Source organism: Dioscorea cayenensis, chromosome 2 (genome assembly GCF_009730915.1).
Source record: "Dioscorea cayenensis subsp. rotundata cultivar TDr96_F1 chromosome 2, TDr96_F1_v2_PseudoChromosome.rev07_lg8_w22 25.fasta, whole genome shotgun sequence".
NCBI classification, from domain to species: domain Eukaryota; kingdom Viridiplantae; phylum Streptophyta; class Magnoliopsida; order Dioscoreales; family Dioscoreaceae; genus Dioscorea; species Dioscorea cayenensis.
The window spans coordinates 19,453,335-19,525,423 of NC_052472.1; the positions used below are offsets into that span (position 1 = coordinate 19,453,335).

At 35.2% G+C, this 72,089-nt stretch overlaps 3 protein-coding genes, 1 non-coding gene and 2 pseudogenes across 9 annotated transcripts; 3 read left to right on the forward strand and 3 right to left on the reverse strand.

Moving 5' to 3' along the window:
• Positions 1 to 1,739: 1,739 nt before the first annotated feature.
• LOC120271556 lies at positions 1,740 to 9,386 on the reverse strand (annotated as a pseudogene).
• Positions 9,387 to 9,562: 176 nt separating this feature from the next.
• Positions 9,563 to 14,004, reverse strand: LOC120271549 (annotated as a pseudogene).
• Positions 14,005 to 21,745: 7,741 nt separating this feature from the next.
• On the forward strand, positions 21,746 to 31,600 carry LOC120271499 (protein FAR1-RELATED SEQUENCE 12-like). Of its 4 annotated transcripts, XM_039278200.1 has the most exons (6): positions 21,746 to 22,058; positions 22,930 to 24,704; positions 24,796 to 24,991; positions 25,083 to 25,978; positions 26,148 to 26,212; positions 31,250 to 31,597. In XM_039278200.1, exons 1-3 carry the CDS (start codon positions 22,016 to 22,018, stop codon positions 24,877 to 24,879), a joined length of 1,902 nt encoding a protein of 633 aa, XP_039134134.1. In that variant the 5' UTR covers positions 21,746 to 22,015; the 3' UTR covers positions 24,880 to 24,991; positions 25,083 to 25,978; positions 26,148 to 26,212; positions 31,250 to 31,597. The 4 variants fall into 4 exon arrangements, with proteins under 4 accessions (XP_039134134.1, XP_039134140.1, XP_039134128.1 ...); XM_039278206.1 differs by having other exon boundaries at positions 22,930 to 24,727; positions 25,083 to 26,212; positions 31,250 to 31,600; XM_039278194.1 differs by having other exon boundaries at positions 25,083 to 26,212.
• A 1,951-nt stretch (positions 31,601 to 33,551) lies between these two features.
• On the forward strand, positions 33,552 to 37,366 carry LOC120278793. 3 transcript variants are annotated; one of them, XM_039285537.1, is made up of 2 exons: positions 33,552 to 33,721; positions 34,010 to 37,366. In XM_039285537.1, the coding sequence occupies exon 2, from the start codon at positions 34,444 to 34,446 to the stop codon at positions 37,318 to 37,320; it is 2,877 nt and encodes a 958-aa protein (XP_039141471.1). In that variant the 5' UTR covers positions 33,552 to 33,721; positions 34,010 to 34,443; the 3' UTR covers positions 37,321 to 37,366. The 3 variants fall into 3 exon arrangements, with proteins under 3 accessions (XP_039141471.1, XP_039141463.1, XP_039141476.1); XM_039285529.1 differs by having other exon boundaries at positions 34,371 to 37,366; XM_039285542.1 differs by having other exon boundaries at positions 35,006 to 37,366.
• A 1,346-nt stretch (positions 37,367 to 38,712) lies between these two features.
• Positions 38,713 to 38,796, forward strand: TRNAL-CAA. The gene has a single exon. It is a non-coding gene; the product is annotated as a tRNA-Leu (tRNA).
• A 10,523-nt stretch (positions 38,797 to 49,319) lies between these two features.
• Positions 49,320 to 63,289, reverse strand: LOC120277742 (ubiquitin-conjugating enzyme E2 4-like). The gene is made up of 6 exons (XM_039284591.1): positions 63,135 to 63,289; positions 62,965 to 63,044; positions 62,483 to 62,597; positions 62,317 to 62,369; positions 62,074 to 62,202; positions 49,320 to 49,684 (listed from the first exon to the last, which is right to left on the reverse strand). The coding sequence occupies exons 1-6, from the start codon at positions 63,176 to 63,178 to the stop codon at positions 49,554 to 49,556; spliced, it is 552 nt and encodes a 183-aa protein (XP_039140525.1). The 5' UTR covers positions 63,179 to 63,289; the 3' UTR covers positions 49,320 to 49,553.
• Between the last annotated feature and the right edge of the window lie 8,800 nt (positions 63,290 to 72,089).

Here is a 72,089-nt window from a genome sequence, read left to right on the forward strand (position 1 = left end):
CATACTTATTTGTATTTTGTGCCTACAATAAAGAATAAACATACATTTAATACAAGTAAATACATATTGGACTTAACAAATTCTTAATTATTTTTATTAAAATATAAATTTATATAAATAATTAAAAGTGCGTTTTAGTATTATTTTTTTAAAAAAAAAAAGGCGACAAGTATCTTTTTTTATGGCTCGTGAATGTGGCCTGCAATATCACTCGTGAATTATTTCCTTCAACTAGGATTAGAACCCTCACCACTCCGCACATCACACAAAAAACTTATTTTTTTTCTTCATCAACAAACATAATGAGCATAAAAAAAATAATACTTTAGAATTCAAGACTAAAAGTAAAGCTTAGATACATCTAAATAGATATAAATAAATAAGTGGGTGATAACTTTAATAAAAAAATTAAAAAATTAATATTTATCACATAAAAAAAATTTATATATCGTTTAATCAAATAGATAAATGAATTTAGTGCAATGCTTTCTTTTTTCTAAAATTATTTTCAAATTTTTTAAGTTGTTTCAATTTTATCTAATTCATTAGAATTAATTTTTTTTATTTTTAAAAATTATTAAAAAGAAACTTAATATGAAATATAGTTTTATATTTTTTTAACATTGAGCATAAAAATTGTGGAGAAGATGGCTACCTTTTGGAAATGACCCCGGTTCGATTCTCACCAAATTTGTTTTTGCGTTTTTAATATGATAATAGTTTAATATAACATATAAAAAAATAAAAAACTGCCTGGCCTAGCGGGTTGGGCCCGAACCCGACAAGTTTGAGTAACTGTCTGGCCTAGTCCGGGTCTCTTTCGGTAGACCCATGACCCGCCGGGTCAACCCGGCTCGGCGGGTTAATCCTGTTGTACGGGTTTGTTATGAGCCAGTCAAAAATTGACCCGGACCCACCGGGCCTGATTAACCGGCCCGTGCCCACCTCTAATGTAATCCACCTTTGTAGTCTATTGATTGAAATTAGCACACTCACCATAATCAAAATAATTTTTTTGATTCCAAAACAAAAAATTAAGGTATAATTCATTGGATATTCACCTTAAAAATAACTCAATTTTAATTTATCCTTTTTTTTAGTTTCCTAATTCTTAATCATCAGATACTTTTATGTCATCAAGAAACAAGCCTAACCCTTGTTTTCCTCTGACAACTATTTAATAATTCTTAAACACATATTTTATTGGATTCATAGACATGACTAATAATTTTACAACAACCACAAAGGACTTGTTAGAAAAATTCTGACCCTTTACGTGACTCCTTGTACTTTATCTAAAGAAACCAATGGTTATACGAGTAGTTGTTTTGTAGCCGAGTCTCCATTAAAACTCTTCATAAGTGGTGAGCGTTCAAATTATCGGTGAAAACATATTTTTGAGAGAGTGAACAATGACTGTGTCCAGATGGTCCTCAACGCCCACATCTACACGGGCCATACTCAAAATTTGTGCAACCCCTACCTTTCTTAGCGACATAGCCACTCATCTTGGGGAAAAAAATCAATGGCTCAATGTCCAATATATATATATATAATCTTAGAACAGTTAATTAATAATTAACTTATTAATATATAAGCCAGATTTCTCTTCATAATAGATTAAGCTTTTAAATTAGATTAAGCCCATGTGTTCTTCTTAGCATCTTAACAAGCAGAACTCCAGTAACATCTCCCCACCAACATTAGATGTTACATAATACATATGTCAGCACTCATGCTTGGCCAAATAAGGCAAGTTCCATTCATCATAGAAGTCTTACAGTAAGATTTATGCTTCAATCCAAATCTGGTTATTCATTCAACATGGTTGACAATTACAGAAAAGTGATTTAAGGATTGAATAAAAACTGGAGTAACAAAGTATTCAATGTTTGAATTGTGAATCTTAATCATGAGATTGTGTTTACTGCAAATAAACCAGTGAATACTGTGCAAAAAAAGGGAGGAAAAAGAAGATCAGGGCGACATTTATGTGCCGAATTGAGACCAGAGAACTATGCCAGTTTACTGCTGAAGTCAGGCAGATCCAGCATTCGAATCCTCGAAATGCTCTCAGCCTCCTCTCTTTCTTTCTGTGTGTTGTACCCCCATCTTCCTGTTAAATCAAATTTACTTCAGAAACAAATTCTTGAAAAGAATAAGCAATCATGGAAATATTTTTAGAAGAGAGAAGACAACGATACCGAGGTACAAATTCCATGCATCCAGAGCAGGCTCTTTGATAACATTCTTCAATGTAGCTAGTCGATCTTCTACAAAGCTAAGAAACAGCAGGCACAAGAAATTGGAATTTGATGGAAGTTTATCAAGTACATAATTTCGTAGAAAATATATTATTGAAGGCCACATGGATTGTGGTAGATAATGAAAATGCTCAGTTGTTTTAGTTCTTTATCATGATTTGCATGCATGAAATGTTAGTTCTCATGGATGGCTGATGGTTTCTTAGAACTCGTAAACATTAGATGGCCGCTGAAAAGTAGAGAATTTTACTGTTCTGTTGTATTGCCTTAAGATGACTTTTATCTTTAGGAAGTTCCATGGAAATTCAATGCTCACATTGTCACTATGTCAAACAGATAACAGAACATATAGATCTGAAAGGAGAAACACTGATGCAAGTAACAAATAGGTGATACCTAAACATGGATTAACTGCAGAACCTAAGTAGAATATTGTAAAAACTTCTATTAACTGGCTTGAGTCTCAATCAATCTGCTGAGGTTTTGGGTAAGAATCAATATGATATCTTTAGAAATTGCTCAATTAATCTGTTATACTTTCAGCAAGAATTGATCTGCTATCTTTACTCTTTGTCTAAAAAATAGATTGTTGTTAGCCTCTATAGGCCATTGAACTTGATCAATTAACAAAAGAGAAAACAAAGAGGAATCAGATGTTGACAACTATATTGTACGTTTAGTTGCTTCAAAAACCATACTCAATGACTGAAAATGAAAAAAAAAAACATACTATAAAAGAAAGAGAAGAACTAAATAAAATATTTCCTGTGAAGACTGAAGTTAACCCCATATTTACGACAAGAGCTTACTGAAGTGTTAAACCCTCGTTTTCAGGTTTTGTTTGGAGCTGCTTCAGCACTTCCACCTTTGGTCTGATAAAAACAAATAAAGATTATGGTCAAAAGAATAATTTATGTAAAGATTACGGTCAAAAGAAAAATACATATTAATATTTCAGAAAGAAAAAGCATGCAGTTACAATGCACTAACCCAGTCCCTAAACCATATATCCTGTCAGTTGGGATGACTATCCCAGCCAATTCTCTCAGCAATGCATCTGCAAAACGGCTCTAGCAGACGAAACAAGAGCTAATATGTAAAACAGTTGGTGAAATGGATCGAAGCTTAACATAGCCATGGCAGATTATCTAAGTTGACATATTCAAAAAAAAAAGGCAAGAGAAATCGCATTATCGGCAATTAAAATGTATATTTCCAGATAAATCCAGGCAAAACACCAAAAAGAAAGACCATCATACTTTTACCCGATATGTATTACATGATCAGCTGTATTTTTCATGCAGAGTAGTTACTTCTAATTATTTTTATATTTGATGTATCATTGTCTTCGTGTCCCTAGAAAGGAATGCATGATTTAGAAGCTTGGTCAATCATTCTTTCAGCAGAAATTTTGCACAAGGGTCTGCACCTGTTTTGTTGTAACAATGTACACTTGTGAACTTGAAAATCTCAAGGCATCTGCTACTCCTGGGTAAAATCTGCAGGTCAAATGGAGCATTTAGATACAAACAAAACCTGACACTGCTCTATTTATAATTCACAGATAAACTTTCACACCCCATAAGAGTTTATAATGCATGAATAAAAATGTTCAATTAGTAAAAGGCTATGGTAAATTTGTGTCTTATGAGTAAGAACATATGCAGTGTACCCAATAAGCAGGGAGTTTAACAATGCAATCACGCATGCATTTGCACCACCACCCTGAAAAATCATTACCCCTGAAATGGTAGAAGCTGATGATATAGGAACTTCCATAAAGCTTAGTCACTTGCCAACACAACAGCTTCGTTTAGTGTTTCAAGCACATGATCAAAATGCATATGCTAATCTCATCTTCTGTCAGAGCATACTACTCATAAGAGCAAAACAACAAAGAAAAAGAATTGACATATGACAGATGGTGCCAAAGAAATCTAATATCTATAAATGGATAGGTAGATAAATTAACTGAAAGGCACTCAATTTCACAGTACCTGTTAGCACTAATCCAACCTGATAAATCATTTTGAATCCCATTCATCTCTGACTTTCCCAAAAAGATCAATCAGAGGTTCTCTATGTTCATTCCATTCCTTCATAATTATGGATTTAAGCTCCGCCCAATTCTCCAATATTCCTTCAATAGAAAGGCCATCTGCAACCTTGCAGTCATGAAATGGAAATATCGAGTGACAATGTTCAAATTCCTTGATAAATGATCATATGTCACTGCTACCAATATCGCACTAACAATTATGCAAATGAAAAGTTGCAGGAAAAAGAACAATTTGGTTATTTACCGAGGATTTTTTTGAATAGATGGTACTCGAAGTTCCACTAGCAGCCTAACCAGCAATAAATTCTCATATCCTGTTTCGACCACTGGACGAAGCTGCAGCAATGAAAACACCATCACTTTTTAGTGTTATAACTAGCTAAAATCATTCGTTGTGAAACCTCCCAAGTTTCTTTCTTTTTTTTACTTCGGCGTGCAACTAGATAGTTTTGTGCTTATGAGGTAAAATGAATTAACTTCAAAAATAAAAAAATGTCCTGCTCAAGAATAAACATGATCTACATGATGAAGAATGGTAGAGCGCTGGATCATGGAAAGAGAGTAGAAAATCTCTTCATTCCAAATAGAAATTTGGGGAAATTTGGATAAAACTATAGATACATTAAGATTTTAGGGATTTCTAAATTTATATGGTTTATTAGAGATGGAGCCTGATCAACAAATAGAAATGAGAAGAACAATATACAAGGATATATAGCCTAGGAAAAGAGCATTACTCTAACACAGTAGTAAAGTAATAACATACAAAACAGTATTCTAGCCCAAATTAGAAGCATAAACCAAAAAAATTTTAATCACCCATTTCCAAATAAAGGAAGTCTATATGCTGGTAGGTTCTTCGGAATCACAGCTCGAAAACTAGTATTTGTACCAACTTTCTCATAAAAGAGTTGGCCAGACAATACAGAAAATGAAAGTTAGAGGTTCAGGATTAAAGGTGCATCAATGCCAAAAAAGAGTGGTTCGTCTACATTACTCAAATAACATAAAAAAAATAATAAAAAAAATTCTATTGATCTTGCTAAAGAGATTCTTCTCATGTTCAAATAGAAGAAAGTTTGGCATGATGTTATCATGAGGGCTGATTGCTATGACAGAAAAAAAGATAAAAAACATTGGAGACGAATGGAATTAATATTCAACAGAGGGTTAAACTTCGGTTTCCAAGAGAGTTCATATTTCTATTTGTTTACATTATAGCTGAGAATCAAAACACTAACAGAAAAGAAAAATTTTGAAATTTATATTACAAAATTATGCAATTTACTTAAAAACAAAAGAGTTAAAAGAAACCTCACAAACCCTACTTCAAAAAGCTGCTTATTAGCATAAGCACCACATCAATCTCAAGTTATGAACTTTAATGAAGAGTCATACATCCAAACTCATGCACAAACCTACAAATCTATTTTATCACACATTGGTGCACGACCTCCATAATTAACTAAAAGCAAAGGAAAAAATGCCAAGATTGACAAACAAATCATCAAAATTAAAATTTCTCAATGCAAAACATAATCAAAAGAGTGAAAGCAGAGATTTTGGGTACTAACAACGTGCATCTGGTCAATGATCCAGTCCTCCATGCCTGAATCAACTTGGTCAAAGAGCCACGGCCATCTAATTTTAGCAGCCTGCAAAGACAGAAACAAATTACAAACCTAGCAACCAAATTCCATCTAATCAAATGAATCAAAACATCAAACAATCAAAAAGAACAAGAAACAAATGAATCACCGATGAAGTTGAGCATATACATACTTTGAGAGCTGAGAGGGAGCTCTCTCCGCAGCTATCGCATAGCACTCCGTCGAAATCCAGCGCGTATAAATGGCCTCCCATCTCTCTCCCTCCCTCCCTCCCTCCCTCTGTCTCTCTCTCTCTGCGCTCGCTTTGTGAGGAGGAAGTGTGCGGAGGGGTTCGTTTTATCGAGGGAAAGTATGTGGAAGGTAAATTATGATTTAGGATTCTGTCATGATCACAAATGTTTGGATTTTATAATGTTATGGCCAAAAAAAAAATTTTAATATAAAAATCACTTAATTTTTCTCTGATTGTGCATAAAACCAATAATTTCCGGTGCCATACCAACACCATATCAACACCACTTTGTCAGCACCACTTCTAAACCACATCAACACACTCACCATAAACAACTTTAAAAAAAACCATTATAGCCTCACGTGTAACCGAAGAAAAGTTAAATAGTTTTTGGGTTACAAAAAAAAAGTTTTATGGTCACAGCGTTATAAAGTACAAACATTTATAGTAGTGAGTGAAATGACCCCTAAATTAGGGCCAACACCCACAAAACTTTTGGAATTATAATACTATGACATATATAATAATAATTTAAAAAAAAACTTGTTTCCTTAACTCAAAACCTATAAAACTTTATTTTGAATACAAGTAAAGCCAAAATGAACTATTTATGATGAACAAGCACATATAGCACTCCCAACGGTAAATGAGCTCATGTGTTTGAGATAAATAAAATGGTATAAATTACACCCATAGCCACAAAAAGTTCTAGATTTATAACAATATGACCAAAAATATATTTTTTTTCTAACACAAGACCTATAGGTCACTGGTGCAATATTTGTAAAAATAATAATTTGATTCAGCATACACGATAGCGCCACAAGTACTCACTCATTGGAAATAAACCCATTTGTGCTTACATGCTCTCAGAGTGAAGTTTTATCGGTTTTGTATTTGAAAAAAATAATTTTTTTGGCCATAGTGTTATCAACCCAGGACTGTCCCTGAGCATAGGTGACCAAGGCCTATACCCCCATAATTTTCTAGGTCCCCATAATTCATATATTTTTTTTAAAAAAAAAGTTATATTTAACCAAGGCCTATACCACCATAATTTTCTAGGTCCCCATAATTCATATATTTTTTTAAAAAAATATATATATTTAACATTTTTATTCAGTATTATCCTATCCATATAATTATCATCTTGAAGATTCTAACTCTTTTTTCAACTATAAAATGTGTAGCAAATTTGGCCTTATAATAGGACCCCCGCAATTTTCCAAGGCCTTGCAATTCATTTTTTTAAAAAAAATTATATTTTAAATTTTTATTTACTAAAGGTGTCGACATCATCAAGAGTATAGCGAACCCAAACAAAGGATTCCAGAAGAAGACGAAAGTTATGAGGCTAATGCAGCAAAGTAAGAGATGACTAGCGTTTTTAAGAGGAGATATCTTTATCTTTCTCGGAATATCCCTCTTTTTACCCGAAAGTAGCGGGATTTCTAATAGGAACAAGCAATTAAAGGATTAGTTAGCACCACCTCAGATCCAAAAGGAAAGGAAGGAGAATAAGGGAAGGTGCCAAGCCTGATTGCAGCACGAGTAAGGGATTAAGCTGATTGCCCATTGGTTAAAGCCATTGGTCTCACTTCAACCCACTTGATGAAGTAGTCTGTAGCAGTGATAATAAAATAGTGACCATGACTAGAGGAAGAATTGGACAGTCAAAACCGGGTGTGAAAGAAAGACGTTGAAGGAGCATGGATGAAATCTCCATGTAAAATCCCTTCCTGCCACCTGAGCCCTCCTAAAAATACATGGGTGAAGAAAGGGAGGAAGAAAGAGGCTGGTGATAGAAAGCAAAAAGAGAAGCCACCGGCTAAAGACAACCACTTTTTTATACTCGAAAAAATACTGCTCAGTCTGTCCACCCCTACCCTTGTTCATGCAACCTCTGTGGTACCCAATCCCATGGAAGTCAGAGAAATCCTCGGAGCATCGAGAAGTTTTTTAGGAAAATCAGATGCTTTATGAGTTACGAACGTCTTCTTCACTATTTTCATCAGCGTCTTGTTTATAGCCTCTGTTTGACCATTGTAACATCACTGAGCCACACCCAGAAATACCAACTAATAAAGCCCTGAAACAGTTACCAGTTCCAAAGAGGCTAGGTGATAGGATTGGAGGCCTATACCAAATAGAGCTGAATTTCTTCAGCATTACATCATAATCATCCTCCTTCATTCTACAGTGTCTTTCACTCTGAAGTGCTAGCAGGTTGGATTAGTGCTAGCAGGTACTGTGAATTGAGTGCCTTTCAGTTAATTTATCAACCTATCCATTTATAGATATTTTGATTCAATTTACTTAACTACGTTTACTGCGACTCTGACTTGATTCTGAGGTTTCCATGGCACAACAAAACCTTGAATGGTAATTTAATAGGTTTCCGAGCTTTTACTCATTATACCAATTAGAGAAATCAAAGAATGTGAATTCCTCACTCCCCTGAAACAAGGAGAAGTGATGAGCTAAGTAACTACATGTCAGATGCAAATTACCCTTCCCTCCAAGTAGCAAAAATCAAGACACAAGACCAAACAAAGAGAAATCCTATAATTCCGAAATTCCAAGTAAATATTATCAACACACAAAAGCCAAACCACAAAAAAGCAAATAATTCATACTCACAAACAGAAAAACTCATAGAATGACGCATTCTAAGCTATTGTTCTAAGCAAACCCTAATAAAAAAACAAAAGCAACAAAATTTACAAGCAGAAATAGAAAAAACGCACCAAAACTCAATGAAAATTAGATATTCTCCAGAAGACGCACTAAAACAAACACAAAAACTTTACACGCCCAAGTTCAATCTAACCATGAATAAATCCCAAACTCTTCAATCACTGTCCAAAACCCTAGATTCCGCAAGCATGGGGCACCTAGTTCACCATTCAAATCAAGATCACTGAGACACAACTACGAAATTCCGAAACTATAGTCCACATCTCAAAGTTCAAAATCACAAAAGATAGAAAGAAAAAGAAAGAGGGAGAGATGGGATCACCAGAAGACAAGTTCAGCTAGGGTTCCGCATCAAGCCAACACCATGGAGGGGAGACCCATCGGATGAATCAATGGATCGCTGAAGAAATCCGCGTGAGGAGATTGAGGAGAGAATGGAAACCCTAGAGAGGGAGCCCCGGAGGAATCCCAAGACCAAGAGAGACGGGCTCCGAAGGGGCGGGGGAGGCTGGGGCTGGAGCCGGAGCGCGTTTCCAGACGTTTCCTTAGCATTTTACGATATTTGTTTCGGAAGCGGTGACTCATAACGGGTCGGGTCCACTTCGACCCGATCCGAAATCCTTAATTTGGATTTGGATCCGAATCTGGTATTTTTTTTATTATTATTAAATAAATATAATACTGTAGTGGAATAAAAAAATATATAATTATAATATAATATAATAATAAAATTAGAAACAACCACGGGTGTGGTGGAATGTAATGAAAAAAGTAAATGGACAGACTTAGAATTGAATCTCTGGGGTTAATACTACTACTGTATTAATCTCAGTTTACTATCTCAGTTTTGAGTGCCGAATTGAGACCAGAGAACTATCTCAGTTTACTGCTGAAGTCAGGCAGGTCCAGCATTCGAATCCTCGAAATGCTCTCTGCCTCCTCTCTTTCTTTCTGTGTGTTGTATCCCCATCTTCCTGTTAAATCAAATTTACTTCAGAAACAAATTCTTGGAAGGAATAAATAATCATGTAAATAATTTTAGAAGAGAGAAGAAAACAATACCGAGGTACAAATTCCATGCATCCAGAGCAGGCTCTTTGATAACATTCTTCAATGTAGCTAGTCGATCTTCCACAAAGCTAAGAAATAGCAGGCACAAGAAATTGGAATTTGATGGAAGTTTATCAAGTACATAATTTTGTAGAAAATATATTATTGAAGGTCACATGGATTGTGGTAGATAATGAAAATGCTCGGTTGTTTTAGTTCATTATCATGATTTACATGCATGAAATGTTAGTTCTCATGGATGGTTGATGGTTGATGGTTTCTTAGAACTCGTAAACATTAAATGGCCGCTAAGTAGAGAATTTTACGGTTGACTTTTAGTTATCTTCGGAAGTTCCATGGAAATTCAATGCTCACATTGTCACTATGTCAAACAGATAACAGAACATATAGATCTGAAAGGAGAAACACTGATGCAAGTAACAAATAGGTGATACCTAAACATGGATTAACTGCAGAAGCTAAGTAGAATATTGTAAAACTTCTATTAACTGGCTTGAGTCTCAATCAATCTGCTGAGGTTTTGGGTAAGAATCAATATGATATCTTTAGAAATTGCTCAATTAATCTGTTATACTTTCAGCAAGAATTGATCTGCTATCTTTACTCTTTGTCTAAAAAATAGATTGTTGTTAGCCTCTATAAGCCATTGAACTTGATCAATTAACAAAAGAGAAAGCAAAGAGGAATCAGATGTTGACAACTATATTGTACGTTTAGTTGCTTCAGAAACCATGCTCAATGACTGAAAATGAAAAAAAAAACATACTATAAAAGAAAGAGAAGAACTAAATAAAATATTTCATGTGAAGACTGAAGTTAACCCCATATTTACGACAAGAGCTTACTGAAGTGTTAAACCCTCGTTTTCAGGTTTTGTTTGGAGCTGCTTCAGCACTTCCACCTTTGGTCTGATAAAAACAAATAAAGATTATGGTCAAAAGAATAATATATGTAAAGATTACGGTTAAAAGAATAATACATATTAATATTTCAGAAAGAAAAAGCATGCAGTTACATTCCACTAACCCAGTCCCTAAACCATATATCCCTGTCAGTTGGGATGACTATCCCTGCCAATTCTCTCAGCAATGCATCTGCAAAACGGCTCTAGCAGACGAAACAAGAGCCAATATGTAAAACAGTTGGTGAAATGGATCGAAGCTTAACATAGCCATGGCAGATTATCTAAGTTGACATATTCATAAAAAATAAAGGCAAGAGTAATCGCATTATCGGCAATTAAAATGTATATTTCCAGATAAATCCAGGCAAAACACCAAAAAGAAAAACCATCATTCTTTTACCCGATATGTATTGATCAGCTGTATTTTTCATGCAGAGTAGTTACTTCTAATTATTTTTATATTTGATGTATCATTGTCTTCATGTCACTAGATAGGAATGCATGATTTAGAAGCTTGGTCAATCATTCTTTCAGCAGAAATTTTGCACAAGGGTCTGCACCTGTTTTGTTGTAACAATGTACACTTGTGAACTTGAAAATCTCAAGGCATCTGCTACTCCTGGGTAAAATCTGCAGGTCAAATGGAGCATTTAGATACAAACAAAACCTAACACTGCTATATTTATAATTCACAGATAAACTTTCACACCACATAGGAGTTTATAATGCATGAATAAAAATGTTCAATTAGTAAAAGGCTATGGTAAATTTGTGTCTTATGAGTTATGAGGCAAGAACATATGCAGTGTACCCAAAAAGCAGGAAGTTTAACAATGCAATCACGCATGCATTTGCACCACCACCCTGAAAAATCATTACCCCTGAAATGGTAGAAGCTGATGATATAGTAACTTCCATAAAGCTTAGTCACTTGCCAACACAACAGCTTCGTTTAGTGTTTCAAGCACATGATCATAATGCATTTGCTAATCTCATCTTCTGTCAGAGCATACTACTCATAAGAGCAAAACAACAAAGAAAAAGAATTGACATATGACAGATGGTGCCAAAGAAATCTAATATCTATAAATGGATAGGTAGATAAATTAACCAAAAGGCACTCAATTCACAGTACCTGTTAGCACTAATCCAACCTGATAAATCATTTTGAATCCATTCATCTCTGACTTTCCCAAAAAGATCAATCAGAGGTTCTCTATGTTCATTCCATTCCTTCATAATTATGGATTTAAGCTCCGCCCAATTCTCCAATATTCTTTCAATAGAAAGGCCATCTGCAACCTTGCAGTCATGAAATGGAAATATCGAGTGACAATGTTCAAATTCCTTGATAAATGATCATATGTCACTGCTACCAATATCGCACTAACAATTATGCAAATGAAAAGTTGCAGGAAAAAGAACAATTTGGTTATTTACCGAGGATTTTTGAATAGATGGTACTCGAAGTTCCACTAGCAGCCTAACCAGCAATAAATTCTCATATCCTGTTTCGACCACTGGACGAAGCTGCAGCAATGAAAACACCATCACTTTTAGTGTTATAACTAGCTAAAATCATTCGTTGTGAAACCTCCCAAGTTTCTTTCTTTTTTTTACTTCGGCGTTCAACTAGATAGTTTTGTGCTTATGAGGTAAAATGAATTAACTTCAAAAATAAAAAATGTCCTGCTCAAGAATAAACATGATCTACATGATGAAGAATGGTAGAGCGCTGGATCATGGAAAGAGAGTAGAAAATCTCCTCATTCCAAATAGAAATTTGGGGAAATTTGGATAAAACTATAGATACATTAAGATTTTAGGGATTTCTAAATATATATGGTTTATTAGAGATGGAGCCTGATCAACAAATAGAAATGAGAAGAACAATATACAAGGATATATGGCCTAGAAAAGAGCATTACTCTAACACAGTAGTAAGTAATAACATACAAAACAGTATTCTAGCCCAAATTAGAAGCATAAACCAAAAATTTTTTAATCACCCATTTCCAAATAAAGGAAGTGTATATGCTGGTAGATTCTTCGGAATCACAGCTCGAAAACTAGTATTTATACCAATTTTCTCATAAAAGAGTTGGCCAGACAATACAAAAAGTGAAAGTGAGAGGTTCAGGATTCAAGATGCATCAATGCCACAAAAGAGTGGTTCGTCTACATTACTCAAATAACATAAAAAAAATAATAATAAAAACTTCTATTGATCTTGCTAAAGAGATCCTTCTCATGTTCAAATAAAAGAAAGTTTGGCATGATGTTATCATGAGGGCTGATTGCTATGACAAAAAAAAAGATAAAAAACATTGGAGACGAATGGAATTAATATTCAACAGAGGGTTAAACTTCGGTTTCCAAGAGAGTTCATATTTCTATTTGTTTACATTATAGCTAAGAATCAAAACACTAACAGAAAAGAAAAAATTTGAAATTTATATTACAAAAATTATGCAATTTACTCAAAAACAAAAGAGTTAAATGAAACCTCAAGAACCCCACTTCGAAAAGCTGCTCATTAGCATAAGCACCACATCAATCTCAAGTTATAAACTTTAATGAAGAATTATACACCCAAACTCATGCACAAACCTACAAATCTATTTTATCACACATTGGTGAACAACCTCCATAATTAACTAAAAGCAAAGGAAAAAATGCCAAGATTGACAAACAAATCATCAAAATTAAAATTTCTCAATGCAAAACATAATCGAAAGAGTGAAAGCAGAGATTTTGGGTACTAACAACGTGCATCTGGTCAATGATCCAGTCCTCCATGCCTGAATCAACTTGGTCAAAGAGCCACGGCCATCTAATTTTAGCAGCCTGCAAAGACAGAAACAAATTACAAACCTAGCAACCAAAGTCCATCTAATCAAATGAATCAAAACATCAAACAATCAAAAAGAACAAGAAACAAATGAATCACCGATGAAGTTGAGCATATACATACTTTGAGAGCTGAGAGGGAGCTCTCTCCGCAGCTATCGCATAGCACTCCGTCGAAATCCAGCGCGTATAAATGGCCTCCCATCTCCTTCTCTCTCTCTCCCTCTCCCTCCCTCCCTCTGTCTCTCTGTCCCTCTCTGTGCTCGCTCTATGAAGAGGAAGTGTGCGGAGGGGCTCGCTTTATCGAGAGAAAGTATGTGGAAGGTAAATTACGAGGTTCAATCGGGCCACAAATGTTTGGATTTTGTAAACTGTGGCCAAAAAGCCAAAAAAATTAATATGTTAACTTTCTCCGATTACAAATAAAAATACTTATTTTAAGACGATTTTTTGCGCCATATCAGCCCACGTCAACACTACTTTATCAGCATCACTTCAGAGCCACATCAACACACTAAGGGCGTGTTTGGTTCATGGTAGTGAGCCCAGAAGTGATGGAAGTGGCTCACTTCTGAACACTTCCATGAGTTTGGTTCATGGTAGTGAGATTAGAAGTGGGAAGTCACACTTCTAAAAAAGGTTACTTCCGGGTTTTGACTTCGGAGAAAAAATCTCAGAAGTCCAACTTCCGTGATATTTTTAAATTTTTTTAAATATTTATTAAAATGACACCGAACTCCCACTTCCGTAATATACGTCATTGCGATAACCCTAAAAACCCTAATTGCGTCGTTGTCTCCTGATTGCTGTCTTTTTCTTCCCATCTTTTCATGGTTTCTCAAAGGTTAGATCTACTTTTAAACCACCATTAAAGTCTTCTTTTTCTGTATTTGAGCTCCTGAAAGAGTTAAAAAAATTTCTTTCTTGTTTATCAGGTTTTGACTGAATTTTTCATCCGGCGGTGGAGTGCAGTTAGCTCAACCTTCTCTTCGTAGGTGAGTTTTTTCCCAAATCTAAAAACCCATAGCCAAAAGTGTTATTTTCATTTTTTCCCCTTTAATTCCTTGAATTTTTTTTTTAAATTTCTGTTTCTCTAATAAGAAAATACTTTATCTACATTTTTTTATATTTAATTTGTATATTGTTGAGATATTGATATGGTTTTGTTTTACTAATTTTAACTCAAATCCGTAATTTTTTTAAAAAAATTTAGATCATGTACATATTTCATATTTTATGAGGGTTTTTATGATTATTTTTTAATTATATGGATATTTCATTTGTCTGAATATATCTCATCAAATCTTATTAGATCTAAAAGTTTGTGATGATTCTGTGTTCATATTGTTGATTTTTTTAAAAATAATGTTATTGGATATGATAATGATTGTTAGGATGCTTAGATATTTCATTTGTAATTGTCTGAATAGATTTCATTAAACTTTAAGTTATATCTTGTGTTGTGATGATTTGGTATATTAAAATTGATGTTGATGATGCTTTTATATATATATTTTTTAAAACAATACTGTTAGAAGTTTTTCAGTCATATAAATGGAGATTATCATGTATGTTCAAAGTGAGAGTTCCAAGCTTTCACTTCTATAAACCAAACATGAAAAGTGGGATAGAAGCGCATGAACTTTAGTGAGCAACCAAACAGCAGGAAGTGACACTTCCATATAGAAGTAGGACTTCTACAGAAGTGGGAGCTCCTTACTTTCTCACTTCCATCCCACTTCTATAAACCAAACATCCCCTAACCGTAAATAACCTTAAAATAGACTATTATAGTCTCACGTGCAACTAGGGATGATAAGGGGGCGGGGCGGGGCGGAGGTGGGGGCAAGGCACGCCTCTACCATCCTCGCCCCGCCCCATCCCTTTTTTTTTCATAAACCGCCCACGTCGTCTGTCCTGCCCCGCTCATAGTTACAAATAAGTAACTAAAATTCTTAAAAACATTTTTAAAATAGTTTTTTTTTATAAAACATATACTTATAAAAACAAACTCATAAGAAATTTAAAAAAAAAATCATTTACCCCTACACTATATAATATTTATAACAAGTTAAATTAATAGCGGGGTGAGGCGAGGCATGGAAAAACCAAACCCGCCCTACCCCGCCCAAAGCTGCCCCGTTCGGGGAGGATCGGGTCGGTTTGGATTTTGCCATCCCTACGTGCAACCGAAAAAAAGTTAAATAGCATTTGTGTTATAAAAAAAGTGTTATGATCATAATGTTATAACAATGAGTGAAATGACCCCTAAATTAGGGCCAATGCCCACAAAACTTTTGGAATTATAATACTATGATAAAAAAATAAAAAAAAAACTTTTTTCATCAACTCAAAACCTATAAAACTTTATTTTGAATACAAGTAAAGCCAAAATGAATTGTTTATGATGAACAAGCACATATAGCACTCATGACGGTAAATGAGCTCATGTGTTTGAAATAAATAAAATGGTATAAATTACAATATCCACAAAAGTTTTAGATTTATAACATTATGACTAAAAAAATATTTTTTCTAACACAAACCCTATAGGTCACATGTGCAATATTTGTAAAAATAATAATTTGATTCGGCATACACGATAGCGCCACAAGTACTCACTCATTGGGGAAAAACCCATTTGTGCTTTACATGCTCTTAGAGTGAAGTTTTATTGGTTTTGTATTTGAAAAAAAATATTTTTTTTGGTCATAGTGTTATCAACCTAGGACTCTCCCTAAGCATAGCCGACTAAGGCCTACACCCCCATAATTTCTAGGGCCTCATAATTCATATTTTTTTTAAAAAAATTATATTTAACATTTTTATTTAGTATTATGCTATCCATATAATTATCATCTTGAAGATTTTAACTATTTTTTCAACTATAAAATGTGTAGCAAATTTGGCCTTATAATAGGACCCCGCAAATTTCCAGGGCCTTACAATTCATTTTTTTAAATATATTTAAAAATTTTTATTTACTAAAGATGTTGGCATCATTGAGAGCATAGTAAACCCAAACAAAGAATTCCAAAAGAAGACGAAAGTTATGAGGCTAATGCAGCAAAGTAAGAGGTGACTAGCGCTTTTAAGAGGAGATTTCTTTATCTTTCTCGGAATATCCCTCTTTCGTACCCAAGAGTAGCGGGATTTCTAATAGGAGCAAGCAATTCAAGGATTAGTTAGCACTACCTCAGATCCAAAAGGAAAGGAAGGAGAATAAGGGAAGGTGCTAAGCCTAATTGTAGCATGAGTAAGGGATTAAGTTGATTGCCCATTGGTTAAAGCCATTGGTCTCGCTTCAACCCACTTGGTGAAGTAGTCTATAACAGTGATAACAAAATAATGACTATGAGCAGAGGAAGAATTAGATGGTCGAAACCGGGTGTGAAAGAAAGACGTTGAAGGGGCATGGATGAAATCTCCATGTAAAATCCCTTCCTGCCACCTAAGCCCCTATAAATACATGGGTGAAGAAAGGGAGGAAGAAAAAGGTTGGTGATAGAAAGCAAAAAGAGAAGCCACCGGTTGAAGACACAACCACTTTTTTATACTCGAAAAATATTGCTCAGTCTGCCCAACCCTGCCCTTATTCATGCAACCTCTATGGTACCCAGTCCCTTGGAAGTTCGAGAAACCCTCAGAGCATTGAGAAGTTTTTTGGGAAAATCAGACGCTTTATGAGTTTTGAACATCTTCTTCACTATTTTCATCAATGTCTTCTTTGTAGCCTTTGCTTGACCATTGTAACATCACTGAGCTACACCTAGAAATACCAACTAATAAAGCCCCGAAATAGTTACCAGTTCTAGAGATGATAGGTGATAGGATTGGAGGCCTATACCAAATAGAGCTGAATTTCTTCAGCATTACATGATAATCATCCTTCTTCACTTTCCAGTGTCTTTCACTCTTAAGTGCCCGAACACTCAGCCTAGTGGGCGAGCATGACGGACTCTGTATTTGTGCACCTGCTGACACCTTTCAAAGCACTTTCACATGTGAACCGAGTCGTCTCGCGTCACTAATTTTTAGGGGCACTAGCACAAGCAAAAATGGGTGAAAAGTCTACTTTTTGAAAATGAGTAAAAAGACAGAAGCGAAAAGTACAAGCCTATGGGGTCGCTTCTGCAAATGGATAACTAGCACTAGATCTAAAGGATCTTATCCAGTGGGCATTAGCAGACTTTTATTCTTCGCTAGGTCCTTAGCTTTTGAAAAGCACTCGCAAGAGGTAGATGATTCCCTTTGGGGAAGAAGAATTTTTTTTCACTGGAGAAAGCTTTCTGCTTCCCAACCATGAATCTCTCCCTGTTAATGGTGACTGGAGGTTCAGTCAAGCAAGAATGAGGAAACTTTGACCTTGGAACAAGCACACTTGAAGAGTGTAGTACGATGGAGAGTTGTATGTTGTGTTCGGAAAGATGAATCACTCCCGAAAAAGAATTCTTGATTCTCTCCTAATTGGTTGGATCGTAGGTGTGATGATTTACTTCACATGAGAGGGGATGGAAGGAGCATTCAAGACTCTTGAGGTTGGCCGGAGGCCCCTCTTATTAGCCGGTAGCAAAACGAATAAGATGGCTCAAACCAAGTCGACTAGAATTACAAGAGGTCTAGCACGATTTTGCTTTCCTTATCTACACGCGCACTATGTTAGCACTGGTGAAAAAGAGGTCAAATTTACAGAATAATAAGGGGTGGGCCAGGTGCTTGTGGCCCCCCTGTGCAATAACTGCTTGTTGGACCCCACCCCTGTTTCCCTATAGGAGGCGAGGCTGTGTTTTTTCCTACCAGCCACCTAGTGGTGGCAGAAGACAAACTAGGATGGGCCCACATGGTTCGTGTTTTATTGCAAAGGAAGAGCTTCTCATTCTCTTATAGAAGCCCATGTCCACACGGGTTAAGCCCAGCAAAGCTGTAGGGAACTGGTCACTTGTAAAAGGCTATATGAGATCACTGCTTAGCCTGGCTATTATGCCAGCTTTGCTGTTCGAAAAGGGATTTATTTCAACCTATTAGTATTAGTATTAGTATATAAGTCGGCTGGCGACTCTTTACTTCAAGTTGAGCCCTTGTTAATGGGCCAAGGCATAATAAGGAAAAAAATCAAGTGATACTCTGAGATTTTGCACATGTCTACCTATGGTCCATCCAGTTGTTCCATATCTAGTCCCAAGCCGAAGAGGAGTAGTCACTAAAGTTTCAGCTCTCCCTTTGACTCCTTCTCCTTTCCCAACATCATCTTTAGGGGATTCAGGATAACACAAGTGCTGGTTAGTTCACTTGGGAGATCACCCTTCCATTTCGAAGTTTTTTCCTAGAAATCTCAACGTTGTCTAGCTTCACAAGTTGCCCCGCCCCAAGGAAGGCCTCTGGGCTAGTTTCAAGAAGGGTTGTCCTTCCCTCATCGCCACCTCTCTACCTACCCTCTCTGTCTATAAAGCCAAAAGCAAAAGCTCCCCGAGATGCCCTGATGACTACTATACTAAAAAAGGGGCCACCAACTAATTTTAACTTTAATTCCATCCTATAATTCTATCCATATAATAATTTTAAAAATTTCAACTATTTTTTTTTTAACTATAACACTTAATTTATTATGATATCAATGCACAACAAATTATCTTGAGAAATTTATTTTTTTTTAAAACTATAAAACTTATAATAGGGTCCCGCAAATTTCTAGGACCTTACAATTCATGTTTTTTTTAAATTATATTTAAGCTTTTTATTTACTATCATATGATCCTATCCACATGATTATAATTTTAAAAATTTGTAATTGTTTTTTAAACTCTAAAATTTACCTTATTTAATTTGTTTATTTGATTTATGATAATATTTTTTTTATTTTTCTTATATAATTTATTATTTGATAAAAAATAATTTAAAAATATTTAATATAAATTTTTCCTATGGCCTCATTTTCTCTAAGACCGGCCTATATAAATTCAAAACTTATGTACCCATACGTGTAATTTACCAATGTGGAGAGATACAAGCCTTGGCTTCCTCCGCCTCTCCACCAATCACATTTGTGACACGAGTATATAAATTGGTAGGTAAATTACTAATTACATACTTTATAATGGTGAAAAAATAGAGGCAAGTCACTTGTAGAACATCGTTGAGCGGATGGATTTGTGGGGACGAACCATTGGTCGGGAATCTTCTCAGACTGCTGAACATCAGTTGTTATGGGCTGGAGGCTAGAGAGGCCGGTGTGTCGAGCATGGGATGGATCGTGCATTGACCGAGGAAGTTGCAGGTCTGCTGGCACTTGGAAAGGAGGTGCGGGATGTGATGTCCGAGGTTTTGGGCAAGTCTTTATTTCCCTTGGAAGATGAGAGCAATCCCCCATTGGTGTCGCCCTGTCTTTGGTTTAATTACGGGGGTGTTGAGCTCTCATTGGTTAAGGATTCTTCCTCATTTTATCCACCTACTAATGTGCCGCCATGTGGGGTTTCTTTAATAATCTGGAATGTCGCGCCCGAAGTGAGCCTTGTGAAGAAGTCTTGGACGTTGGGCTACCATGTGAAAAGGGTTATGTGGACCTTATTATTTATTCTACGTGGGTGGGTTGCGATCCGATTGAATGGTTGGAGAGACTTCAAGTTGGAATTGGGTATGGTTGGCTTTGCGTTGGTATTTGCACTGGTTGGGACCGTGTTAACATCCTCAAGCAAGCCCAGAAACAAGAATGTGTTTCTGGAAGTGTTCGTCACTAGCGTTCGTTGCACTCTGGAGCTGATAGAGCCTCATGTCGACATCCCCTGTGGTTGACAATTCAGTGAGAGAGATCCGGGGCATTAGGGGGATTAGGATTTAGCTCTTCCGCTCCAGTCGACGGGAGTGCTTTTTTTCGTAGTCGCCTTATCTTATCCTTATCTTTATCGTTTCCTCTGTGTCTGTTTGTGTTTTCCACATCTAGTGGATTTTTTGTACCCTTTATCTTTTCTAATATTAGTGGTTTATCCACCTTTTCAAAAAGCCACTCGTAGAACAATGGCATTGTCATAAAATAGTAATGACAAGGTGCATGGTTTCGAAGCATTGTAGTTGTGTTGTTCATCATTGTTATAGGTATTGTTCATGGTATTGTTTAATGGGGTCGATGGGTCCTATATAGGATATGTTGTCTTTCTTCCCTCCAGAGTTACATGGCAAGAGGGATTTATTAGCTTGGTTTGGTAAATTTTTTATTTTCATTGCCCCATGTAATTCTACTTAGATTTATAAATACCTACGCTGGTGCATTGATGTATTTGCTTGTCTTTTAACAACCCCTTAATGAGGTGGCACTTGTAGCCTTTACCTGTAAAATATAAAAAATAAAAAAATAATTGAAGATCAACAAATATTTTTGAAAGATATATTTTTTAATTAATTTCTTGATATTTTCCCCAACATCCCTGCTATTCAAAATCTCAGTTGTGTGGTTAGATGAAAAGGATTGAGGAAAAAATCCCACCTAATAATATGAAAAAGAAAAGTCCTGACCTCTACTGCAAAGTAGTTTTTTTAAAATTATTATTAAATATTTATATACGAAAATTAATAGATAAATAATGCATTGAAAGGTTATAATTAATTTTATAAACTTGTTAACTCCAGCATTAACAAGTCATATATTAATTGTTTATTTTTTTTCATTTGTCAAAAACAATTCTTAAACCAAATGCATTGGAAAATAAATGACTCGATAAAAATATATATACATAATTAATCTTGTAAATTACAATTTTTTTAAATAAATAAATAAATTACATTAAAAAACATGCACGGAAGAAGTTAATATTCTAATCCATTCTATTTGTATCATTTTTTTTTTATATAAATCTGAAATTTAAACTTATATTTAAACAAAAATATAAATATTTTATACAAAAGATCCGGTATCAATTCACTAGTAGGGTGTTGGCTACAAGTATAGACTTTGACACTTTGTTTGGTATTATATGCAAATCATATATTAATTACTTTTTCATGAAAACATTTCTTTAAATTAGATGGGAATTAACGGCGCACGTTAGTACCAACCCTTGTAAGCATAGTCACTCAAAAGCGATCGTGCACCGCCCCGGCCTTTTTCCCTCTTCCTCTCTTTCTCTCTCGCATCGTCCCCTCACTCTCCCAAAGCTCTCGATTTGATCCATTTCCGCCATTAATCTCGATCTTTGAGCTCCATGGAGAGATTCCATGGCCAGAACTTGTGATCCCCCTTGAGCAATTCCACTTTTTTAGGGCCTGGTTTGTGTATCTTTTAACTGGTTTTGTCTTTGCGGGGGTTTGAAATTTCGAGCTCGGAGTTTGGGGGGCAAGATGGAGGGTTTCATGTTCTCCACGCCCATGATCATTTCTCCAGGTTGGTTGCATCCAGACCATAGTTTTTACTAGGATTCAGTGCGATTTGTGCTGTTTTGGCGTTGGGTATTGGAAAAGTTGGTATTTTGGCTGGATTTTTGGTTGAAATGAAGGAAATGGTGGTGCTTTCCTTCATGTGTTTAGTTAGATTGCCTATATAGAACCTCTTTTTGTTTTCTTTTCCCCTTTTATTATCATAGTTGTGGTTTTGATTTTGTTTGTTTTCTCACCATATGTGAAGAGTAGTGTAGAGTTATTTTTAATGCTTTGATGAATTTGAGTTTGTGTGATATTCAAATTCCATGGATCAATACTTGAGAAAGTTTCAATTATTTCATAGTTTTTTTTCTTTCTCAATATCATTTTTACAGTTACTTGTGTGCAAGGAGTAGAGAAGAGTCATGTTAACTTATGAATTTTCTCAGTCTTTGATAAGTTTGAGTGACTGTGATTTTGAAATTCCATTAATCAATATAATAGAAAATTTTAGTTGCAAGTGAACTTTAAGATATACACATATCTTTGCTATGCCTGAAACTGATCTGTATATCACCATATTATCTTTTGTGGAAGCCTTGATAAATTGAATAACCAGGATTTCTGATAAGTGAGTTGATATTAATGGAATCTTGTTTAAATTGTTTCTGATTTTGTGCATATTGTTGTAAAGAGCTTTTGGTCTGTGAAGTCATCAAATCAGTGAACTATTCAGTTGATCAAGCTTGTTCCTTTAAAATTTGTGTTATCATATGATTTGAGATAATTTTCTTTTATTGTATATATATATGTTTTATTTTTTAAAAACAAATGCTATTTTATATTCTCTTGCTTAGTTTTGCTTTCTGGACACTGATGGGAAAATTTCTTAGCAGTTAATGTGGAAGCTCATTTAGGTGATGTTGAGGAGATGATAGAAAATTCTGTGTCAAGGGAGTATTTTGTCCCTGATCGTGAACCAATACTGGAGCCATATGAAGGGATGGAGTTTGAATCTGAGGAGGCTGCTAGAACATTCTATACTACCTATGCTGCTCAGACTGGCTTCAAAGCTCGTGTTAGCTCATTCATTCGTTCGAAACGTGACAAGACAATTATTTCCCGTCAACTTGTGTGTTCTAGAGAAGGTTTCCGTTCAACTAAAGATCCGTGTGATGAAAGCAGAACCAAGAGGCCCCGAATGATAACTAGAGTGGGATGTAGAGCGATGATTATGGTGAAGAAACAAAGCTCTGGGAAATGGGTGGTTTCAAAATGTGAAAAGGTTCATAATCATGTTCTTGGTACACGAGGGAACGTGGTCATGTTAGATTATGACCCTTATGCACGTGAGGATGAAGAAATGATAGAAAATCCACTTGGAAGGGACTCTATTTTGCATGAAGGAGTAGGGAATGGGCTTGAAATGGTGGTTATTCCACCTGAAGGAGAACCGGGGCTTGAGCCACAGGTTGGAATGGAGTTTGAGTCTGAAAAGGATGCACAATCATTCTACAAGGAATATGCCAGGCATGTAGGTTTTAGGGCACGAGTCAGCTCATACTATCGATCAAAGCGGGACAATTCAATAATTTCTCGCTTGATGGTATGTTCCAAAGAAGGATTTCGTGCGAAGAAAGAAGAAGGTGTCGAAGAACGGCTTCAACGCCCTAGAGCTATTACGAGGGTTGGTTGCAAAGCTATGCTAATGGTGAAAAAGAGAAATTCAGGTAAATGGGTTGTTTCCAAACTGGTAAAAAATCATAATCATATGCTGACTCCAAGAACAGCATCAGATGATGAGCGATCTGAAGCTGAGGATGAAGATGTTGTGGAAATTGAGAAGGCATTAGATGTGCATGAAGGAGATGCAGTTTCAGAACCGCACGAAGGCATGGAATTCGAGTCTGAAGAGACAGCAAAGATATTTTACTTTGCATATTCGAGGAGAGTGGGCTTTAACATGCGTGTTAGTACATACTACCGTTCAAAAAGAGACAGATCTATCATATCTCGGCTGTTTGTATGCTCTAAAGAGGGATTCTATGTGAAGAAAGATGCAGGTGATGAAGGGAAGATTAAGAGGCCTCGAGAAGCAACAAGGGTTGGTTGTAGAGCCATGCTGATGGTGAAGAAAAATAATTCAGGTAAATGGGTTGTTTCAAAATTTGAAAAGGAGCATAATCATCCACTAGGATTTTTAAGAAAATCACGAAAATTGCGTAAAAGAAACCACCTTGGTGCTAATGCCAACACACAAAAGGACCAGATTGAAATGCAAAAAATTGGTGAGGAATCTCCAATCTCAAGATACAACAATCTTTTTCGTGAAGCCATTAAATATGCAGAAGTTGGAGCAACTTCTGAAGATGTCTATAATGTTGCCATGCGTGCTCTTCGAGATGCTGTGAAGAAGGTTACTGCTATCAAGAAAAATGTTGCAGTTCCCAAAAAAGGGATGCTTGCCAATGCAGATAATCTGGAGGTTGGTGACCACACGGATGATCAAGTTCAAGGCGCTTCACCTCTTATTCAAAATTCCCAAATGAGAACACAGCCTTCAAATCCTCTTCCAAAGTTAAGCCAAGATAAACTAACTCAAAGGTTGAGAAAATGCAATACATGCAAGCAGCCTAATGATAATACTAGCAGAAATTGTCCAACAAAACAGGTTACAATCTCCATTTGCCTGAGGTGTGTTTTTCAGATTTCCTTTCTTTTGCTTATTAGTTGTAACTTATCATTCTTCTCTGATATTGCAGCGGGTGAATGTTGTTCAAAATGCACCCATAAACATATCCTCTGATGAACCAGTTGGTCAGCTACTCAAGGATGTAGATCAATAGCATCACCAGCAACTGTAGCAGATGGTATGCATTTAATACAACTGAGACCAAAATGTCTGTACATGGGTCAAATGTCAGCCTGTATTCATGAACTAGTCTGTTATGGTTGCAGGTATGTAGTAGTTATAACTCAACTTATACTTTTTAAGATTTTATGGTACTCAAATTGTGTTCTTTGTATTTTTTATCAAACTTGGTTACAGAGCTGACTGAACCCTGTTAAAATGGCGGTCAAATTAGCTTTTGGTGCACCTCTGTAAATATGTGAAGGTGATATTCTTATTTCATAAGGCCAGTGACTTTAGAGAATTTTTCTTCCTTTTATGTTTATTAGATTATCTTAAATTCTCCAAGTTGATTGTTTGAGTTTGAAAGTCGTAGAAGGATGACCAATCCATTTGTATTCTTTGCAATTATGAGAATTTCCATTACAAATTTGCTTTCACATGTCAAAAGGCCTCTTTTACGATCCATAACAAAATCTATATTACTGCTAATTAATTATGACTGTATCCACCTTGAATAAAACTCTCTAGCCTGAACCAAAAGTTCTACGTTACAATGACTGCCATTGACATTCAATTATTGATTTCATCATGGAAAAACTGCAAGAGTGCTAATTCAATTCGCATTACTGTAGAAGGTTCATGGGCCTTTGTTTCTCTTACTCCAAATTCTTTTTCTAAATTCTTTTAATTACAAGTTAGAAACTTGGGAATCAGAATAGGAAACATTAAGCCCCTGTTTGGATGACACTAAATTTTATAAGAACGGTGTTCATTCCTATGGAATTTAGTATTACATAGGAAATTGTAGAAATGGGTGTTTGGACATTCTTTTTATAGGGTAAAATTACTATGAAAACATAGGATTCCATAGAAATTTTTTAAAGTGGTGGGAACCAAAATATTTTGGTTCCTTTGTTTTTCGGGTTGGGGGTTGGGTTGCCATTGTGTGCTTGGGCCATTTGGAGAAAGGAAAGGGGTAGGGCGTTTGGGGCTGGCCGCCAAGCCTCCGGTTACGGCACCTCCGGTCACCACACGCCTCCAGTCGCCTCCGGTCACCACGCCTCCGCCACCACGCTTTGATTAGTGGACTGGTATGGTTTCCTTTGCTTCTCTAAATCCTAGTTTTTTTCTCTGCTTCTCTGAATCCTAGTTTTTTTTTCTCTTTGATCCGTTTCTTCCTTTTCTCAATCAAAGATCTCAACTTTTCATTTCAAATTTGTAAAAAAATCCAATTTTTTTTTCCCTTTTGTATAATCAAAGGCATCAGATTCTGAGAAATGAGTAGCATGAGGTTGGCATGGAAGATTTTTGTTTGTCTCTATGAGGTGAGTTTCTAATCATGACTCTCATACTCTTCATTTTCTTCCTTTTTTTTTTAGTATTTTGGATAGATTTGAGCTTGGATTTTTTCTCGGGAAAGTAGAGAATGTTTTTTGGATGTTTGGCGATCAATTGTTATTGAGTGAAGGAGGAGCTTTGGAGGTGTTGCTTGTTACCTTTCTTGAAGATGATGGCAAGATGAAGCTCAAATTATTTTTAAACTCACAAAAGCTTCATATGATATCAAGTCCAATTATTGATGCACTCTATTCCTGCAATGAAACTGGAGCCATATATATTATTGAAGAAAAACAAAACATTGAGAAAAATAAAAACCTTTTTTATTTTCTTAAAAATAACTGAATTTTGTTATACCTGTTAGATACTATTAAACAAAATCCAATTATGCCATTTTTATTAATTAGGGGAAAACAAGATTTATCTATTAATTAGGGAAAAACAAAATTAAAAATTCCTATGAAAAAATTCCTGTGCACTCCAAACAACATTTTGTAGGAATTTTTTCTATAGAAAATTCCACAGGAATCATTTTTGAATCCTATGGAATAAAATTTCTGCGGAAAAATTTACTATGCATCCAAACAAGCCCTAAATGAAGATGGTAAAACTGTTCGGAATCGGATTCTCATCGATGATCGAGAGAGAAAAATAAAGTAGAAAACAATTACAAGTAAGACAAGACGATTTATGTGGTTCGGCAAGATTGCCTACATCCATGATCGCACTAGGGTTTTATTTCAATATCTAAAGCACACTTACATCTTACAAGGGGCTACCTATATATAGAAGAAATTTAAGGTATATCTGGATTTGAACTCTGAGGCATATCTGGGTTAGAACTCTGAGGTATATCTGAAAGAAAGTAAATCCTATCTGGGATTCTGGGTCCTAAACCTATATGGATACAAATCCTATCTGCGTATAATTTACAAGATTATCAAACTATAATCCTAACCATATACAAATTACCCTGGTATCCTACTGCAAAGCATTGTCCCCACACATCCAACCTAAACTGTTGCTCTCCCGCACCCCCTGCAGGGGGTGTCACACAATCAGGCTCCATATACCCAACAATCTCCCACTTGGAGACTGATCTTCTAGTATAAGCAGCCTCTTACAACCCTCATCTCTGTAGCTCAGATAATGCTCCTAGTGCGGTGCCTCCTCTTCATCAAGTAACTTGGAGGCCTACAGAGGCTATGCATAGCCTCAGTTTCTGGATGGTTACACTTTTTGTCAACATGTCTGTTGGATTCTCTACACCAAGTATCTTCTTCAGTGTTAGTGTCTCATCCTCAATCAACCACTGAAAAGCCTTCACCACAAGTTTGGCCTTGTACCTTTTCTTGTCATCATGATCTTCTTTGAAACGGTACACCCACTTGTTCTGTAAGGCTTTCTTTCCATCTGGCAACTTAGTCAACACCAAAGTTCGATTCTTCTCTAGAAAGTTCATTTTTTCTTTCATGGCTAACTTCCACTTGACAGAATCTTCCGCTTGCATAGCTTCTGCATAGTGCTCTGGCTCACCACCATCTGTCAACAATAAGTAGTACAGTATAGGAGAATAACTTCGTGTAGGTTTGGTTACTCTAGCAGTCCTTCTGATCAGTGTTGGTTACTAGTTCAGGGTCCTCATCTGGATTCTCTGGATTACCTTGAACTCTACTAGCAATGACCTCTTCATTGTTTTCTTCTAACACAACCTTTTCACTCCTTAGAATGTTTCTCCCTGCACTGTCATATTCTATTGCGAGCCTGTCTTTATACAACATGGTTTCATCAAAAGTATCGTCCTTATGCCTTATGATCTTTTTATTCTGGTCATCCCAAAGGCGAGAGCCAAAATAATTAGAACCATAACCAATTAGATAGCACTTTCTAGCTTTTGCATCTAATTTGTCTCTAGCATCATGATGTACATGTACATATGAAACACAACCAAATACCTTCAAATATGAAAGGTTTACATCCTTTCCTGTCCACTGCTCTTCAGGGATCTTGAAGCCTAGCGGAACTGAAGGTCCTCCGTTGATCAAGTATGCTGTCGTGTTGATTGCATCTGCCCCAAAAGGTTTTTGGTAGCCCTGCGTGTAATCTCATGCTTCTTGCCCTTTTGTTCAAAGTCCTGTTCATCTACTCAGCAATGCCATTCTACTCAGGTCTTCCAGAGACTGTTCTAATCATTCTGATCCCTTTCTCTGCACAGAACTCTTTGAACTTTTGGTTGTCATACTCTCCACCATTATCTGTTCTCAGACTCTTCATACTCAAGCCAGTTTGATTTTCCACCTCTGCTTTCCACTTCTTAAAAGTAGCAAGCACAACAGATTTATTCTTAAGAAAATAAACCCATATCTTTCTAGTGGAATCATCAATGAAGGTGACATAGTAGTGCAAGCCTCCATGAGATCGTACTGGAGCTGGTCCCCATACATCACTGTTCACCATTTGTAGCTTTTCTACCTTTGATACTCTCGCAGACTTTGGGAAATTGATTCTTTTATGCTTCCCATAAATACAGTCTTCACAAAGGCCTACATCAACCGTCTTCAAATCTAGCAATTTTTCCTTTTGATGCTAACAGTTTCATTCCTTTCTCGCTCATTTGCCCAAGTCTTCATGCCATAACTCTGAATCAACTGAAGAATATGCAACTGATTTTGTATCTTTGCTCTCTGAAGTCATGTATAATATTCACACCTTCCTACCTCGTGCCACAGTCATTGCATCCTTGGTTACTTTCCATGATCCTCCTCCAAACACGGTAGTGTATCCAGCATTATCAATTTGACTCATGGAAATCAAGTTCCTTTTCAGGCCTGGGATATGCCTGACTTCTTACAGCTTCCACTGTGTTCCATTGGCAGTCTTTATGTGAACTTCACTCTTCCCTGCAATCTCCAAAGGTTCATTATCAGTAAGATAAACCTTTCATATTTTCCTGCAGCATAATTATGTAGCAATTCTCTACAGAGTGTTGAGTGAAACAACGCACCTAAGTCCAGAATCCACAACTCAATAGGACTGTCAACACAACAAACAAGAGCATCATCAACATCTTTGCGGGCTGAATTTGCAGAATCGTTATCTTCTGATTGATTGTTTTTATACTTCTTTGGTGCCTTGCACTGCCTACTAAAGTGGCTTTGTTATCGCAATTCTAGTAGACAATATTTTTGCGAGCCTTTTTTTGACCATTCTGTTGACTCCTTCCTCTGCTTTGTATGCTCAAAGCTAATCCTGACGATTCTCTTGATTCTTTTCATCGAATATGCTCGCTCATAATTAAATCTCAGATATCATCCATCTTCAATTTCGCACTTCCTTACGAACTGCTCACCGCAGTTACTGTCGTAGATAACTCTCCGATAGGGATGATAGCAAAATCAGTGCCTTTACCACATCCTTAAACGTGATCTCCACAGAACTCAATTGAGTTGTAATCACATTGAACTCATTGATGTGATCTGTAACAGACGCACCTTCTACCATCTTCAAGTTAAATAGACAACGCATCAAATATACCTTGTTCGAGGCAGATGGTTTCTCGTACATATTTGATAGTGCCTTCATCAGATCCGCAGTTGTCTTTTCCTTGACGATGTTGAAAGCCACGTTCCTCACCAATGTCAGACGAACCACTCCAAGCGCCTGGTGATCAAGCAGATCCTAGACCACCTACTTCATCCTCTTTGGCTTCTTCCCTGATAGCGGTTCATGCAACTTCCTTTGGTAGAGATAGTCCTCTATCTGCATCTTCCAGAATTCGAAGTTCTTGCCATCGAATTTCTCAATTTGAACCTTGCCTTTTTCCACCATTGCTCCCACTCTTCTTCTCAAACTTAGGCTCTGGTACCAATTGTTGTGAATTGGATTCCCATTGATGATCGAGAGAGACAAATAACGTAGAAAACCATCATAAGCAAGACGAGACAAGATTTACGTAGTTTGACAAGATTGCCTACGTCCACGGCCACATTAGGGTTTTATTTCAATATCTGAAGCACACTTACATTTTATAAGGGGCTGCCTATATATAGAAGAAATCTGAGGTATATCTGGATTTGGATTTTGAGGCGGATTAGAACTCTTAGGCATATCTGAAAAAGTGTAAATCATATCTGGATCCTAAACCTATATGGGATACAAATCTTATCTGGGTACAATTTACAAAATTATCAAACTATAATCCTAATCATATAGAAATTACTCTTGTATTCTATTGCGGGGCGTTGTCGCTGCATCTCCAACCTAAACCGATGCTCTCCCGCACCCCTGCAAGGGGTGTCACACAATCAGTCTCCACATACCCAACAAAAACGACTTCAATCAGAATTGTGTAGTGACCAGATTGATACATGTAGGTTCCACTCCTCCATGGTGACTTTCCAGGAGCATGTATTGTATTTCACAGTCTTGATCTGAAAAATGCATGAATGCATTTGCTGCCAAATGATTTCTCAAGGAAATGTTCAATCTTGGTTCTAGTTTGGATTTCTATATGCCTTGTGCACGCCTTGTCTGAGTTAGATGAATAATCTAGCAAGAGAACATATACATCCCAAAAGTAGACGAATAATGAAATTATTTTGTGTCCATCTTTAGATATAACAACAATAGGTTCTTGTCACCAGCTAGAGCCTTGATATTTGGTAATGGTATATATCCAATTAAGTAATTTGGTTTGGAACTATAAGTGGAGGTTCACTTTGAAGAATGAGATGTATGACAGTGCTTGTTAGTTGCTTGTTTTCTGTATGTGATACTGTCAATTTCTGAGCTTTAGGGGATGATTGTCATTGCCATTTGAATCCTTTAAAAGGCTTTACAGTCATTGAAAGCTTTTTTTATTCTATTAGATGAGTGATTGGACATGTCAAGGAAGAGTAGAGCTTTTACAACCCGTACTGTCATGCAAAATTCCATCTGCTTTTCTTTGAGATTATCATTAATACTCAATGAACACATTGAACACTTCATCACAATCATCAAATTGTACTCTGCTCTGCCTGCAGGCTGCTTAAAGTACGTGGGACAGTCAAGGATGCTCGGAAGTCTGTAGAGTAAGTAATTTGTTGAGTTAGCTTGAAAGAAGAAAGGTATATTTGCTGTATTCAGTATCTCCTTTCTCTCATGCTATATGTAAGATAAAGAAGACATCCTTATACCATAGGCCACTGTTTTTACGGCGCAACATTGATCATTTCCAGTGAGTTAGTAATCCATCTTTGTGTTGTCCCCTGTATATAAACTTGGTTATTGTTTTATTTGGCATAGTTTTGATAACATTAGCACATCAGCAGTTGCAGGTTCTTCAATATATTTTGTGTAATGTTTGTTTCTTAAGTCTTTGGTGTGATAATAATATTTTAGAGCATGGCATCCGCTAGAAACGAGGGAAAGATGAGTCACAAGAGGCAAATAATCTCACTTGAAGTTTATATGTATGTATGTATGTATGTATGTATAATTGTTAATGTATTGAGAATTCACAACAAAGGGCGAAGATGTTAACCAATTTTTAGATGCTAAATCTGAAAATAATAAGTACAAAATAGTTTTGGAATCTTAAAAATGGTTTTTTGTTTTTGATTATTGGTAGTTGCAATTATTTATTTGGGTTTTTATCTTTTTATGTCCTCAAAAAAGAAATTATGTGTATTTTAATATAACTTTTAGCGACATACCATCTTCTTATTTTATTAAAATAATAATTTTTTGTGATTATAAAATCTATTTTTAAATTATTTTCAGTATAATTTAAAGCTCATATGATATAAAAGAAACTTATTTTCTAGTCCGTCATAATTCAACTAAGTCATGAGTAAAACTCGAGTCCAAATTTGAACTTGGACTCTCATCTTTCAAGGAGAGAAATAAAATATCAATTATCAATCATCTTATTGCAAGGGGGGTTTTAATTTTTTTTTTCCAAGTTTACACATATTGCTAAAAATTACAAAGAGTGACAGTGTTACTTTTTTCCTCTGTCAATATGATAATTTAATGTTTTTGGTTTTTGGTTTTTTTTTAAAAATATTCTTGGCATATCTGCATGCTATGGTTTAGATCTAATGGGGTAGGAACGGAGCTGAAACGAAAATTGAAGGAAAGATGAGAGGAAAGGGTTATATGAGTTAATTTGGAAAAGTGAGAGGTTGGCATTAATTCCAATATTTTTAGGGGGTGGCAGGCAGGTAAGTAGCCTACTATTTTTGTTTCTGATGCTGCTCTTTTGCATAAAGCTGACTGAATTACTGTCGGATAAACATATACCTAACTAATATGCTATTATTTTTTTTTATAAAAATATGAATAAATCTTGCATGAGGGATGGGTACACGTGAGGAGTTGAGCTCTTTAACATCTGTATCCTCCACTTATGAGAACTGGGATTCAAACTCATTTTCTCAATTGAACAAATATTTTATGCAGATGATCTGATACTAGTTGTTAGCAATATGACATTTTTATATTTAAAAAATTACGTATATTTTCATTAATGTTAGACACATTTTCATCAAGATATAATACAACTTTAAATTGCTTTATCGTGTTGGAATTCACTCTTTTTATGTACATTTTATGTTTAAAGGAATTCTAGATTTAAATGCATAAATTTTATAACAGCTTATCCGTTACATTATTTTTATTTTTATTTATATATAATTTCTAAAGTTTTTCAAGGTTTGAATGAAATTTTTAATAATCATTTAATCAAGAAAAAAATATATTTTTTTCATATTCACATTTTATAAATTTTTTTAGTTAATATTATAATAATTCAGCATTAATCCCCTTGACTTCTATGAGAAAGTCAACAAGTTGACTCTTTCCCTAATGTATGATAAAGACATACTAGTAAAAAAAATATGTGTCCTGTCTTGTCCTCATTGTTAATAATCATATAGAGAATTACGAAAAACTATTTTTTTGCTGCAAAGTCTTAAAAAATCATATTACTTACTAGAATTATATAAATTTTACTTATTTCAAGAAAAAATATATTCAAATAAATAATGCAGATAAACATTGGCATCTATGCAGAAGATTATTCTTTTTTTCTTTAAAATAGATGCAACTAAAAAAGTTCAGACAATTTTCTGAAGAAAAGGAAATTTTTAGAATATGCACAAAAAAAAAAACAAAACAAAAACAAACAAACTAAAGACTAAACATTGTATAACGGCGTAGAGATGACACCAAAGAGATCCACTGCTATTTTCACACCCCAAATCTTCAATTCATTTGAATCCAACCGTTACAATTTGATAACCAAGGGGTGGAATTAGAAAAATTAAGGGTGTAAATAGAGAACCCCGGAATATCAAAAGCCATGACAGACCTCCATAAAAAGCTAGAGTTTTGGTTGTTGGAGAAACAGAGCTTGAATTTCTCCGCTGTTTGCTTGAGAGGTTGATAAAGTTAGAGCCTTTCCATTGCCTCTTGGATCTCAGAATCATAAAGTCATGAGCTTGAAGAACATTGTAAGCGCTCTGTTGATCTCTTGATCTTTGTTCAATCAAAACCTTTCCTTTATTTATTTATTTTTTTTTTTGGTCTTTTTTGTATAATTAGGATGATCATTCTGTGTTTCTCTTTTTATTTCTTGCTTATAATTCAATCTATGTTGCTTTTCTCTTGCAATTTTGGACATGAGAGACAATTCAATCATGAAAATTCTGCATATTTGCTTTTCTTCTTTTCTCTTTTTTGATTATGAGATAGTTTCTGTATTTTTGTTTTTTTTTTCAATCAATTCAATACATCTTCAGATCTGGGAAGTCTGGACGAGCAAGATGTTTTTGTACTTTCCTGCTTTCTTGGAGAAAGTTCAAGTTTTTAATCTGTTAACATTAGTGTAAGATCTTCAGATTAATATTTGTTATGAAAAAAGCTTCAGATCTGTATTACTTTTGCTGGTTTTTCAGCCAAGTGTAGAGATTTAATCACTCCCTCATTTCAGAAATCATCAGTGCATTAAGATGCTCAAAGAATTCTATTCTTACTAGGCAATTATGAGTCTTTTTAATTTTTTCTTTAGGAATTTGAATTTTGGTATTACATTAGTTTTTGATCATGTACATAACTCAACACTTTGGATTCTGCATTTTCCTGATTATTTAATTTTCGTAGAGCTTTCCATATAATATCTGTTTCATGGAGTTGCTAAGAATCTGAGATCTCAATGCCAAATGAAGATAAATGAATGGAGTTTCAACAAGGAAACTCCGAGGTTGAGAATGAAGCATTATCAGCAAAATTTGTGAGAAATGTATCATCATCTTCTTCAGCATTTTTTTCTGCAATTCAATCCCCTTTCCTCTCTCCACGAACCACAAAATTTCCAATATGTGAAATTGTCCAACCGAAGAGTTCAAACTCATCAAACTATTACACTAAAAGAAGCGTCGATCCTCTTGTTTCACAAGCTTTTGCCAAACAATTAGAATCTTCATCAAATGCCGACATTTTGGCTTCAGATGATTTTGGAACACCGAGCGCAGTTGTAGAAAACTTTGAGTTCAATGTGCCTTCAAATTGTTTCTGCCATGGTGGCAGCTCATCAGACTGCAGCAATGGGACTAGTGCTGAAAATTTACTTAAAAATGGAAGCCAGGTGAAATTCAGTAGGAGTCAACTAACAAATTCATTTGATCAATCTTCGGCATCAATTTCTTCGTGTAGCAAAACATTTAGTTATGATGTGTACATAGGCTTTCATGGCCGGAACCCTTCTTTGCTCAGGTTTGCTAATTGGCTTCGTGCAGAATTAGAGGTTCAAGGAATTCGGTGTTTTGTGTCAGATAGAGCTCGATGCAGAAATCCTCGAAGTCATGATACAGTGGAAAGAATAATGAATTCTTGCGCTTTAGGAGTGGTGATCCTCTCAAGAAATTCTTTTAGCAATCCTTACAGCATTGAGGAGCTAAGGAACTTTTTAGGCCGGAAAATTCTGGTTGCCATTTTCTTTGATTTGCGTTTCAGTGATTGTCTTGCAAGAGATGTGATTGAGAAAAGGGGGGAATTGTGGGAGAAAGATGGTGGTGAATTATGGTTGTTATATGGTGGTGAAGAGGAGGAATGGAGTGAAGCTGTTGATGGGCTTTCCCGGGTTTCAGATTCACATTTAGAGGCAAATGATGGCAATTGGAGGAATTGTATATTCGAGACGGTGATTCTTTTGGCTACAAGATTAGGCTTGAGGAGTGTAGTTGAACGAATAAAACGGTGGAAGGAAAGAGTAGAAGAAGAGGAGTTTCCTTTTCCTCGAAATGAAGAATTTGTCGGGCGGGAAAGAGAACTCTCTGAACTTGAACTTCTTTTGTTTGGGTATGTCAGTGGAGATGGCGAAAGAGAACTGCTTGAAGCCAAATCAAAGAGGAGGAGAAAGAGCTTGAGAACACATCAACAGATAGAAGACGGCAATAAAAGTAAAGAAATATTCAGAAATGTTCAGCGGAAAAGATATACAAGGATTGTTTATGGTAAAGGCATTGCATGTGTGGCAGGAAAATCAGGAATCGGAAAAACAGAGCTTGCTTTAGAATACGCTTACAGATTCTCGCAAAGATACAAGATGGTTTTATGGATGGGAGGTGAAGCAAGATATGTGAAGCAAAATTTTTTGGATCTTCGAAATTTTCTTGATGTTGATCAGAGTGATGAAAATTGTCCTACTAAAAACAACAAGGTAAAGAGTTTCGAGGAGCAAGAAAGAGCGGCAATTGATCATGTAAGAGAAGCACTCATGCAAGACATTCCCTACTTGGTTGTAATCGACAATTTGGAGAACGAAAAGGATTGGTGGGATCAAGAACTTGTTATGGACCTTCTCCCACAATTCAGAGGAGAAATTCACATTATTATTACAACCCGTCTTCCACGGGTTATGGATTTGGAGCCGATCAAACTTTCGTATTTGTCTGGTCTTGAGGCAATGTCGTTGATGAAGGGAAATGTGAAGGATTATCCCGTCATGGAGATCAATGCGCTCAGAGTAATAGAAGAAAAACTTGGCAGGTTAACACTTGGTTTGGGAATTGTAGGAGCTATACTTTTCGAGCTTTCTATAACCCCAAGCAAACTTCTTGACACTATAAACAGAATGCCGATAAGAGATTCGATATGGTCTGATGGAGAAGCTCATATACTAAGACAACACCCATTCCTCATGCAACTATTCGATGTTTGCCTTTCGATATTTTATTATGCAGATGGTTCCCGGAGTTTAGCAGCTCGAATGTTTCTTGTTAGTTCTTGGTTTGGTCCTACTGCTATTCCAATTCCGCTTCTTGCCATGGCTGCACACAAGGTCCCTGGAAAGTATCATGGCACTGAAAAGTGGCAGAAAATTTTTCGGGCATTAAATTGCATCATCAAATCAACTAAAATAAAAAAATCAGAGATTGAAGCATCATCGATGTTAGTAAGATTTGGCATTGCAAGATATTTAACCAAATACGACGCTATTCATTTCCATGAAATCATTAAGATCTACGCTCGCAAACGAGGATCAATTGCAATAGCTCAGGCAGTTGTTCAAGCAATCTCTCATAGAAGTTTTGCTTCTCAATATTCTGAGCATCAATGGGCAGCCTGTTTCTTACTATTCGGCTTTGGCACCGATCCTATTACAGTGAATTTAAAACCGCCGGAGTTGCTTTTGTTCGTGAAACACATTGCTTTACCTCTTGCAGTTCACACATTCATCAAATTCTCTCGCTGTAATGCTGCATTAGAACTTCTTCGGCTTTGTGCTGATGCTTTAGATGCCGCTGCAGAAACAATGTTATCGCGAGCCGACAAATGGCTTGGCAGGTCATTCTGCTGTCAAAAGCCGAATAATTCAGTTACTCAATACACATACATTTGGCAAGAATTGGCTCTCCTGAAAGCTGGAGTATCAGAAGTTAGTGCAAAACTAATGCTTCAAGGTGGAGAATATCACATTGCTGAAGATTTGATTCGGCAAACTATTTACATAAGAAAATCAATCTATGGTGAGTATCATGCAGATACAGTATCAGCTCAGGAAACATTGAACAAGTTAGGAAGTGTTTTCATGAACATGCAATTGAACTGAATTTGTATTATTTCTGAAACAAATAATAATGTATTTATTCATTGGATTTCCTTTTTTTTTTGTTAATTAGAAAATCATGAAAAATATGAAATGATGCTTACATAGAGAGATTAACCAAAGCCAAAGGACCTTTTATCATGCAGCACTAGCCCCTTTGATTTGCAACTCAATCTCTATGCCGCCGGATGAGACTAAATGATTGGACGATCAATTTTTACTCGTATGCATTCCCCTTGTTGTATATGCTGTTATCGTATTTATAAAAAAGTAAAAATAAAACAAAATAAAAATTAACCGTGGATCATGTGGACCAATGGTCAATGCTGTCATACATTATAACCATCTCAATCACCCAACAACTTGTGATGACTTTAGGAAGCAAACTTTAATATTTTTGGTGCTATGATTGAGTGACACTCTACCAAACGTCACAAGGGCATCATTGATGAAAGAAGGTGATTTTCTTTTTTTAATATATAAACCCTCTCTCTCTCTCTATATATATATGTATTATTGAAAAAACTACTATCATCCCTGATAATACAAAATATATTGTTCCATTACTTCAGGATCTTTGAGCAAGGAAGATTTTATTGCTTCAAATTTTTTATATCTTATAAGGAAGAGTTCCTCCTTATTCCTTAAGGATGGAAAGCTCAAAACCACTTGAATAAAATCAAGTGTGCCTCTAGTTTTATTGAAGTCCAACCTAGATGCCAAAAAAAAAAACTTGTCATTTGTACATAATATAAAGACCAAGATTAGATGTTAGAGACAACTGACATTTTTACATAAAATAATTAACGTCTTTACATAAAGACCAGGACTAGATGTCAGAGACAACTGGCATCTTTACATAAAATAATATCTTTACAAAAAGATTAGAATTAGAAGACAGGAACAATTTGAAGCAAAATGATGCAAGACCTTCGCTTTTATAGGCTTCTAATTAGTTTTATTTCTGTTTTTAATTTATATATTTTATTTTATTTTAAGAATTTTTTTAGTATTTTAGGATTTTTTTTTTAGGGTTTCCATTATAACAAATGCTTGTAATTTTCAAGCAATAAAGGTATTGATCGGTGTATTCACTACGTCATAGTTGCCATTTTTACAAAAGGTAACATCTTTACATAAAAATCGTTAACATTTTTGTGCATGTTCCAAGTTATGTTATTTTGGGTCCACTAAAATATCAACATTCTCGTATATTAAAAATAACAAATTGATCCCATTTTAATAATTTTTTTATTTAAACTATTGACATAACTTACCAAATTGAAACCTGGCAACACTATCCCTTTATTTTTTTAATAATATTTATTTAAAATATTCATATGTCTTCCAGTTTGCATATGAATAATTTCTGTTGTTTCAACTAATTACTCAAAAGTCAGGATGGCCGAGTGGTCTAAGGCGCCAGACTCAAGTTCTGGTCCTCGTGAGAGGGCGTGGGTTCAAATCCCACTTCTGACATTCTATAACATCTTTTTTTATATTTATTTATGTAATACATAATAAATGGATAACTTTTTACTAGTCCAAATAATAAGTAAAATTTTATTATTATTATTTTAAAAATGCAATTTAGTTAATATTAATTAAAATTAGATTTTTTTTTTAAATACATATGTGTATATATATATATATATATATATTCAAAGCCAATTCCAACACAACCAAACAAACGCTGCCCTGCCACACTTGAGTTGGTTCGGTTTTAAATTTTCCTCCCTAATATAAATAACACTTTTATTTAGTTATCAATTTTCCCTCACTCTTTTACATAAATTCAGAACCAACAACTGTTATGTTCTAAACAAGATATATGAACTTACTTTTTGAGGAAATATATGAGCCTTATCAAATAAAAGTGAAGTAGAAAAATTGTAAATTCATAATCAAGAAGAAAAAGGTATGAGTAGTTGTATAATGTATAAACAAAAATCCAAAAAATTGAATTGAAACTTTTGATTAACCGGTTCGGATGGTATAAAAATGTTAGAGTTTGTTGGGATCCGTCCCTAAATGAAAAATATACAAATACTCAATTCCATTATATTAGTGGTTCAGATAGTATAAAAATGTTCAAGTTTTTTGATCCGCTCTTCAATGATATATATACACAGTCCCATTATATTAGTGGTTCGGATATTATAAAAATGTTCAAATCTGGGATTCACCCTTGAATGATATATATATACACACACACAAATTCTATTATATTAGTAGTTTGGATAGTATAAAAATGTTAAGTTTGGGATCCATCCTAAATGATATATACACACAATTCCATTATTTTAGTGGTTTTACAAATGTTCAAGTTTGGGACTAGTGAAATGTATTTGCAAATCAGTGAAACGTATTTGCAAAATAAGTTAATTGGAAAAGTGACAAAGTTATTGTAAAATTTAAAATTCATTTGAATTAAATTTCATATTTAGTTGGTAAAAATTAATTTAAAACTATATAAGAAATAATCGATTCATATATTGTGTACCCAATTAATGGGGCGTTTGGTTGGATGTAGTTGAAAATGCAATGGATTTGTATTTATAAATTCTTGTATTTAAAAATTCAAAAAAGTCAAATTCAGTGTTTGGTTGAATGTATTTGTAATGTTGGATCACAAAATTTGGTGTTTGGTTGCAAGGATTTGTAAATTTGGATTTATAAAACATGTATTTGGTTTGATGTGTTTTTGCCTGAATTACATGTTATAGTTACCCATGGTGAGGTTACTCTCATCCAACATGATATTATAAATAATTAATATATATTATAAAATATACATTTTATTTTATGTAAATATGCATTCAAATTTTAAATATTATAAGTAATTAATATAATTATTATATACTTGATTTATTATAATAAAATATAATATATTAATTATTTATTCAAATAATTAATTTAATATAATATATCAATTATATATTATACTACTAGTATTAATTACACTATACTTATATTTTATTTAATATTTTATAAAATAGTGATTAGTTTTATAAAATTAATATACACTCAAGCAAAAGCAAAATAGGGATGAAGCCACATGGTACTTTTTGCTGTATTTGTTTTTGTTTGGATAGCCAGAAATTATGCCATAATCCGTACAATATTACATAATTTAACATTTTCTAAGAATTACGTCATATTGGCTGTTTGGGTACTTATTTTAGAGTATAAAATTATGGCATAATACAGGTATTATGGCAAAAAAGAATATTTTCTCATTGTAAAAAGTCTCTCTCTTCCTTTCCATCTAGCCACCAGCCATGGGTCTACCGACGGTCCGGCCAGCCTCCGGCGACCAGCTGACGGTCCGGCTGACCTCCGGTGACCGGCCACCGGCGGTCCGGCAGGCCTTCGGCGACCGACCGCTGATCCGGCAGACCTCCAATGAAAAAGAGAAAATATATTTTAAAAAATAATAATACGGAAAGACTAAAATGCTGAAGTTGTATATGATGGGAATGGGTGTATAAGCAAAATGCTGAAGTTGTATATGATCATTAATAATTTGAGACGAATATATTTTAAAAAATAATGACTTGTTGTAGTTCCAAATCATGGAGTTGGAACTACGTCCAATTTGGGTGTAGTTCCAAATTCACCCAAAACCATAGATAAAGTACTTCAAACTACAACACTTTTTTTAAATCCCCCAAACCATACACCTGATTTGGATCAATCATGTAATTCCAACTCTAATGACTTTCAAATCCACCAAAACAAACACCCACTAAATGTTGAGTCTAGCCCATTTGTGGGTTGGATGGAATAAATGGGCTCCAAGCCTATGATGCAAAAATAAGAAGCTATGCCAATTAATGGAATGCCAAGGGCAAAAGGGTAATCTCATGTGAATGTCCTATTTGTGTAAATGTCAAGCCCCGAACCCGGCTTAACAGACCCGGTGCGCCGACAAACGACCGCACACCCACAAGGCCGAGACCCAGTAGGTGTGCAAGGCCTCAGAATCTAATCACACAATGGGAAACACAAAGTTTAGAATTTCAACATCCAATAGAAGCTAGTGTCATATACATAAATCTTATACTCACACAACTAGACAGTTAACTCAAATTTAGAAATGGAAACATAATAACTCACTAGCCCACTTAGATGCATGTTGCACTATTCACTTCGGATCTGAAAAAAAAATAACAACAAGATTATGAGCTTGGGAGTGCAGTAAATAACCACTAAAAATATCGGGATCATAAAATGTTCAATAATCTTTAAAAACATACAAAATGTAACATAACGAAACAAATATCAAAATGAACCCAAAAATCAGAAATAAATCAAAACAGATTTAATTTACCAAAATAACGAGTATATAAGTCCCCCAAACAACTAATGCCAAAACAAAACATCATAACTCATTTATTTAAACTCGGTGACCCGAGTCGGATTTCAGAACTCATAAGTTTACCTTCGGTGATCCGAGCCAGAATATCAGAAGCCGTTATTCTTCACCGACGGAACGATGCGAAACTATAGTTTATATGTCAGAAGTATGTGTCGACACGGTCAGTGTTTAACCCCCAGTGACAGGGTTATTGTACAGTTAATTGGGACTACGAATTTCTATACAAAAATATGTCAGGTCCAAAATTATATCGTCAGTACAATAACACTAAATTTAGTGATCCCGTTTTCTAACAAAAATTAATCCAATTATATCAAATAATCAACTATTAATTAACAACATATTCCACACAATTTAAAAAAATTAATTAAATCTGAAAATAGCATTAAAACAAACATAATTAATCAGGAAAACAATATATATATATATATACACTTTTCCAGCAATCCAAAGCAAATAAAAAAAAATCATAAATTAAACAGATAAGCTGATTCGGAACCCAGCATTTCAAAGAATAATACCATAATAATCATAAAGTAAATAAATAGAATAAATTAGAAAAGGTGTCATGAATTATTCCCGAGCCTTTGAATAATTTAACAGTAAAACCCACGTTAATTAAATAATTACGTAGATATTTATCGTAAATAAAAAAATTGCATATACATATATGTACGTATTTATGTATGGTGTACTTACCTGTCTATCGCTCAAAAACCCCCAAAATCCTACGATATTTCTTCGGTAGAACCTCACAACGTAAGAGACAAAACCTTGACGGAGAGACCTATCCCCGTCCTCACTGCCGGCACCACACACCAAATCAAAAGAAAAAGAGGAGAAGAGGGGGAAAAAAAACTAGATCTCTCCCTCTTCTTAATCCAAACAAAGATCCATAATGAGAGAAACAAAGAGGCGGCGGCTAGGGGTTTGAAACCTAAATAAAAGATAAATAAATAAAATTCCGTAACTATCATCCATGCACAATTAATAAAGTAATTTAAAAAAATGTGTGGGGCCCATAGTAAAACTCTCATTCTTGGGATAAGAAAGCAAAGGTGAAAGATAGTGGGAAAAAGTTGAATGAGAAGAAAAGAAAGAGAGTAAAAGATAGAGCTCAAGAAGAAGGAGGAAGTGATTAGGACAAACTGGCAAGAAGATCCCGACGATCGGCGCTAAATTTCATCACATTCGTAGGAAGAGCAACCTTGCTATGCAGGTAACCCTCACAAATGGTATCAGAGCCTCAGGCTGTCAGAAATGTTTCTTGTAATTTAACATGGAAGGGCAGAATGCATGTGGAATGATAAAATTAACCCAATCGAATTATTCGATTTGGAAGCAAAAGATGCAAGACTTGCTTATGATAAAGGACATGTATTTGCCAGTGATGGGCAAAGAAAAGCTAGAGAAGATGACTAAAGAATAATGGGAAATACTACATCTAAAGGCTGCTACAGCGATGAGGTAATGGGTAGATGTTAGTATATTTCATCATATCTCTAAAGAAGTCAAGGCCGATGAACTCTGAGAGGCCATGTATGAGAAGAATACATTTAGGAACAAGTCCACAATCATTCAAAGGCTTGTAAACTTGAAGTACATAGATGGAAAAAGTATAACAGAGTATACTAGTGACTTCCATAGCTTAGTAAATTAATTTACCTCCATGAAGATGCCTCTTAGGCCCTGTTTGGCTTACGGAATAGGAATGGGAATAGGGGGAATGGGAAAAGGAGAGGAATGAGAATTTGAATAAGAGGAATGTGGATAATGTGTTTGGTTTGAGGGAATAAGGATTGAGAATAGAAAAAGTAAAAATGTAGAATGTAGTAAAATTACATCAATACCCTTGTAGGTAAAAAAGTATGATGTTATATAAGATAATGGATTATGTTTAATGATAAATATTTAACATTATTTATTATTAATATTTATGATATAAATACATATTTCAATATATTATAATTATATAATTAATGTTAATAGTTTATTTAGCTATTATATATTTATTAAATCAGTTAATATCATGAACTACGTTTAATTAAGTTAATTTCATTTATTGATTTTAATTTTAATTTTTCAAAATAATTTAATTGCATTATTTAATAATTAAAGTTAAATATGTAAATATGTTGTAAATATGTAAATATTTAATTATATTATTTAAAGTATTAATTTAATATTTTATTTTAGTTATTTGTATTAATTTTAATTATTGCACTTAATTATTTACGTTAATAATATTTTTAATAAAACATAAAAAAAAACATAAAACTTTTATTTATGAAAAAATTTAATAATAGTACTTATTTTAAGTATTATATCTAATTTTAAGTTATTATAATTTAATACATTTAATTAATACAGAATGACCTACTTGAGGTATAATAGTAATTATATAGCTCAGGAATACTTCTCCCCCCATTTTTGGGTGGAATACAATGCCTCTCCAAAGAGTAATCCTTTTTCCCATGCATGAGGGTAACCCATGTCTTTCCTGGTTACCAAATAAGGGCTTGGAAATGGGATTCCCATTCCCAAGCCTTCAATCCATGATCGAAACGCCCCCTTAAAGATGAGTTGCAACTCCTAAGCTTCTTGCTAGATAGTTGGAAAACTTTGGTGGTATCTCTGAGTACTTCAACACTAGGTGGAAAGTTAACCATGGAAATGGTTAAGGAAAGTCTATTGGGTGAAGAGGCTAGGAGGAAGGAAAAAGGTAATACTTCCTTGGGTGTTCTTGTTTCAAAAAAGCCAGCAGGTCGTGGTAGAAGCAAGAGCAGGTATCCTCAAGGTTATCGCAACAAAGATACATCCAGAGGCCGGATGAAGAACAAGAAGAACATCAAGTGCTTTTTCACTGTAACAAGATGAGCCACATGAAAAAAGAGTGTAGGCTCCTTAAAAGAGAATAGAGTGATGGAAGTAAAGAGGAGAAGGAGACTAACACAGTAGCCACAAAGGGTGACATCAGTGTCATTTGTTGTGATGATTGTCTTAATATTGTGAGCCAAGAGAGTGACTAGGTGTTTGATTCAGAAGCTTCATTCTATGTCACTCCCATGGTAGCTTCTTTTCTACCTACTCTAGTGGTGATTTTGGAAATGTCAAAATGGGTAACAGTGGTGCATCTAAAATAGTGGGTATCGTAGACATTTTCTTGGAGACCAATTAGTTAGGGGCTCAAGCTAGTACTCAAGGATGTTAGGCATGTTCCATACATTCGCCTAAATTTGATATCTACAGGTTAACTTGATGATGATGGGTTTATCAGTTGGTTTGGTAAGAGCAACTGCAAGCTCACCAAAGGTTCCTTAGTGGTTGCTAGAGGGAAGAAGGTAAACACACTCTATGATATGAAAGCTAAATTACATATAGGAGAGTTGATGCATGACATTTATTCACATTACCAAAGATCAGAGGTCCAAGCTTGATGCATGACAAAGCGAAGTAGTGCATTTTCTTGGGTTATAGTCATGAAGAGTTTGGGTACAGATTGTGGGATTAAGTAAACAAAAAGGTTGTCAGGAGCAGAGATGTTATATTTCTGGAAGATCAAATGGCTTAACTTTGATGAGCAAGGAAAGACCTCTAGTTCCTCAGTTAAGATTCTTGTTAGTGTTGATCCAGTTCCCTCTCTTGATCATAGTTCAACTCAAGGGGGAGATGCCCAAGAAAACGGAATGATGTTATTCCTGATGAAGTTATCCCTGTTGAAGATATAGAGCCAATCTTCAACACAGCCAGTTGAGCCCCAAATGAGAAGGTCTACTAGAGATTGCCATCCCTCTAGTAGATGTAGTGTTAATGATTATGTTATGCTCAGGAATGGGGGAAGGCCAAATACATATGTTGAAGCCATGGAACATGAGAAGAAGTAGGAGTGGTTTGGAGCTATGCAAGAGGAGATGAAATCCTTGTGTGAGAACCACACCTATGATTTGGTAAAGTTGCCAAAGGGCATGAAGACACTCAAGAACAAGTGGGTGTACAAGTTGAAGATTGAAAGTAATAGCTCACAACCAAAGTACAAGGCGAGGTTAGTTGTGAAGGGATTTAGTCAAAAGAAAGTTATTGACTTTAAAGAAATAATTTCTCTAGTTGTGAAGATGTCATCCATTAGAATTGTTCTTGGTTTAGCTTCTAGCCTAAATCTGGAGGTGGAACAACTTGATATGAAAACTGCATTCCTTCATGGTGATTTAGAGGAGAAAATATATATGGAGCAACCATAAGGGTTCAAAGTCAATGGCAAAAAAAATCTAGTGTGCAGATTGAGAAAAAGCATGTATAGACTCAAACAAGCACCAAGGCGGCAGTGGTACAAGAAGTTTGATTCCTTTATGATGACTCAAGTAAACAATAGAATATCTGCTGATTGAAGACTTGAAGAGACAGTTGATTAAGTCATACTTTGATATGAAGGACTTGAGCACAATGAAACATATTCTTGGTATAAAAATTTCCAGTAACAGGATGAATGGGAAGTTATGGTTGTCTGAAGAAGCCTACATTGAGAAAGTTCTTGAGAGGTTCAACATGAGTACCACCAAGGCTGTTGATTCTCCATATGCAAGTCATGTCAAACTCAGTTCAAATTATTGTCCCTCAAGTGACAAAAGGAAGGAGGAGATGAACCGAGTTCCATATGCATCCACTGTTGGTAGTTTGATGTATGCCATGGTGTGTACAATGCCAGATATCGCTCATGCTGTTGGAGTTGTGAGCAAATTTCTCTCAAATCCGGGGAAGGAGCTCTGGGCTGCATTGAAGTAGATATTGAGGTATCTTAGAAGTGCTTCCCATGTATGTTTGTGCTCTGGTAAAGGTGAACCTATTTTGCATGGGTACATAGATTCGGACATGGTAGACGATGTGAACTCTAGAAAATCAGTTTTAGGGTTCATGATGACTTTTGCAGGGAGAACTGTTTCTTGACAGTCAAAGCTACAGAAGTGTGTTGCACTATCCACCATAAAAGCTGAGTACATTTCAATTATTGAGGGTTGCAAGCAGGCTTTGTGGATGAAGAAGTTCCTTGAAGAACTAGGTATGCAACATGAGAAGTGCACGGTTTATTGTGACAGTCAGAGCGTCATCCATTTTTTCAAGAATTCAACATTCCATTTGAAGCCCAAGTATATCAATGTTAGATATCATTGGATTCGAGATGTTTTTTAAGCCAAAGAGTTAAACTTGGAGAAGATTCACACAAGTGAGAATGGATCTGATATGTTCACTAAGGCATTATGCAAGGAGAAGCTTGAGGCATGTTGGGAAAGAACAGGGTTTATAAAGCCCCCCAAATGCTACCGAGAGGGAGAATTATTGAGTCCAACTCATTTGTGGGTTGGATGGAATAAATTGTCTCCAAGCCCATGATGAAAAAAAAGAAGCTATGTCAATTAATGGAATGTCAAGGGCAAAAAGGTAATCTCATGTAAAAGTCTTATTTGTGTAAAACTGTCATTCTTGGGATGAGAGAGCAAGGGGGAAAGACAGTGGCAAGAAGTTGAATGAGAAGAAAAGAGAGAGTAAAAGATAAGGCCCAAGGAGAAGGAGAAGGTGATTAGGGCAAACTTGGCAAGAATATCCTGGTAATCGCGCCGGATTTCATCACATTCGTGGGTAGAGCAACATTGCTATGCAGGTAATTTTGACACGAAAGTGTTAATAAAGAAGCGGAAGCATACTTTATCTCAATACCCAAGAATCTCAAAACCTATGTACTTACTTTACAAACCCAAATTAGTGCTTCAATGACTTTTGCACTTAAGTTAATGGCTACTATGCATGCTTCATTGTCTTCATGAGTCAATGGTTTCTATACATGAATCTTTGTCTTCTTCCTTGGTTGAGAACAATTACTAGAGTTGTTTCATCTTCACACTCCAAGACCCAAGTCCAAAAGATAATAGCTCACATAGAGAAAATGAATGATGAGGAAGGGATTTAGTGTGGTTGTTAGAGAATTCTAAAAATTTTTCCACTCTTCATTTTCTTTTTATTCTCTCTTTAAGTAGCACATGCCATGAAACATGTAATAAGATATGCCACAAAACATGCTATGAAATGTACAATAATATAAGGAGTAAAGCATACTTGTCCTGTTTGTGGACATAAATTACTATTAGAAGAATCAAATAACTGGTTACCGAGTATTCGATAAATTTAAAATTTATCAAGATTTTTGGTTTCATATCCTTACTGTCATTCTCTTTTGCATAGAGAGAGAAATAACGCTTCTTCTTCTCAACATTTTTCCATGAGACTATCACTTTACAGAAGACATGTACAGGGAACTATAATTATGAAATCCTTTCACCACCTTTTGATCTTGAACAATGAACTGAAGTCATTATGTTTTAATGAATAATTTCAACTGTTAGCCACTAAACCTTCATACTTTGATATTATGTGTTCCATGGGGTGTTTGATTAGTGAATAAACCCTCTACCAAATCAAATTTATAGTGCGTTTGAATTGAGAGTTTAGAGAGAACTAAAAGGAGGATTAAAGAGGGTTAAGATAAACTTTCTCTTGTTAGTATAATTTTTTTAATCTAATGAAAATAAAAAATAAAAAAAATCAACTCTAACTCATCGAAACTTTATTTGGCTCCCCAATTTTGAGTGTCAGAGAGGGGTGAACCTTCAATAAATTTTTCAAATTTTAAAAAAAAATAATATCTTTAATTTTTTTAACCAATTATAAAACCTTAATTTAAAATAAAGACAGAAATATTATATATCTTTTACTTTCTTTTGTCCTCTTTAGCCAAACAATGTTTATTAAATCACTTTTTTTCTTTTCACTAATTAAAATTTGATTATTCAAGTGAAGACTTAACCCTTTTTTCTCACTTCCTTTACTTTCTCTTGGTTTTCCCTCCTTTTCCTTTCTTTACTTTTTGCTTTTTACTCAAAACACTATGTTAAGCTTCACATTATAATATATTTTATTAACAAAAAGTTGCACAAGATTTGTTTGAATAACCTCTAAAAATTGTCTGACCGCATAAACCATTGATTTATTAAATAATAATTTCAAAAATAAAATGACAAACTTTTAAAAAATATCAGTTATTAAATATTTTCATTTTTTAAAGATTTTTATCAAGTTTCACTAGTATTTTAGGAGTCACAAATTCCAAATCAATTCAAGCTGAAATACCAAAAACCCCATAAAAAGATAGACCTCTCACAACATGTATTTTTTACAAATATAAAAAATTTAAACTCGAAATCATTTACTTAAACGACTCTCCGTTCACAAGTATTAGAATTTTATTCAACCTTACATAGCTTGTTATATTATTCAGAAACATCAAGAATTAAAACCCCCCACCCCTTTTTTTTTAATTTAAATAAACAAATATTCAATTTTTGTTACCAATTGCACAAACAAAACCAAAATCTAAAATTAACTTTTAAGACAGAAAATTACCCATCAATCCAAAAATCCAAATTCCAAAACCCTTATTCCAATTATTTCAAAACCAGAATCTTAACTTGATCCCATGTATGAACAAAATCTAGTGAATTTTGCTCCAAAACCAAACCAAGTTAATTAGATTTGGTGCTGTACTTAGCTGGGATGATGAGTGAACAGATAAAGCTGATCCTAAGTCACAGTGCAACAACAGAAGCACATGTAAGAACATATAAGCCCATGGTTTCTGCAATGCAATATCAATCACATCACAGTACATGCATACAATGGCATGAAGCAAAGCACAGAGTTTTCTACAGGGTTTCAGGATGGTGATACATTAGAAATTTTGGTTCCAGATTTTGCCTGAAACTGGATTACAATATACAGGACCAGAGACGGCAGTGAGCAATGATGACAGCTAAGGATCCGGTTTGCCTACGACAGCCTCATCACTGGAATCATATTCATCATCACTTAGTTCTTCGTCACTGGATTTCTCTTCTGACGGAGCTCCAACATCTTCGGCTTTTGCATACTTTTCACAGTATTCTGAATGAACAATATCAAGACATGAAGTTAATTAGGTGAAAACTATTTTTTTTTCTCTATAGTTCACCAAGAATTATAGTTTGGGAATGACTATGATTTATATACATATGCATTTACTGAATTTCATGAGCTTCATATTCATAGCATGCATCCCTTGTCGTTATCAATCCTGATGAAATTCTAAAGAAAAACACTAACAGCTGAAAACCAACACTCATATTTCTTGCTTCTAGTTTCTACAGACAAGACATGAAACTATTCTGAGAAAACATACCATATACTACAAACCCTCACCTGCCAACAGAATTGCTATCACCAGCAAATTATGTAGATAACAAAGCTTTATTAACATAAACATCATAGAAGTATCATAGAACAATGATTGCACAATAGAAAAAGAGAATTCACACTAGTATTTTTTTTAGATACAATAAAAACCACATCAGCTACACTCGATTCAAGGCAAGAAGCATAAGCTTAAAGGATGAGACAGATAGGATGAGAAGTTTATATATCCAAATCCAAATTTACTAAATTAACTAAGGTTGAATTGTTAGTTACTCTAATATGCCCTTTTGGTATGAGCTAGTCCTTTTAGATAACCACATTGCAGACAAAGTAGTTATATAAACAAAATCTAATTTATGATAGCAACTCTGAGTAATTAGTTTGAGCAATGACTTGCAGTGGAATATGACAACTGGTTGCTTAAAGACCTGCCTAAAACTCTTGAAAACAAGAAAGTAGTGTCACATTGTTAGGACTTGGGACAGCAATCTCAGCAAAGCCATATGATTGATTAACCTCAGACATAATGATGCTTTAAAGTAATCCTCCAGTGATTTTTGTACTCTAACACATCCATTTCCTGTAGATCCATCCAAAATTTTCCACAAAATATATACCAACATGTTAATTTCTTCTAAACTACACTTTTTATCTCCAAGCCTGACATTTTTATTCATAAAACCAACAACGCAAGTCTTAATTATGTCTTGTCAAATTCAGTAAAGTGATGCAGTCTTGCGAGTAGTTGATGACTGCAGGACAACAAAAGAGATAAGGATGAAGGAAAATGATGATTGCAGGACAACAAAAGAGATAAACACGTGATACGAAAGTATTTGAGAAGAGTTTACTAGACTACCAGTGGAAAAAGGCAAACAAAAAAAGGAAATAGAAAATAGCCTGAAGGAAATAGAAAATAGTCTTTTGAGTCCTTCCACAGATATTGCAACCTATTAAACATAGGGATAGCACAATTGAAAGATAGGAAATTGAGTAATGCTAAATCTACATAATATACTTCACCATCCACCAGGCTCCTTGATCGAGTTTTGCATTTTCTCTGCCTAAATTCTGGCTCATGGGGCCGGAACACGATGCTCTTAGCATTAAGCCTAGAGATGCCGAGCAAGGGAGGAAAGAACGGAGACCAGCTCCACCATGGCCCTAAAGCCAGCACAACAGCATTAATGGGATCCCCATACCCCCTCCCCCGCACGGCGCTGCAGTGGGGTGCCATTGGATCACCTCGATGTGCTTGTCCTCTGTGATAAGGATGTCCATAGAGGAAGCAGAGATTAGGGTTTGGGTGAGAATGAAGGTGGGTGGCGTTTTTGGGAGTGCCATATGGTCCAAGGTGATCCAGCAGTGAAGGATTCAATCTAAGGAGAGTGCAGGTTGGGGTGGATGGAAAAGGAGAGGGGTGTGGTGAAGGTGATAGCTGTAGGAGAAAGCACTGGAGAGGGCGAGAGGGACAGGGAGAAGGATGTTGTCACAGGTGGGGTGGCCCAGGTGGGAGAAAGAGGGAGAACACCAGTTGAGGATAAGGAAGCAGACAGCCTTGCCAAAAGCGCCGCAGGCAATGGAGAAGCACTCTATGATGGTGATGCAGGCGGCGAGAAAGTAGGCCGTGCAGGCGGCAATATGATATGCAAGACGGGGCAAAGGGCATGGCAATTTTAGCAATGATGGATGGAGAAGATTGGCCAAAGAGGGTAAGTGATAAAAAAAAGTCATAAGGGAGACTAATAAGAATGACATGGACACCAACAAGACGTCCACGCCATTTGGGAGAGCTCTTTGGAAAGGTTCTATTGTAAATATAGCATTACTCAACTAATATATATTTGGATTGCGTCTAATATTAAGGATGTAATTTAACTTGTCAATAAACTACAGTCAATAATGTATTTTCATGGAAGCATGTTTCTAGAGTGTGAAAGTTCAAAATGTACGAGAACCCCTTTACCCAGAACAGGTAAATAATCATGAGACCATTGCATGAACGTAGTCAACAATAGTACTTCCTCGAATTAGATTGTCAGTTTGTAACATTCAATGGATCCATAAATTAGGCCAGAAAGTTGGGTTCTAGGAAAACTTAGACGCAAAAATTGGCTTCAGGTAAAAATATTCAGCTCTGATTTGCAGCCCTCATAATTAGGCTATCTTGCAGAGGATTAAATTAAAGAAAATGAATAACACATTTTGCTTGACCCAAATTTCTGAAGGATGTGCAAAGGAAAGAGATAAATGGCATATTTCAATATTATAACAACAATATCCAAAAATAATTAAGGTTGTCAACTCTTATTGCAAGTAATAAATGGCAACTTCAGTTTTATAAATAACATATAATTTTATTGATATTAAAGTTGTCCCAATTACCTTAAAAATAGTCCTAATTGGAGCCAAATTTACTTTCTTCTTACTAGGAAAATTGATAGATTGGTTTGTAGAAATGGAAAACTATACTTAGACAAAGTCTGACCACCCAACGTAAACTGCTAGTGCTTGAGATAAGTTTAAGCACCTGTATTACAAACAGTAAAGAGTTTGCCCCAGAATCAATGGTGGAAAAAAAATGATAAGGTACCAAATTTCAGATTAAGGTCAAAAAGATCACACCTGGAACTTAGAATCTAATATAAATAACATGTTGAATTCAATAAGTAATTGCATCAGAAAAGTAGCTCGGAAAGTACTTGCGGTGTCTAAAATAGATTAGCTCATGTAGGTGGTAGCAGTTGGTGGTGGACTGAAGATGCTTTTAAAGTCATTAAAATTAAGAAGATAGTTTTGAGATTTGGCAAACAAACAGGAGTAAGGAAACATTTAGGGTGTACAAATTAGCCAATAAGGAAGTTAAAAGGTCATTAAGCAAAGATAAACATAAGACTTATGATACATAATATGCTAAATTAGGTACAAAAGAGGAAGAAAAAGATACTTATAAATTAGCTAATGCTAGAGAAAAGAAAATGAGAGGTTTAGGGAGTACTGGATGTGTTAAAGATGAAAAAACTAAAATACTAGTTAAGAATAATGAGATTAAAGAAAGATGGAGATCATATTTTTTTTAAGTTCTTTAATGAAATTCATGAGCATAATATAGCATTGGAGGTCAAAAATACTAAGATTATTGATAGAATTAAGTATGTTAGGAATATTAGAGTTGGCGAAAATAAGGATGTCCTTAGAAAGATGAAAGTAGAAAAAGGTGTAGGTCTAGATGGTATCCCAATAGAAATTTGAAAGTCCTTAAGAGATAAAGGGATATCCTGGTTGATTGGATTATTTACTAAGATGTTGCATTTGAAGAAAATGCCAGATGAATAGAGAAAAAGGCATTTTAGTACCAATCTATAAGAATAAATGTGACATTCAGTTTTGTAATAACTATCATGGAATTAAACATGTATCATACTTTGAAGCTTTAAGGGAAAGAAATTGAGCAAAAGTTGAGACGAGAAACAAGTGTGTTGTTAGACCTCCAGTCCATTTCTTCTATTCCACAAAGAAGAAGAAGAAGAGCCTGAGCAGCCCGTAGAATAGCAGTTAGGATGGAAATCAAAGGGCAGGCCCAAGTTATTATTTATAAAAATAAAAGAACACAAGATTGCACAATTTGGATTGCAGGCATGAAAACACTTTTAAGGGAGAATTAGCCCATTATAAACTGTGCCAAGGGTGAATGCTAAACCTTTACAATACAAAGAAACCCCTTACAATGTTACATAGAACAAAATAAGCCTTAGAGAAAAGAAGAATGTGTTTGTTATTGCACTTGAAGAGAAGAATAGTTTCCCATTTTTTTTATTTTTTTTATATCCCTGTTTGGCACCTAAGACTTCTATTTAAATTAAATTAAAGCTTTGAAGTTGCAACTTCCTAGTGCACATAAAAAGGTGTCTTCTAGTAGTTATAACTCCTATTACACATAAAAAGATATCTTCTACTAGATATCTTTAGTGGTTGTAATTTCTAAAAAAACAGAAAGGGGTGCAACTTTAAAATATCTTCAGTATTTGAAATATTACAACACAAGTTCAGTTATTTACTGCTTTATTTAGCTTAGTTTTGTTATTTGTTTATTAGTAATCTCGTAGAAAGATGAGGTGGCAGAGTGATTAGAATCTGTGTTAGTTTTTGTGGGTATAATTCAGGGTAAGAGGGAGTAGTGGGGATCATGCATTTTGGTACAAATTAGTGTTGTTAAGGGGCGCTTCTAGGTGCCCAGGCGCAGCACTAAACCTCCTTAGCACCTTTAAGGGTCTAAAGCAAGGCGCATTTAGTCAGGTGAGGGTTTTTGTGCTTTTTTGCGCCTTTTTTTTAAGCCCAAAGAGCAAAAAATGCGCGCTTGATTGAAAAAACTGTTAGTCTTCTATTATTTAAAAGAGCCACATTTTATAGGCATTGGTATTTGAAAAGTCTCTAAGTCTATTAAAAGAGCCACAGTTTACTACGTATAGGTATTTGAAAAGTCTTAGTCTATTAAAAGAAATTTTTCATCTTTTGAAAAGGAAGATGACAATGGAGAAGAGCATGATGTAGATGGCAATGATGAACAAGAAAAAGAAAATGAAAACATGAATTTAGACTTGGACATTAATGATGATGATTATTAGTTGCTTATGATTTTAAGAATAGAATTCTGACTTTAAGATAAGACAAGTTGTTAATATTTGAGCTTAAGGCTTTGGGCTTTCTATTTGTCTATCATATACCATATATATATATATATATATATTATGTGTGTGCGCCTTACTTTGATAGGCACGCGCTTTTTTGCGCCTTGCGCCTTAGGCGATATAAGGGCCCTAGTGCCTCAGGTGCGCCGTGCACCCTTAACAACATTGGTGCAAATCTAGTTTATTTTAGGAGAAATGGCACCTCTTGAAAGTGACTCGTTTATTTTCTCCATCTGTTTCCTTTTATCATCAATAAAAAATCACTTTCATCATCTTACTTCATCTAACTTCCTATCTTTCTCTTCTCTTTATGGATTCATTGAGGATCTTAACACTTTTGGTATCAGAGATGATTGACTGATCCTTGGAATGTCGACTACCAAGATGGAAACTAGGATGGAGAATGTGGAGAAATGACTTTCAGTGATTGAGAACCAACTTTCCCACCATGAGTCCTCTTTTTCCTCTTTGAACTAGAAACCTGATAAGGTCGTAAGTGTCCCCTATAAAAGCAACACTATTGTAGACAATGTGCTACAGAGTCAATGGAAAGCACAACCACCCACTCACCAAGATGCCATAATCATTATGACAAGAAGCTGGAAATGGCCACATATGATTTGAAGGAGGACCCAACCATATGGGATTTTAAGGTTGAGAAGTATTTTGTAACGACCAAGTTAAGAGGCTAAAAAATTTGACGAGAGTATGCCTCCACAATGTGGCATTGGCTTGGTTACAGTGGCAAGAGAATTGCCAATCTTATTTGACATGGGATGAATTGAAGAACCAATTCTTGTTAAGGTTTTTACCAAAATGTAAGGGAACCCACCAGCATCACCCGCTATCGTTGAAGCAAACATTCTTAATGGTACAATACGAAAGGAATTTGAAACATTGTCAATTCCGTTAAAACACCTTAACAATGACATGCTAGTGGTTGTGTTTGTTAACAACTGGAAGAAAGCATTAAAGGGAGATTATGAAGATAAATTGTACTGAACTCTTAGAGGTGATGGATTTAGCTGAAAGGATTGAAGAGGGCAACCTAGTTTTAAGCTCAGCCCAGGGACTTGATGTGCAACCAGGAAATTAAATAAGACCCACTCTAGCTAGAGCACCACCTGCCAATTATAACCCGAATAGGAACACCGCCTGAACCACAACAACCCAAGACTAACCAAACACCAACCCCATCAACCCTCACTCTAAAATCACTAACTTGACCAAAATACCGCTAACACCACCTTTAAATGTATCTTTGCAGCGGAAATACAAACAAAGAGGGGAAAGGAGTTGTGTTTCAAATGTCATGAGAAATACCATATTGGGCATCGCAGCGAGAGTCGAGAATTGAAGTTACTAGCTGTTTTTGATGAAGAAACTAAATGTCGAGGGCTCGCTTAAGAAAGACAAGTTTGAGGCTGAGGCACCAATACAGGTCGACAAGGTTCAATTAACAATGAATTTAGTCATTAGGCTCACATTTCCACATCCGATGAAAGCTTAAAAGAGAGATAAAGGGCCATGAAGTAATTGTTCTCATCCATTGTAGAGCTACACATAATTTTATTATGGAAATATTTGTGGCGAAGTTAGGTATTGTAATTACAAAAACAATGGAGTGGCAATATGAATAAGAGTACCCATTCTCGGTAAGGGAATCTGTCAAGGAATAATGCTTAAGATGCAGGAGGTGACTTGTGGAAGACTTTGCCATTTACCCTTGGCAGTTTCAATGTGATCCACAGGCTCAAATGGCTCTTGGCAATGAGGCATACAAATTTTGTTTTAGACACACTAACCTTGAGAATACCTATGGATGGGAAGATTGTGGTGTTGAAAGAAGATCCAAGTTTGAGCAAGTCGATGGTATCTCTTAAAATGTTGGTTAAGACGTTGCAACAAGAAAGCCAAGGGATGATGGTGAAGCTTGGGTGTATGGCTCAACAAGTGGAAGAAATGGAAGGAAAAAAGAGAAGGAATTCCTATAAAGGTCCAGGAGGTGCTTGATGAGTTTCAAGAGGTATTTACTTTGCCCAAATATGCCTCCTTAGAGTGAAAAGAAGCATGAATGCATTTGAAGCATGGAACAACCCTATTTAACGTGCCACCATATCGATATCTCCATGCCCGAAAGGATGAAATAGAGAAGTTGATGGGGGAAAATCCTTGCTGTAAAAATCATTTAGCCAAGTGCTAGCCCTTTTTCCAGTCTAATGCTCTTATAAAAAAAAACACAAACAAGGGAATTGAAGGTTCAACGTCATATTGGTTTATAGCAACTCCTAAAGAAATGTTGCTTTTGTCAAAATAAGGTTAAATACTTGGGGCACATCATAACAGAGAAAAGGGCGGCTACTGAGGCCAGCAAGGTCGGGTGATGGAACGACCCATACCAAAAAAAGGAGTTAAGGGAATTCCTTGGACTAACAAGTTATTACCAACAGTTTGTCAAGAACTATGGAAAGATAGCTGCACCTCTGACAAATTTATTGAAAAAGAATGCCTTTACCTGGAGCGAGCATACGACGACAACAATGTTGAAGCTTAAACAGGCCATGGTGACACTTCTGGTGTTAGCTTTGCCTGACTTTGCAGAGAAGTTCATAATTGAAACCAATGCCTTTAGAAGTAGATTGGGGCAAGTAGTAATGCAACAAAATCATCCATTTGCTTTCTTTAGCCAAGCATTAAAGTGACATGCGAGGCTAAAGGTCAGTCTATGAATGGGAACTAATGGCCATAGTATTTGCAATTTAAAAGTGAAGACACTACCTGCCGAGCAAGAAATTCTTAGTCCGAATTGATCAGAGGAATCTTAAACATCTCCTTGAACAACGGCTAGTCTGTAAAGAGCATCATAAGTCGTTGACCAAGCTACTAGGGATTTGAGTTTGAGATTGAATATAAATCGGGAGGGGAGTATAAGGGAGCAAATCCGCTTTCTCGTATGTCAGCTCTCTTGGATGTTATAATGGCTCAATGCCTGGACATAATAAAACTAATGTCAGAAATGAAGAGGGATCGTGAATTGATTGTGATTACAAAGACTTTGAAGGAAGATCCAGATTGCAAGCCTAGGTGAAGTTTGGTCCAGGATCAACTTCTCTATCAAAACCGAATACTAATTTCAAAATCTTCATCTCCAATACAAAAAATTTTAGCTGAATTTCATGGGAGTTTGGAGGAGGGCCATTTGGGTTCCTTGAAAACTTATAAGAGAATGATGGCGGAACTCTATTGGCAGGGAATAAAGACAACCATAAAAAGGTTTCTAGAGAGTTGCGAAGTCTGTCAGAGGAACAAAAGCTTGTAGCTATCACCCCGCAGGATTGCTCCGACCCTTTCCAATTCGAAGTAGGTGTGGAAAAAAAGTCTCTATGGGCTTCATTGAGAGGCTACCACAATCAGCAGATATTTCTAGGTCTAGGTGGGAGTATTTGCTTTCTACAGGAATATTGGGAAAAGTACATTTTAGTGATATTTCAAATTGTCATAGGTCAAAATTGTCCAAACTCTTTACTTTATTTTTTTTAATAGTCAAATTATTTCCTTATCCATTTTTAAGTTAATTAATTCAGACATTTGGGAACTTGCATCTATGTAAACCAAAGGATATGCAATGAAATTGCAGAACATAAGTATCGTCATATTATGGAAATTGCCAAACTATTGTTACTTTCCACTAGTATTCCATCTATGTTTTAGGTTGAAGCTGTTTGAACTGCCACGTATCTTATCAACCACATTCCTTCCACACTTATGGTCTTTCTCCTTCTTCATACACTGTATAGTTTTCCACCTAATTATTTTTGTTTACATGTTTTTGGGTGCATTTTCTTTGTTTTGTTACCCACTCATGAACACACAAAGTCACCTGCTAGGTCACATATGTATGTTTCTTGGTTATCGTCTTGATAAAAAAAAGAATATCATATTTTGATCCAATAACTGATTGATTAGATATTTCTTGGCATATAGTCCTTTTAGAAACTATCCTTTTTACTCAGCAAGTAATACTGTCTTCTTTTGAGTCTCATGGTCTAATTTTCATTCGATCTATTCTCCAATGATATAGCACGTACCACTTTTTCTAATTCACTATCTCCCATTGCACAAGTTTATGTTGCCCTAAAATAGGAGCATCAGATACTGAAGATTATCCATCATCTAGTCAAGGCGATTCTATAGGTGTGTCATATCCATCTCTATCTGTTGATCATATTCGTGTTCAAGCAACTCATACTTGTTGGCCTCTTGAAAGGCATACATAATTAACCCATTTATCTTATATTTATTCCTTTGACTATTGCTCATTTTTATCATCCATACATTCTTTTATTAAACCTTCATTCCTTTATGAGAGCTTCTTCTTAGCCCAATTGGTAAAAAGCTATGCAAGAAGAACTTGATGCTTTACGTAAAATTACACACATAGGATTATGTGTCATTACCGTCAAGGAAAAATGTTATTGGTTACAAGTGGATATATAAGATTAAGACAAAAGCAAATGGATCACTTAAACACTATAAAGCTCATGCCACAAATGTTGTTCTTAGGAGTACAACATTGCCTCAGAGAGCTTTGCTCCGGTGGCAAAAATGAGTTCAGCATGTGTTTTGATCACCCTTGCTTCTTCCAATAAATATCCTTTCTTTCAAATGGACATAAAAAAATGTTTTATTAGATGGAGATACACATGACAAGGTGTACATGATTCCTCCTTAATGTATACCCCACATCAAGGGACAAGTACGTTGTCTTCATAGAGGATTCTTGGTCTCAAACAAGCGCCTACTGGTTGGTTTAAGAAGTTCAGCTCAGCATTATTCCAACTTGGTTTTTTAAACTCACCTTATGATTCAGCTTTATTTACCTATACCCTTTTCGTGGCAAAATTCTTTTGTTTTTATATGTAAATGATACGATCATCCTTGGAGATGACTAAAAAGGTTCAACTTCCAAAGTTATTTTTTTAAAAAAAAAAGATTTAGGCCCCTCTACATTATAATTCTTGGCATTGAAGTCATCTCAATATACTTAGCATGACTAGTCTTACTAACAAATAAGTAGTAGGTATAATGCTAAACTCTCCCCAAATGACGGTACACTGTTGGATGATCTCAATCAAATATCAAGAAGTTGGCTCTTTAGTGTATCTCACCATCACTAATCCTGATATATAGTTTGTTGTCCACACTATTAATCAATTTAGTTTTGCTCCTTATATTACTCATTGAGCAACTGTTTTTGGATTTTTCAATACTTGGCAAGCACATATCATCATAGATTATTACACCCTTCATCTTCATCTTTCCTTCTACGTGCCTTTCATGGTGCAGATTAGGCCGAAAGTATGACAAATCATCGCTCCACTATCAGTTGGTTTGTTTATTTAGTAGATTCTCAAGTCTCCTAGAAAAACAAGAAATAGGAAGTAGTGATATCAAGGCACTTGCCTAGGCACGTCTAGGGGCTAAGGTGCGGCACAAAAAGGAATAGAGGCAGGGCGCCATTAAAAAGGCGCACGCTTTTGGAGCTTTTCCGCTCCTTTGTCTGGGGCTCAAGGCACAAAAAACAAAAGGCGTGCTTCATTGAAAAGTCTGTTATATATTTATTTTTAATAAAAAACTAATTTACTATGAAGACCATAGCCTCACCTATCTAAAATTACCCAAATTGATTAATTGTAATATTGTTAAAATCAACCATATCCAAATTTAAAATGTTATATGTAATATATTAAATTTTATTTAAAAAGTTATCAATACAATTTAATAACTTAAATATGTCAAAATCAAAGCATCCAAATTTAAAATATTATCATCAATATTAAATTTAACTAAAAACTTATCCCTTAAATAATTATCCAAACTCAAATTATATATTCATTAAATTAGAGTAATATTCTAATATTAAAATAAAAAATATATAGTAATAATTATCTGAAATCAAAATTCTCATCGTGCTAAGAACATCTTTGTTTTTTAGATTTGCATTAAAATTTTATGGTTTTGTATAAATTTTATAGAAACAACTTCGGTGTAATTCGACCATATCTTGACTAGAAATAAGCCTACCAACTTAGCCTATGATTTAACGATGATTTTTAATTAGTTATATTTTTGAATAGATTTTAGGAAGAATGGGTCAAACTTTATAGTCATTAGTCTTAAAACAATCTTGTTTTTTATGTCATTAATAATATTATTATATTATATTAAACTTAAATCTAATTATATATATATATATATATATATATTTGTCACTTGAGCGGGCAGTTTTTTACGCCTTGCTCAACATAAGGGTCCTAGTGCCTAGGGCACCTTTGATAACATTAACAAAGAGTCATTGCTAGATCCTCCACCAATGTATAATATTGATTTATGACATCCACCGCAACGGAGGTTATTTGGTTTCTGTTGGCTTCTAAATGCTTTGGGATTTCTGCAATCAAAGCCTATGCCTCTTCATTGTGATAATAAAAGTGCTATCTCGATTGCTCACAATTTAGCTTTTCATGACCAAATAAAGCATATAGAAATTAATTATCATTTGTGCACCAACTTTATCTACAAGTTTAAAAAAAACCCTAATCCTACCTTTATTTGAAGAAAGTAATGCCTCTGTTATAGTTTAATGTAAAGACCATTTGATTTGAATATTACACATCCTTTCTCTCAATAATTTGTTTGCTTGTTTTGGATTGCATTAACAATCTTCATATTATCCTCCTTTTAAACTCCATAATTTTTTATATTTTCTTATATTGATTATTATTTTTTAAATCTTTTGAATAGCGATCATGATAATATTTAGAATTCTATTATATTTTATTTCAAATTTTAATATGACTTAAATCACTTGTCCTAAATTATATTTCTTTAAAACCAACTTGATTTATTATAATGCTCCCCACCGTCCTAAAAACACTGTAGTTTAGAGTGTCTAAATATATATACAACATAAAAACAAATTGTTTTGCTAAAATGTTCACCACCTTTGGAAATCAATGTAATTCACATTTCAATATATATGCACCAACATACATATCTAAGAATGTAGTTTCATTAAATTCAAGTCTCTGATACTCTGTTATCCATGTGCCTGTTGCAAAGTTTATAACTACATAAGGACACTTCAGCAAAATTAGATATCAAACTAAAGGCTTAGCATTTTAGAGATCCAATTCAAAATTAGATGGTACTTGGAAGAAACAATCAAGTCCAAAGGCACATGAAAGTGACATCAACATGTTAAGCAGCTGTTCCGCTCAACAAATCAGTTTTCATATCTGTCAGGCATCTAATGAAGTTGATTGCACAGGAGGAGGAAACAATGCATGAATGCACCAATTCACATTTACTCTAAAAAAAGCAACACAAAAGAAAAGGCATTACACTATTCACCTTTGACTCTTTGTTCATAAGCAGGTCTATCACGCATCATCAGGGCTGCAGCTTCTCCATTCAATGGATCTGAAGGATTAGGATACAGAAGCAATTGCGGTAGGAACACTTCAAACACATTCACAAGATCTACAAAGTTTGATAGAAACAATCAAAAGTGACTTAAAAATGATTAGAACCATCAAGTAACAAAGAGTTACATTTATAAGATAACAAGCAAAAGAAGGTGATGAGTTTTCTTACCAAACATAGGGCTCCAAGTCTGATTAATGACATCCAAGCATACAGAACCAGACCTGAATTTCAGAAGAAGAGACCAGTCAGAGTCTTGAAGAAATTCTCAATGTTTACACTAAATCCTAAGTATGAAAAGTGAAAAGAACAGGAAATCTAACAAACAAAGTCTCACATTTCATCAACATTTGGATGATATATCTTATTAACAAAGCCAATTGATGGAGATTTGTAAGGATAAGCATCAGGTAGTTCCACTCTAATCCTCCACACACCCCCTTGATACAAACCTACAAAATCCACGCACCAAGAAACCAAAAAAGAAGAAAAAAAACAACAATCTCTTTAGCTCAAAACCACTAAAGTCATCAGAACAAAGTCCCCAAATCCATAAAATACTAAAAATCACAAAATCAGATTGCTAATCCCCTGCAACCCCTCATCAACTGGCAAACATCACAACAGCAAAACTCACACTGAAATTCAAAACTCCTATTCCATGAGAAAACAATTATCAAAATCAAATCTTTCTGCCAAAAAACTGCTCAGCAACAAGCAGAAGCCCAATATATAGACACACATATATATAAAAGAGTATCCATTTAAAAAAACCAAAAAAATAAATAAAAAATAAAAATCAGGTGAAAAAAGATATACTCTCATTTGGGCCATGAAAGTCCACATAGAACTCCTGCATCCCATCGTTGATCATCTCCACCTTATAGTCACTCATCATCCTACACCCAATAAATCCCCAAATAATCCATCAAAAAAACACTAAAAATCATTAAAAAAATACCAAAATAATAGGATCTCAAGAGAATCACAGTTTCATGAGGTCCATCTCACGGCGCTTGCTCGGAGAAGACATGGTTCCCGATCGAGATGGCTTCTCCGCTCTCAAAGCGCTGCCCTTTTTCTCTCCTTTTCTTCCTTGCTTTCTCTCAAGGATGAGAAAAGAACTGATAAAAAGGACAAGTTTCTTTTTTCAGACTTAAAAAAATAAACATTTGGTTTCCCATTTGTTTTTTTTTTTTTTCACCAATCTCATTAGTGTTTTTTTTTATTATTTTCATTTTTAATTTTAATTTTAATTTTTAATTTCATCACTTTAGCATGTTCTCTGCTATAAATAAATATAAAAAAAAAAGTAATGCGATTAATTTTTAATTTGAAATATTTTTTAAATTTCTAAAATAAGACTCAATCTATGCCTTTATCCACCTCCATCCTAACAAATTTACTTGAATGTAACATTAAAAATGAATGTGATCTTTCAAACATTTTGCTTGATAAACATTAATTAACAAATTATGATATTTTAATTGTAACAAGATGAAATAAATCATTCTATTTTTTTTAGTTATTATTAATTAATATTTCTTATTTATTATTGTCTTGTGCTGTTGTCTGAAAAAACCAATAATTTATTTATATATATATTGCCCTTGTAAGCCTAATTTGATAGCCGTATTTGTTGAAATCTTTTCACAATGGACTTGCCTCCGGAATCTTGTTCCAATAATGCCCTTAATGAATTGGCAATTTAGTCGCTATTTATTTTGGCCCCATTTAAACCATGATTAATGTTTTATAAAATAGTATCATGGTGGCATCGCGATTGGACCTTTTTTTTATATATAAACAAAAGAAAAGGACACTTAAATGAAGCTTTAATCAATATATATATTGATAAAATAAATAAATCATCACAATGAACATATACAAAATAGATACAAAGATATCCGCTGAAAAATGTATTAATTATAAATTATTATTAAAAAAATCTAACATAGAAAGAAAAAAAATAACTGAAATACAAGATAGAGATATTACAAGAAGAGAATAGGGATTAAGTGGTAAGCAAGGCTCCTAGGAGATAACTTGCAGACATCAATCCCTCACATTATGACTTCTATGTCTTTAGGCGGAAGCATGATTGGAAGGGGACCAGCACTAGTAATGAAAAAACTACGAGAGAAAAAAATTAGGTTAATTTTGATTTCGAATTGAAATAGAGGGAAGATGATGATATTTAAATATTCAGCTATTACTCTCCAACTAAATATTCCAAAATATTCCCTAAGGAAGGATCTCCCCTCTATCATTGAATTAAGGCATCAAGCAATGCCTTTGAAATGTCTAGACCTCAACCATAAAACGTAGGAAACATGAGAGACCAAAGATGTGCCTAATGACTTTAGATGTAGGTGATATAGGGGCAATGAAGGAATAGGCGATCTAAGGTCTTCACAACTAATAAAAGATGCACGTGGGCATCAACATACTACTATAGCCTCTCCTAGCTAGGTTGTCTAAGAATTGTATTGTTGCAAGCGAGCTATTTGAAAATACTTATCTTCTAAAAGAAAAATACTTAATCTATCCTAGCTAGGTTGTATAAGCATACTTATCTTATGAAGGCAAATGCATGTTCCAAAAGGTGCTTTTCATTGGTGATCTCAACCCATTATCATTTAGAAAGAGATAGAAGGATTTTTCTACAAAGGACCTACTACTTTCTAAACTCCAAAGTTTGAAGTCACCCAAGTTGTCTAGGAGAGTGACAGAGGGATAAAGTTTCTCAAGTTATGCACCTTAGCGGTGATGGAAACATAGAAAATGAGTGAAATGGTAGAGGGTCCATTAAGGGCCTTGTGAACATAGGCAAGTAGGGCCAATAAATCACAAAGGAGTATAGGCCACATCCCCTTGGGGCCTTTGCTTTCAAGCCATCTATTGAACTAGATAGAAGTGGTGGTGCTATCCCTTATGACCAATAGGTGCCAAAAGCATAAAAGATAGGGAGTGACCCAACATAGAAGGATGATTTATTTATTTATTTATTTTTTTGGTGGAACATGCTGAAGGTGCCACTAGGGTCCACTAGTATGATAATTGAAATGGATCACCAACGACCAGCACTAGGTTTACTGTAACCCCAACTTCCACCACTACTTGCCTAATGGTACATCATTGAAGTCCTATTTGAGAATGCCCTAGTCACCTTATTCTCAGGATTTGCAAAGACCTTCCAAGCCACCAAGTGACATGCATTTGAGTTTAGATATCTAGCTTGTGCTAGACCTTACAAGTTTAATCAATCGCACTAGTGACCCATGTGGCCAACTTGAATATTGACATCTAATAGGTCAAGATTGATGGAAGTGCAGAGTTTAGGAGTGTAAGAGGGCCACCTAAGGAAAGGTAATAAGTTTTCAAAATAATAAGTCTAGATCAAACCGCATCTATTAGCTTCATCTAGCCTTGGCGTCAAGGGTGATGTCCAGAGATTGGGATTCTTAATAAGTTAGAGGGAATTGATTTTGGAGCAGTTGAAGGTAGTGGCTAAGCCAATCTCTTGAACGTATTGAATCTAGAAGAGAAAAATGTTACTCTGAAGTTGCTTACACAGACAAATAGTCCCTTGAAAAGATATAGGATCAATTTGAAGACAATAGGTCCTCAATCCCTCTCGTCATAAAGAGGATGAGGTCATCCATGTAGTGAAGGTAGCACATTTTACCCCAGTATCCTAGAGAAAACCCATATGAAGCATTAGATTTTGAGAGAATGGATAAATATAACAATGAGGATATTTTGCAGCTAAGATAAATAACAATGGCAAGAGCATGTCACCCTACCAAAGGCCATGCTTGTTACGAACATGTTCATGACACTTGTTGGTGACGACGATATTAAAGTTGGAAGAAAAGATATTTGCTTGATCCAACTAATCTAACAAGGGCTAAATCCTATTGTCTCAAGCATTTCCAACAAGAATTCCCTCTCCATCATCTTCAATGTTTTCGTAAATCGATTTTAATGATATCATCAGGGAGCTTCCTCTTTTGAAGATTAAAATCATCTTTTTGATAGCCATAATATTGTCAATGATGCATCTATCCTATAATAAAGGACAATTAGGAGGGGTCAACCAAAGTGTCCAACACAAAACTTAATCTTGAAGCCACGATCTTAGAGATGATTTTGATGAGCATGTTAATAAGTCTAATGGGTTGAAAATCAATAACGCTTTTTGGAGCATTAACCTTAGTAATCATAGTAATGTAGGACAAGTTGAGATGCTCCAAATATGGGTGGTTGTATTAGAAATTTGTGCATAACTTATGAAGGTTAGTCTAAATCTAGTTCCAGAAGTGATGGCAGAAGAAAATAGTGAAGCTATCCATACCAAGGCTTTCTCAGCATCTAATGCAAAAGTGGTGTAGTTTACCCTTTTTTTATATTATGAACATAGCCTCTAGATGCATGATGTTGATATGATCTTTATGCAAAAATAGTCTATTCCATTTCGATTTGGAACCTAAACTCTCTTTCACATCCGAATTGATCTCGCCATGTGTGTTGTGAAGAATGTAAGGTATGAAATTCTGGTTGTAACACTGATTGGCCACCATGTAAAAGAACTTGGTATTTGAATTATATTCTTTGAGCTAGATCAACTAGCAAAATTGTTTCCTTTGTAACTCATCCTGATGTAGGGTAGTGCTTAGCTCGATCCTAATAGAGGATTTCCTTAGGACTTTAGAGGCCATATGTGGCCTAGACTTTTTAATGAAATGTAGGGCTTTAGGTCAAGAAGGATGACTTTCTTCTTAAGGGTAATTAACCTGAATGATAGAAAATTTGTCCCAAAAATTAGCAATTTTTATAATTGCAAATGTGCAAATTTTTTCCCTAAATTATAGACATTTTTTTAATTATTTTGATTTTTGAATTAAATTTCATTTTAATTATGAGAGAAAAATAAGTGATTTTAGTCCACCAATCTTTTATTTTTAAACCATATGATTAATATAAACATTTTTTTATAACTTAAAATATATAAAACACATTCAATAGTTCTAAAATAATTATTTTATTTTGTTTTATGATGTTCTTCAAATTTATTATTCTATTTAATTTTTATGGTTTAAAAATAAGATTTTTTTTCCTTTATGGTTTATGGTAGCATGTGAGCAAAAAGATAGAAAATAATAAATAAAGAATAAATTAGCATAATTGGATATTAAAATGGAAAAAATAGGAAATAAACAACTATTATTTTTAGCATCGAAATTTGCAAGAGAAAAAAAAAATCTCTGAAATAAGCTAATATTAGTTTAAGGTGAATTAGTTATTCTAGTAAGTCAAGAATAAGACCTTTTATTCTAACAATGAGAGAACATAATAGGTTAGCGTTAAAATTAAAGAGATTGAATTTTAGAATGTATATATAAAAAATGTTTTCCTGCTCAAAATTACTTACGAGATAAAAACATTTGATAAATAAAACATTCTGCCATTGATAAATATAAATGTGCATATATATAGTTTTCAATGAGTATTTTAATGGTGGCCTCTGATCAAATTGCACTTGTTGGCAGACAAGAGACCTATCATATGTTGCCCATTAATAAAAATATCAAAAAAAATTTCTTTTAATTAAATATTTTGAAATTTATTTATCAATGTTCATGATAGGACCAACTTTGTCTTGCATGAAGACAAGATATAGAATTAAACATTCATCAATGATGCACCTACCTGATTTATATACAAATTAATATTTTTTTGTATAAACCAAAATTTACCATTTCTCTTAAATAGTTTTTATGGATATGTTTATAAAATAAGGTGTTTTTATATATACTTAATAAATTTAAATTAGAGTAAAAATATAATTTAGACTAATTTGAGTAAAAATATTTGTTATAAATATAATTAAGTTTTCAACTTATTCCAAAATTCTCAATCACAAGCAAACATTTATTTGAATAAAAAATGAAAACCGAATTTTTTTTTAATAATTCATAGAACTTGGTACAACTAAATAAATGAATAAGTTTGGATTGGGAGGACGTTCAAGGAACTCTGTGATGAATATAGGAATCTTTTCTCCCCCTACTTATGTCAAGTGGTGGGCATGCCCCAAAAAACACACACACATTAGATCACCGTTTTTGGATTGTTTCCTTTTTCTTTTCTTTCATTTCTTGTTGGAGCTAGAATAAAATCCAAAAAAATAAATATTTATTATAATCAGTATTAAATTCAGATTAAAAAAACTACATTATAAAAACCCTTTGATGCAAATAATAATAATAGAAAACAAACAAAGTGACGAAGAAATAGAAAGAAATAAAAACAACATGAAATTGCCAAAAAAACCCTCTAAGTTTGCAATATCACAAAAACACTCTAGTTTTCTGAATCCCTAAAAACCCCTTCATTTTAAACTATATGTTTTTCAAACCCCCAAAGCATGTAACGGATGTCAACGGAGTGATTTTCAAATTTTATGGACGAAAAAGCTCTCTGCATGGGGAGTCGTGGGCTGCAGACCATTTCGGTTTGAGGATGGAGGGGGGTTTCAGTAGGGTAACCCCAAGAGACGAATTCTATGGAGCCATTTACTTGTTTTTTTCTCAACTCACGTCTTCGACTTTTTCCATTTCCAGTCGTCTCGAGTTGTCTCTATCGGCAGACCACTGTAATTGCAACTTTTTCCCTTTCCACCCTGGTATCTCGAAGGAGAAGTCCCGCAAGTAGTTGGCATTTCATCAGTTTGCAATCTATGGTATTGAGTATGGTTTTATGTTAACTATTCTGTTACAAAGAAAGATTTTTCGGTTTTGTTTTGTGCTCCTGTTTTTGTTGGAAGATATTGAAGTATGTAGGGGGATTTCTCGACTGGGGTTTTGTTAGTCTGCAGGCAATTTCTCGGCTAGGGTTTTTGTTTTTGTTTTGCATTTTCGTCCAGTATACACTATCGAAATAGTTTTTTTCAATTGTTATGATTTGTGTAATATTTATAATGTACATTTTCCCTTTCATTTGATATGGTTGTAATTTTACAAATGAGGTTTACGTTTAAGAAATGAGATGTTACAGTTTAAATTTTGTTGCTCGTATCTGTCTCGCTTTAATAAAATAGGTCTCTGTTTAACAATTGATATCTCTGCTTAAGAACCCGAAGGTTACCGCTTTAAAAACCTTATATTTCCGCTTAAACATTTGTGAATACTGCATGTTGAATGTGTTGTTATTATCGCGAGGCTTTGTGATTATGGCGGTCAACCCTAGTTAATGGGCGATGCTATTTGACACCCGTAGTGGAGACCTTAGTCGAATTGAAAGATAACATGATCCCCTCCACACTCGGGAGACCATCCGAAAGGACACCGCTTTGCAGCATTCATCGAGATGGAAGCTATATACCAAGAGAGGCCCCTTCTTGATTCTCTATTGCAAAGATGCGATGGTCGCATCAAATAAATTCGTGGATCGGGCAAAAGCTCGCTAAGTTTTAGGCCTCAAGATGTGGCCCTCGTTCTTGGTCTGCGTTGCGATGGCGACGCAGTCGTGTTTCAGAAGAAGAAAACCCGCTCAGCGTTCGAAGGGAGGTATTTATCAAAAACCTACGAGAGACACAGAGACTCCATCAAGAGCACTCTTGTGCAACTTGTTCGACAGAGGGGAGAAGAAGATAATTTTGTCAAACTCCTGATGGTATACCTCATGGGTACAGTCCTCTTCCCAAATACATCATGCTCGGTTCCAAACTGGATCGTTGATTATGTCGATGATCTACCCGCCATGGGGCGATACGCATGGGCGCAAGCGACGCACAAGTGGCTTACGGAGGACATTCCACAAGCAGCCGCTCGAGTGCAAGATAGATGTGCCGGGAAGAAGACCAACACAGGGTATATTAAGGGTTGCTCGGTCGCGCTTAACGTCTGGTTTCGGCAAGATCCCAAGGATGTTGTGCTACGGTGAAAGTACTTACCGGAAGCAAACAACGGTAGAAACCAACTTGTCATCGCTCGAAAGAAAAGAGGTAATAATCATGGACAATGTTTAACAGAAGTCTTTAAAATTTATTCATAAAGGTTTAAATATTTTGTTCTCCGTTTAAATATATTCTATAATGTTTAAATATAAAAAAACTCTGTTCGAGTTTTTTTATAGTTTAAAATGAATGATTTCACTGAAATTGTTTGGTTTACATATGTTAGTTTCTCGAGATGGTTCGGCGAATCTTTGAAGAAGAAATATTTATTGGGGTCAATCGGATGGATGGATGCTATTGCTCGAACCACTTGCTCGAAGGCGGGATGAGAGGGCGACCTCTATCATCGTGCGCTCGGCGCGTTTTCTTACTTCCACCCCACCACGCGACGCATTCCTCGAGCCCGGAGAAGCCCTCCCCCTCGAGCAACCCCTACCACGACAGCGGTTCCCCGATTATGTCATCTCCCGACCATGGCAACCTCCCCGACCGTGGCAGCCCCACCGACGACATTAGGCGAAGATGTCACTACAATTCTTATACAGGCGTACCAGATATTGATGACCGAGTTTCCTCGGTTTGTCGCTCGTGTTGAGGCACTGGAAGTACGTTCACAATCGACTGCGCCGTCCCTCCAAAGAAATGAAGCACCCGGGACGAATGAGGCGTCGGAATTTAACGACGACGACATCATCGGGGTGGCATTCCAAGACGGCCACATTCGAAGAGACTTGCGAAAAAGAGGAGAACAATACTACCTTTGTTTCCACCGCCGGCTGACTATGAAACAATAGTAACACCATCGGCGGCTGATGCTGTTACTGAGTCTGTCGCCGTTGATGACATGGCCATGATGGTGGAAGACATCGTAGATGATGTGGCCGTTGCCGCGGTTGAGAAGATCATTTACTCTCTTGTTAACGAAATCCCTGACCCGGTTGAACCGACTACCGAGAGTGCGGCATCAAAGATGGACACAATCCCTGAAGAACAAGAACAAGCTAAGGGTGTGTCTCCCGTTGATGCTGTTATCGTGGCCACGGTTGAGAAGATCATTGAATCTGTTACCGTGGCCGTGGCCGACAGTACCGCATCAAAGCAGGACACAATCCCACAACAAGAAGAAGCATGTAAGGGTAGTATGCTGCGGTTGATGTCTGATGTCGTCCCCGCATCGAGCCGGACACAATCCCACGACAACAACAACCATGTAAGGATGTGTATCGCGGTTGATCTATCGCGTCATCCTCGTCGAGCGGGACACAATCCCACGTGATAACAACCATGTAAGGATATGTCTGCGGTTGATGTTGTCGCCGTTATCCCCGCATTGAAGCCAGACACAATCCCACAACAACAATAACCATGTAAGGATGTGTCTGCTGTTGATGCTGTCGCCGTCCCCGCATCAAAGGAAGATGCTGTTGGTGCTGAACACCGTCAAGGCTCAACGACGGTGCCACATGAAGACCTCAACCGAGCAACGAGAGAGATGATCAAGGCCAATTAAAAATGGGACGAGATGGCTCGGAAAGTCTTTGTTCTGAAGAATAAAACATGGGTTGGCTGATCGGCGTCTTAACAATCTGACGAGGGAGTTGATGAGGATCTTCCTCATGCCCGTAGTATGCGAGGTAAGTTTAAAGTTTTTATGATAGTGTTTAAATGTTTATATATTATCATTTAATTTATCTATTTAACGTTTAATTATTTATAATATCATTTGAAAATTGATAATATCATTTAAATATTTATAATATGGTCTAATTATATCTGTTATCGTTTAACCTCAGCACTGTCGTGTGGAAGAATGACGCTTTCAGCACCACACGGGACAAATTATACACTATGGTTGAGGGGAAGGAGATAATCACAGATGATGTGATGGACGCTTTCGTATGCACAATACAAAAGTCGCTGAGCAAAGTGCCATATCCTTACAAGAAGCGCCCCTCCATCACAAGACCGCTGGCGCTGTTTATGT

Bases quoted from the DNA above. Each gene is read 5' to 3' on its own strand.
- LOC120277742 (XM_039284591.1), bottom strand. From the start codon at position 63,178: ATGTCTTCTCCGAGCAAGCGCCGTGAGATGGACCTCATGAAACT. The intron at 63,045-63,134 runs GTGATTCTCTTG...TATTGGGTGTAG, and splicing joins GAGATGGACCTCATGAAACT to GATGATGAGTGACTATAAGG. The intron at 62,203-62,316 runs GTAAGAAAACTC...CAAACTTTGTAG, and splicing joins GACTTGGAGCCCTATGTTTG to ATCTTGTGAATGTGTTTGAA.
- LOC120278793 (XM_039285537.1), top strand. From the start codon at position 34,444: ATGGAGTTTCAACAAGGAAACTCCGAGGTTGAGAATGAAGCATTATCA.
- LOC120271499 (XM_039278194.1), top strand. From the start codon at position 22,016: ATGGAGGGTTTCATGTTCTCCACGCCCATGATCATTTCTCCAG. The intron at 22,059-22,929 runs GTTGGTTGCATC...ATTTCTTAGCAG, and splicing joins GCCCATGATCATTTCTCCAG to TTAATGTGGAAGCTCATTTA. The intron at 24,705-24,795 runs GTTACAATCTCC...CTGATATTGCAG, and splicing joins GAAATTGTCCAACAAAACAG to CGGGTGAATGTTGTTCAAAA.